Source organism: Antechinus flavipes, chromosome 1 (genome assembly GCF_016432865.1).
Source record: "Antechinus flavipes isolate AdamAnt ecotype Samford, QLD, Australia chromosome 1, AdamAnt_v2, whole genome shotgun sequence".
Lineage (NCBI taxonomy): Eukaryota > Metazoa > Chordata > Mammalia > Dasyuromorphia > Dasyuridae > Antechinus > Antechinus flavipes.
Window position 1 is genome coordinate 596536017 of NC_067398.1, and position 72089 is coordinate 596608105.

Below are 72089 nucleotides of genomic sequence, written 5' to 3' on the forward strand. Positions count from 1 at the left end.
AAGAAAGATTTCATTCCTGTAAATAATGCCAATCTGCTGTCATATCCTACAACTCAAGGGTAATAGAGATGCTCAATGTCCCTTGCTAGACACACATAGGAGGGGGAGAGGGAACTCAAATGAGAAGTTAAAGTTACACAGGAGGGACTATAATTTGCTATGAAGTGGAAAAAAGGTGAATGAGTGTCTCATACAATTATTCATTTGTACCAACTTTGTTACAGGGAGGGCAGTGACACTGAATGAATGTGAAGACTCTGGAAGATAAGATGTACTGAGCACCAGGGACTTGGAGAAGCTTTAAGCTGCTAAAGATGGAAAATAAAACAGGAGGTGAACTGAACCAGACACAACTTCAGGCCCGAGCATTGGTATCCTTAGAATACCAAGTGGTCACTATCCTTTTAGTTCTCATCATTTGTGGACTGGGCATCATAGGCAACGTCATGGTGGTCCTTGTGGTAATGAGAACCAAACATATGAGGACCCCAACTAACTGTTACCTGGTGAGCCTAGCAGTAGCTGATCTTATGGTGTTGGTGGCTGCAGGTCTCCCCAACATCACTGACAGTATCTATGGTTCCTGGGTCTATGGCTATGTAGGATGTCTCTGTATTACCTATCTCCAGTACTTGGGCATTAATGCTTCTTCTTGCTCCATCACAGCATTTACAATTGAGAGGTACATAGCCATTTGTCACCCCATCAAGGCCCAATTCCTCTGTACCTTTTCAAGAGCTAAAAAGATCATTATCTTTGTGTGGGCTTTCACCTCCATTTATTGCATGCTTTGGTTTTTCTTGCTGGACCTCAATATGGTCACATACAAAGACGCCACTGTAATATCTTGTGGCTACAAAGTATCTAGGAATTACTACTCACCTATCTATTTGATGGACTTTGGCATATTCTATGTTGTACCAATGATTCTGGCTACTGTCCTCTATGGACTCATAGCTAGGATACTATTCTTGAATCCCATTCCTTCAGATCCTAAAGAGAGCTCTAAGGCATGGAGAAATGACCCAGCTTATCAGAAGAAGAAGAATTTGAATGCTAAGACAGCTAGCAGATATTTCAATAGCACCATTTCTTCCCGGAAGCAGGTAAGAAATCCAATTAAATGAGTAAGCAAAAGGAGGTAGAATAGTGGAGTGAGTTGGGATTTTCTTTTAAGTGCTCAATTGATAAAAAGCATAACATGTCCAGTTTCCCAGATTTCCTATCTTCATGTTTCCCATGTTCAGCTAATATAGAAACCATCAAATCCAATTTCAAAATCTCTATAAAAGCTAATATGATAAAGTTTTGAGTATATATGTAAGATCTTATTAGTTGGGTTATTAACGAGATTCAAAGGAATAATAAAAATTTACTTTTACATTTTGTATTCCTCTCTGAGAAATGAAGTATTAAGTTTAGCACACATGCCAACATCAAGAAGGTACTTTCACTTGATGATGTTAAAAGTATAGTTTAGTCGCACCTCAAGAAACTGACAGGACAATATGAGTAAAAATGGGAGAATTTTAAATTTTTTTTCTCTTATCATTCTATAGAAATTTACAATTCAGAAACAGAATTGTTGTTTTAAATTACAGTAAACAGAGGCAGAGAAAAATCTTCTTCCCCAAAGGATAGGAATTCTCAAGATTATTATTTAAGAGACTAAGCAACAAGTCAAGTAGAATGCAAATAGTGATTGATTTTCACAGACTACTTTTGATACTTTGTATCAAATGTAATAGAAACATATATGTTCATACATACATGACAAAACTATAGAGTAGCTATGTCTAACCATAATTATCCAATTAGTAAATGTTCATTGAAACAGAGATGGTTACCAGATTACATATAATATATATAATATGCTTACATTTGACTACTTTCCTTGTTTCCATATAATGATTTTTTATACATAAAAGAGTATGTACAGAACATTCAGTCTTTTTAACACTTTGCTGAAGACATAATGCTTAGTAACACCAGTTGTCATTGAAAAAAAGCAAACAGTGGAGTGCTGCTGTTTTCACATGAATGCTGGATTTCGTCATTATATTTGGATGAAGAATGCAATTTTTACTATGTGCTGTCAAAAACATAATGTACTGTGTGTGTGTGTGTGTGTGTGTGTGTGTGTGTGTGTTTTAAAGATTGAGAGCTAAGGTAGATACAAGTAAATATGATTAGACATAAGATACTCCTTTCCTTTCCAATCGTTTCAGATTTGTGAAAGAGACCTTCAAAATAGGTAGCTGATAAATGTTTGTTGAATGGGATGGATGGAATAGAATAGAATTGAAAAGGCAGCATGTACAGAAAAAGGAGCAATAGCTGCAGATGGAAGCCCTGAGTTCCAGTCAAGATTCTGACACTAAGTGACCTTACACAACTCACTGGTTCTCAGTTTCTTTCTCTTTTAGTATAGATTTCCCAGGTTCCTTCCAGCTTTACATCTATGATCCTATAAATATACTGAATTGAAAAACAATATAAACTTTCTCATCAGTGCTTCCAACACAAACTTTCAGCATTGACAAATGCATTTGGCAGAAATAGTGAAAACCCTATACTTATTTGGGGTTTTGTCAAGACCAAATTGCCAAGTTTATAGTGGAAATAACAAAGTAGTAAAGCAATGCGGGGGCGGGGGGGGGGGGAAGAGGGGAAGAAGGGAGAGGAAATGACATTAGGAAGGTCTGCGTTCAACTTCCATGTCTGTAACCTGAACAAATTACTGAATGTCTTTCTGCCTCAGGCATCTGTCTAGGACCAATTCATTACTATATCAAGTAAACAGACATGTATTAAGCAACTACTATGCACTAGTTTGTATAGTATTTAGCATTTAGTTTGCATTGGTGAAGGAATTTTCCCCACTCCAGATGAAATTAAACATATCTATCACAGGTAAAAGTCATGATATGGACTAATATCTGAAGCAAAGAATGCCAATTAAAAGGTTCACTAATTATGCTCTTGTTTACAATTCTATTATCAATTCTTAGCACTTTAGTCTGAATGCCTTCAATGATTAGCACAGTACCTGGCACATAAAAAGTGCTTAATAAATATTTATTGATTGAAGTATAATGTTTCAAATTTGATGAATATGGCATTTTTTTTATACTCAAGCATTTCAAAGCAGGTATAAAGGATTCACCCCCCCCCCATCTTCTCCCCTCCCATATCAACACCTATATGCAAAATAGAGACATTTTTTGTTATTAAGTCATTTTCAGTCATGTCTGAAATGTCATGACCCCATTTGGGATTTTCTTGGCAAAGATACTATAGAAGTTTGCCATTTCTTTTTCCATAGAAATACTTCTAAGATAAAATTTATCCATTCATTTATTTCTTCAACCAAAATTCTCTGAATCCTTAACAGTATGCATGACACTAAATATTCTGACTATTTCAACCTTAGATTTTTACTGCCCCAAGGATCTTCATTTAAATCTTTCTCTTCTTTTCCTTTACCAGCAAGTGCAATTTACATTTTAATAAATGTCTTGTCTGAATCAGCTCTATGTTTATAATAAAGCCAATTTCATACAACTTAAAAGAACTACACATAAAGGATTTAAGAGTATTAACATTTCTAGGAAACATGAGGAGTAAATATGAGTTTTTATGAATTTCTATGTAATTGAGGGACTGCAAAGAATGAGGTGTTATTGAAATAGTAGAAAGAATGTTAGACTAAAAATAAGGAAACATGGTACGAATTCTGGTTCTATTAATACAGGTTTTGGGTCTTTAATCCCACTTACCACCTTATTGAGTCTCATTTTCCACACCTGTGAAACAGAGATAATACAGTTTTTCCTTCATAGGGTTATTGTGAGGAAAGTATTTTGTACAATCCATTGTGCTGATTGTTGTAACATTAATTTACATTGGAGTCTGCTGATGCCTCTTAATGGCTATGGAGTTGACCCTATATCCTCAAAAGTTATAATATCAGAGCCCATCTCAAGTACGTACCACTAATCCAGAAAGACTCTGCAATCTGCTGTGTGTCTCATTTGTAGACTATGCTAGGTTAGTTCATTAAGCTACGTAATCACTGAGTGATATATGGAGAACCAGCAGTTCTCCAGACCAAATGTCAAATCTGGAAAGGGTGTAATCTATGTTAATGGAGAGAGTGCTCTCACTGGTGGAGTTAAAAGTCCATGAAATCATGAAACATTATTATTGTATGCATGCAGTGGAGAAAAATAGAGGCAAGATCCTTTTCGTAACAAATTCAATCACATTTAAAGGTCATATTAAATACCTGGTTAACTGAATTAAATCAATGCCAAAAAAAATTATCAAACTACTCCTTCAGCATCACAGGCAAAACAATCATCTGATTTCCCCCCTTTTCTCTTTATTATCTGGAGGATATGTAGACCTCACTGAAGTCCAAGAAGAGGAGGAAAGATATAGAAAAGAGCTAACAGAAATAGTAGGGTCAAGGGAAAGTTTTTTTAAGGATGGGGAGGTGCAAATGTGTTCGTAGGCTAAAGAAAATGAGCCAGTAGATAAAGAGAGGCTCATGATTAGAGGAAAAGTGGAGATGATAGAGGAAACAGTCTGTTAGAGAAGATTATAAGAAATGGGTTCAAGAATGTAGGTAAATGACTTTGCCTTGGAAAGGAAAAGGGTCCCTTCTTTTTGAGAGTGGTAATGAAGATAATGAGGGAAGTGATGTGAAATGAGGGAAAGAAGATGGAGCTCTTATGCCCTCAATTTGTTTTAGTTAAGCATAAGGCAAAATCATCAGCTGAGAGAAATGGGGAATAAGATATTGTGAAAGGCTTAAGTAAGAATGAAGAGGTTTTCAATACCCACTATAGTAAAGGGGAGGGCAAATAAATTAAGGAGAGCTGGTAGCTGTAGAATCCTACTCTCATCAGTAACATGTTAAAAAGGAAACAATACACTTACATTTAGAAGAGTAAAAAGTCTTTTAAATTCAGAAAAAATGAGGCAAAAAATATAGGGAGGAGACAGAGGTTAAGGGAGGGCTTTTTAGAAAGAACTCTACTCATATCAGATCTGGGTTAAAGAGAGGACAAAAGATACATTTAGAAAAGAATAATTCTTCTAAACTTATAAAGAAAAAAGATAATGAGGGAATAATATAAAGATATCAGATATTAAAAGTATGTAAATTAATGGGATAAGAGGAAACAATATATATATATAATTATGTAGGTGTGTATGTATGCATGCATGTATACACACACACACACACACACACACACACATATATATGTATATTTGGAAAGCTATAAAAGTTTTCTAAACTTCTATAGAAACAAGAGGGTAAATGGAAAGGATGGAAAAAAGATAAGGAAAAGATCCTTTGGTGGGTAGGTTAAGTAATAGAAGAACAAGGTAGTAGATAGAAGTAAATCAGAGAAATCAGGAATGATAGGAAATAAATACACACAAACATAAAATAAAGATCAGGAACTGAACTTATAGATAAAAAAGCAGGTATAGCAATCATGGTTTCAGAAAAATTAAAGCTAAAATAAATTTAATCAAAAGAGAAAAATAAGGAAATTTCTGTGTTGACTATATTAATCAATATTTTTTCTCCTTAAAATAACTATACAGTATAAGGTTGAATGGTTGCTGTGGTGTAGGAAATGATGAGTTGGTGGATTTTAAAAAATATTGAAAGACTTGGATTTATGAAGGAAGATGTTTTCCACTTTCAGAGAAACAGAGGATAGATAAGCAAACTGTATAGTCTTACATAGATTCGTATGAATGTATTTGTATAAATATGTGAATGATTATAGATATCTAAATTTATGTATGTGCATATGTGTATATATTTCATTTTCTTTTTCTATTTTTTATGTAAGTTTTAAATAATCTAAAAAGAAAAAGAAAAATTTAGAAGAGGAGACTTTAACCTGGGACATGATATTTGACCTATAAATCATAATAATAATAAAGAAGAGAAATACTGACGTCATATTTATAGAATCCAAAAGTAGTTGAGTAATTGTGTCTGTTATAAAAGACAATCTAAAGAATTTAGGCAAAATGTAACATATAGGTATAAATATTAAAGTACTTAATTTCCTGTGATAGAATATAAATTCCCTATGGAAAAAACATGTTTTGTTTTTATCTCTATATCCCTAACACCTATTAAAATACTTGGAACATAGTAGTTTATTAATTAATGTTTATTGAATTGAATATAGATGTTTATTCTCCCAACTCCTTAACAAAAATTGCTAAAAGGAAATAATATGAAGTTAAAAGAAATGATAAGAGAACATCTAGCTTTACTTGATAAATTTGTTTCTTGATTAAGAATTATATTCTCTGTTTTAAAAAATCAACAGATATGTCAGTGATAATTAAACAACCATGGCAAACAGGAAGAGTATAAAAGGAATGGAAGATACATATTGTTCTTATTTTAAAATGAGTGAATGAATGAGAATGAAATCTACAAACTATAGACTAGCAAGCTCACTTGCATTTCTGGCAAAATTCTAGAATGAAGTTGCAAAAATAAGCAAGTTAAAGTCTAGAAAAGGAAGTAGGAATCACAATGACTCAGCAGGATCTAATCAAAATTGGGTCTTTCCAAACTAATATCATTTCCTCTTTTTTGAATGAGTTACTGAAGTAGGTGATCAGAAGAAAATTATAAGTATAATTAAATGAAGTTTTAGCAAAAGGGTTAACAAGCATTTCTTGTTATTCTTATGGAAAATACAGGAGCATATTGCTAGACAATAGTGTGATTTCATAGATTCAACATTGAAAAGCCAGACATTAAGTAGTTATTAATGGTTTCTCATCAACTTGCAAGTAAGCCTCTGTTGGAGCTCTCTAAGGGTCTGTCTGACCTTGTATTAGGTAGTATTTATATTACTTTTTTAATGCCAGTGCTTTAGATAAAGGCATTTTGTTGAGTCGTTTCAATCGTGTATGACTCTTTGTAACCCCATTTAAAATTTTCTTGGCAAAGATATTGGAGTGGTTTGTCATTTCCCTTCTCCAGCTTATTTTACAGATGAAAAAATTGAGGCAAATGCAGTTAAGTGAATTGTCCAGGGTCACACAGCTAACAAATGGGTAAAACTAGCTTTGAACTCATGAAGATTAATTTTCCTGATTCCAAATCCACTGTTCTACTTACTATACTACCCAATTGCTTATAATAAAGGCATTAATGACATATTTATTGAATTTTCACATAAAACTGGGAGAGACAACTAAGTGAGAATGAAGATCCAAAAAGATTATGACAAACTTGAAAACAGGAATGAATTGAAAAGATGAAAGTTAATATATTTAAATCGAAAGTCTTTCATTTAGGTTCAAGAAATCAATTTCACAAGTATAAAATATGGGAACCATGCCAGCTGTTGTAATAAAAGATATCTAGGGATTTTAATAGATAGCAAACTCAATGTGAGTCAGAAGCATGACATAGTAGACAAAAAATGACTAAAATAATACTGGGTATCATGAAGAGAAGCATACCTTTGAGAAACAAGAAAATAATTATCTCTATATTGCTCTGTTGGGACTACCTCCAGAATATAATGTTCAGATCCAGGGGAAAAAAGCAGGCATATCATAAAAACTAGAGAACATCTAGAGATATGAAAGAGAAAAATCTTAACCCTGTGCCCTATAAAGACCATAGATTTAGAGCTGGAAGGAACTTTAAGGGTCCAATGAGTCCTACCTCCTCATTTTATATAGGGACAAACTGAGACCCAAGGAAGTTGTGACTCATTGAAGATCACACAGCAGAGCCAAACTTTGAACCCAGGTCCTCTGAATCCAAACCCAGCACTTTTTATCAACTCACCATACTTTCTCCTAAATAAAATAGCATCTATCCTCAAGGAGCTTACAGAACTGGGTATAGATAAGGAGATATGGTTAGAGTTGGGCCAATGGGACATGATTGCTGTTTTCAAATATTTGAAAGACTGTCATGAAGAAGAAACATGTTTTGCTTCTCTATAACAAGCAGGAACAAAAGCAATGGATGAAAGTTGCAAAGAGGCAGATTTAGCCTTGATAATATAAATTTTTTTAATAATTCTGTAGTCCTCTAAAGTAGAATGGGCTGCCTGGGTTGGTAAACAAAAGGTAGAAAGATACTTGTCATGTGCATTATAAAAGGGCTTCAGATATAGGCTGAACCAAATAGCATCTGACATCCTTCTCAACTGTGAGATCTGTGATCTAGGCTTTGGTAGCTGTCATCTTGATGGTCCTTAATGGTCTAGAGCATAGTTTGTATGTGATATCTCACTTGATCCTATCTTTATGTGCGTGCGTGTGTGTGTGTGTGTGTGAGAGAGAGAGAGAGAGAGAGAGAGAGAGAGAGAGAGAGAGAGAGAATAGAAATATCTTTATTCCTATTTTTAAGAGAAAAATGGAGACAGACTTGCTTAGATGGAACCGAAATATAGTCTAAAATTAGTGTTTTGTTTTGTTTTGTTTTTCCAGTATAGACTTTTTTCCCTTTCCTTTAAAAAAGATCCCATTTTTAAGGTGGTGGACTCTTTGTTGGTAGCTATATTTTCCAAGTAGATATGTCACATCAAGTTCCTCCACATTTGTCCCTGCTTCCCTAAATACAGTTTAAATCACCAGGTAATTGGACAATCCCATATTTCACTTCTGCTTTGATCAATTTGTTATGTCTCTTCTCATAACACTTAGGTTGGTATATTGGAACTTGTGGGATCTGAATTTCCTTGCTCTATTAAGCTTGTTTTTCTTTTTATGGGTTTCTGGCTTAAAACATATCCTCAATCATACAGAGGTGAGCAAGTTTTAGAAAAAGACAGTTTGATTACTGAGTACCTGCATGCCCATTTGCTCTGTTTCATTTTCCTTCTTAATATAGGGCCTCTCCATAGCAGTCAGCAAAGAAAACAGCACACTATACATAGTGAAAACTTTCTGTTTTTTACTGGACATGGAAAATCTAGGGAATATATTTTGTCAATCTGCTAGATGGAATTGTCCTGCCATTAAGAGCTTTATTTTTCTTCTGTTAAAAAATAAACTGTTTTCATCTAATTTTAGATACTTAGCCATAAACTATTATGTTAATCTTAGAAAAATGCTTCCTCCCCCCCAATGTCCAAGAGAAAATAGGATCTTGACTCTTATAAATTCACCAATTTGGCCAAAGTAAAGTTGTTAACATGACTAAATTCAATCAATAAATCTTTGTTAAGTGTATGCAAGACACAGCATTAAGTACTAGGAATGTAAAGCAAAAAAATTTAAACAATTATTGCCTTTAAGGAACTTATATTTTACTGGAACAACACAATATGTAAGGAAAGAATATATTGTATATGTAAGAAATGACTTTTATGAGTAAACAAAGGCCAAGATGGATTATTGACTTTGGGCAATGAATAATAATCCAATTTGGCTGGAAATATGGGAAGAAGTTTAAAAAGGACTTTTTTTGTTGTTGTTACTAGGAGTTCAACCCAATTTCTGACACATAAAAAGTGCTTAGTGATTACGTTTTTGATTGACTGATTGAAAGGTAGGTGGGAATCAGATTATGGGAGATTAAATCCTTGCTCAAAACCTCTATTAGCTACCAGTTCCCTGCATGCAATCCATGTACTCTTTACTCCTAGAATTCTTTTTTTTTCTCTCTTCTTCCCTCCATTGAGGACAGATAAAGAGTACATCTCTCTCTCCCTAGCTCTCTCCTTTCTATCCTAACTGATTTTGTGGCATCTATTTTGCCCTTTCCTGAGTTCCTCTTGTGGAATTGACCAAAAGTGAAGGTTAAAGGTCTCTTGTAATCCTTTGAGATCCCCTTCTTCCCTAGTTTGGATAAAGATATAAGAGCTGGCCTGATCAAGTTGGTGTGGGCCTGTGGAGGTCCTTCAGTTGTTTAAATAGTTTTCCCTTTCACATCCAAGGATGAACACTGATAAGAAAAAGAAAAAGAAAATTATCTAGGGTTCATCATTAGAATTTTAGATCTAGAAGGACCCTGGAAGTTAAATATGTGAAATTCCTCACTTTACAAAGGAAGAAATTGAAGATCAGAGATGTGAAATGTTTTACTCACAATTACATAAGTATGAGGCAGAACTGAAAACTGACACCCAGGCTATCTAATTACCAATGCAGTGATCTTTTCACTAAACACCATATCTTACATGGCAATTAAAGTGTCCCCAATCTGATTCTACTACATCTTTTCTCCTATTGTTGCATATGAACCTGTAAATCCACCTGAAATGCCTTCCTCACCACTTCCTCTAAAGATAGAATTCCTTGCTTTCTGCACTGTGTTCAAGTCCCTAAAAAATGTAAAGCAAAATAGACATATTTGCTTCAACAGAAAAATATACTTAGCCAAAAGTTTAGAAGGAAGAACAATTATATCATTCTCTTCAAATATATGAATAGTTGTCCTGTGAATAAAAGGATTCAACTTGTTTTCCTTGTCCCTATAGGGTAAAACTAGTACAAATGCTTATTTGAAAGCAAATTTTGACTCATTATTTTAAAAAATTACCTAGTAATAATTCTATAAAAGTGTATTTGGTACCTCATGAACTACCAAGTTCCTGATCAATGGAGGTCTTCAAGTAAAGGTTGAATAACTACTTTATGTCAATCCCAACCTTTACTCAGAGTACTAATCCTATATGATCTCCTCCAGGGATAAGATCTTAAGCTTCTCCACTTCTATGATATTCACCTGTTCTTTATATCACTGCAATAGAAAAGCTCTAAAAAAATGTTCTTAACCTGAGATCTTAACTATATGAGCTGGTGGTCCCTGAACTTTGATTTTAAAAATTACATTTTTATTTTCATTAACCTCTCAAATTTAGGATTCCCTTGAATTATGAATGTAGATATCAAAAAATTTCTCTGAAAAGAGATCTGTCCATAGGTGGAATTCACTGGATTCTCAAAGTTTTATAATATCCCTCAAAAAGGTTCAATCTTTAAAACTGAAAATTCTATGCTCAGAGCTATAATTATGTTATATATATATATATATATATATATATATATATATATATATATATATATATTATCAGGGCTTTTCATATTGTGGTACTAGCATCCAAATAGTAGGAATCCTGGAGCACAATGTCCTTGTGCCTCTATTTCTCTGTTTGGACCTTACTATGGAAGACCCATACACATGAATATTGTTTCAGGACTGCTGCTCTTACTTAATGCAGAGCTGCTATTCCTTACTGTCTTTCAGCACCATTTCCTGGGGTTTACATTCTCCTTTCAGTAGCACTTGAGCCTGGGAGGTGGGGTCATCTGTGGGGACATAAGTAAGATTCTCTGGAGAACCAGCTTCACATACTTCACAATGCACTTGACAGACACAGGCTACTTGGGCCTCATTTCTTATACAAAATAAAATAAAGTTAATTATTACTTATGATTCTACTCATGTTGAATAAGGACATGAAGAATTTAGAAATGTTAGGAAATATGAGCCAGCTAATTCAGCTCATATGTTCAACAGCTAAAGAAATGATTACAATGGGTTTCTCAATTATAAATCCTTAATAAAAAAAAATCAACTGATACAGTTTCACATACAATCATTCCTCCTTTACTTTTTTGAAATGTTTCTAGTAGGAAGAGTCACTTAGTTGTGTATCTCCCCTGTTTTCTAGTAGATGAAGTTTATTTTTCATTCCTCCAAATGGCCTCACCACTGCTTTAGTATCTTTTTGTTTTTAACAGGTTAAAAACAATGCAAAACAAAATACTGCTTGTAGCAAGTATCTGAGTTCTAACATGACTTTTTACTTTCTCTGCATTAGAAATAGATAATGCCTTAAAATGTAAGGATATAGCATATAGCATATAAAAAATTGAGATTACCAGGGGTGGAATGCTGAATACTTTTCTGTTTGTTTTGAAGTACATTATTGTCATTCTTCCTCAAGAACTTGGAGAATGATAAAAGCAACCATTTTGTCTATACATGTTAATTTTCTACATCACTGCCTACCTCTAAAACCTTGTCTTTTTAAACCATATGATTGTTTATTGCAAAAGGTACCTCTTTCCCAATTGAAGTTATGCAAAATAGGGAATATTCCTAAAAATCCAGAAAGGTATAAATCTGTCCTTTTTAGTGTAACTGCCAAGCAGGAAGATTTTAGGTTGTTTTCTTCTTCCATTATTTTCCAAATATATAACAAAACTGCAAGAAGTGTAGTATGAATAACATTATTCTAATTTTTCAAAGAAGGGAAAGGGGACAGGATACAGATTGGATGTAATTGTTTCTCATGGGCTTATTTTCCTCATCTGTAAAATTTGAAGGTTTTCAGCATAGATATCACAATGAAGTTTCAAATCTTATGTTTTGAAGAAAGGTGATGACTCAATGGGCAGCTAGGTGGCATAGTGAATAGAGCACTAGGCTTGTAATCAAGAAGCTTCATTTTCAATAAAGTCAAATCAAGTACATACTAGTTATGTGACTTTCTCTTAATCCTATTTGACTCAGTTAATCATCTGTAAAAATTGAACTGGAGAAGGAAATGGAAAACCAATTCAGTATCTTTGTCAAGAAAACCTAAATGGAGTCAGGAAAAGTGGGACACAACTGAAACAACCGAGCAATAAAAACAGAAAACTGAATAGTAAAATCATGGGCTTATTATGCATCATTAATTCTATTGCATAAAATTTTGACCTGTGGCTAAATTAGTTAATTTTTCTTTTTTATTTATTTATTTATTTTTTAAAATTTTTATTTAATAATTACTTTATATTGATAGAATCCATGCCAGGGTAATTTTTTTTTACAACATTATCCCTTGCACTCGTTTCTGTTCCGATTTTTTTCCCCTCCCTCCTTTTACCCCCTCCCCTAGATGGCAAGCAGTCCTTTATATGTTGGATATGTTGCAGTATATCCTAGATACAATATATGTTTGCAGAACCGAACAGTTCTCTTGTTGCATAGGGAGAATTGGATTCAGAAGATATAAATAACCCAGGAAGAAAAACAAAAATGCAGATAGTTCACATTCGTTTCCCAGTGTTCTTTCTTTGGGTGTAGCTGCTTTTGTCCGTCATTTATCAATTGAAACTCAGTTAGGTCTCTTTGTCAAAGAAATCCACTTCCATCAAAATATGTCCTCATACAATATCGTTGTCGAAGTGTATAATGATCTCCTGGTTCTGCTCATTTCACTTAGCATCAGTTTATGTAAGTCTCGCCAAGCCTCTCTGTATTCATCCTGCTGGTCATTTCTTACAGAACAATAATATTCCATAACATTCATATACCACAATTTACCCAGCCATTCTCCAATTGATGGGCATCCATTCATTTTCCAGTTTCTAGCCACTACAAATAGGGCTGCTACAAACATTTTGGCACATACAGGTCCCTTTCCCTTCTTTAGTATTTCTTTGGGATATAAGCCCAATAGAAACACTGCTGGATAAAAGGGTATGCACAATTTGATAATTTTTTGGGCATAATTCCAGATTGCTCTCCATAAATTAGTTAATTTTTCTAAAAATTTAGTGCTTATAGGCAAAGAGGGAGAATATATATAATAGGGATGTTGTTTTTGCAACAGAATGATTGTATACAAGGCTACCTCAATGAAGTTTGAAACTTCATTGTGACATCTATGCTGAAAATCTTCAAATTTTACAGATGAGGAAAATAAGTCCAGTGAGATGCAATTACATCCAATCTGTATTTTTAAAAGAGATACTAAGTAAATACATTGTAATTTGGCATCTATTATTAAGATAAGATTGGTGTCAGTTCTATACATCTAAGTCTACAGTACTAAAAGGTCACAGCCTATGTAATCATTACACATTTAATAGCTATTTGGGTAACATGATCCCAATTATTGAGATTAGGGAAGGAAAATTATTTAGTGGAACCAAAGAACATGAACATTTTTTAAAAAGCAATTTATTTATTTAATTTTATATTATAGAGGCAATTTGAAATTGAAGCTGTTATCAAGAAACTTTCCAAAAATTTCTCCTTTTTTTCATTTTTCTTTTTTTATTAAAACTTTTTATTTACAAAACATATGCATGGATAATTTTTCCAACACTGACCCTTGCATAATTTTTTATTCCATATTTTCCCCTCCTTCCCCCCCCACTCTCTCCCCTAGCTAGCAGGTAATCCAATACATGTTAAATATGTTGAAATACATGTTAGATTCAATATATGTATACATATTTATACAGTTATCTTGCTGCACAAAAGAAAAATGACATCAAGAAGGAAGAAAAAGAAAACCTGAGAAAGAAAACAAAATACAAGTAAATAACAGAGAGAATGAGAATGCTATATTGTGTTCCACACTTTGTTCCCATGTTTCTCCCTCTGGATATAGATGGCTCTCTTCATCACTGAATAAGTAGAACTGGTTTGAATCATCTCAATGTTGAAGAGAGCCACATCCATTAGAACTGATCATCATATAGTTTTGTGTTGCCATGTATAATGATCTTCTCATTTCTGCTCATTTCACTCTGCATCAGTTCATATAGTACTCTCCAAACCTCTCTGAAATCATCCTGCTGGTTATTTCGTACAAAACAATATTATTTTATAGCATTCATATACCATAATTACTCCGCCATTCTCCAATTAATGGGAATCCATCCAGTTTCTAGTTTCTTGCCACTAAAAAGAGGGCTGCCACAAACATTTTTTGCACATGTGGGTCTCTTTCCCTCCTTTAATATTTCTTTGGGATATAAGCAAAGTAGAAACACTGCTGGGTCAAAGGGTATGCATAGTTTGAAAACTTTTTGAACATAGTTCCAAACTGCTCTCCAGAATGGTTGGATCCATTCACAGTTCCACCAACAATTTAACAGTTAACAGTATCCCCATTTTCCCTCATCCCCTCCAACATTTGTCATTATCTTTTTCTCTCATCTTAGTCAATCTGACAGGTGTGTAGTGGCATATCAGAAATGTGTTGATTTGCATTTCTTTGATCAATAGTGATTTGGAGCACTTTTTCATATGGATACAAATAATTTCAATTTCTTCATCTGAAAATTGTCTTTTCATATCCTTTGACCATTTATCAACTGGAGAATGGCTTGAACTATTATAAATTTCAGTCAATTCTCTATATATTTTAGAAATGAGGCCTTTATCAGATCCTTGGGATGTAAAAATGTTTTCCCAGTTTATTGCTTCCCTTCTAATCTTATCTGCATCAGTTTTGTTTGTATAAAAAAATTTAACTTAATATTATCAAAATTATTTATTTTATAATTAATAATGGTCTCTAGTTCTTTTTTGGTCACAAATTCCTTCCTCCTCCAGAAATCTGAGAGGTAAACTATACTATTTTCTTCTAATTTGCTTATAATATCATTCTTTACATCTAGATCATGAACCCATTTCATCCTTATCTTGATATACAATGTTAGGTGTGGATCTATGCCTATTTTCTGCCATTCTAGTTTCCAATTTTCCCAGTTGTTTTTGGCAAATAGTGAATTTTTATCTTTGAGTTTGTCAAATACTAGACTACTATAGTCATTGACTATTTTGTCCTGTGAACCTAACCTATTTCACTGATCAACTAGTCTATTTCTTAGCCAGTACAAAATGGTTTTGATGACCACTGTCTTATAATATAGTTTTAGATCTGGTACAGCTAGGCCACTTTCATTTGCTTTTTTCTTCATTAATTCCTTTGAAATTCTTTCCCTTTTGTTCTTCCAGATGAATTCGGTTGTTATTTTTTCTAGTTCAGTAAAATAGTTTCTTGGGAGTTTGATTGATATAGCACTAAATAAATAGATTAGTTTAGGAAGTATTGTCATCTTTATTATATTCTCTCGACTTCTCCCCCAGCACTTGATATTTTTCCAGTTAGATGGATCTGACTTTTTTGTATGGAAAGTGCTTTGTAGTTTTGCTTACATAGTTCCTGACTTTCTCTTGGCAAATAAATTCCCAAATAGTTTATATTATCAACAGTTATTTTAAGTGGAATTTCTCTTTGTATTTCTTGCTGTTGAATTTTGTTAGTGATGTATAAGAATGCTAATGATTTATGTGGATTTATTTTGTATCCTGCAACTTTACTAAAGTTGTGGATTATTTCTAATAGCTTTTTAGTTGATTCTCTGGGGTTCTCTAAGTATACCATCATATCATCTGCAAAGAGTAATAATTTGGTTTCCTCATTACCTACTCTAATTCCATTAATCTGTTTTTCTTCTCTTATTGCCAAGACTAGCATTTCTAATACAATATTGAATAGCAATGGTAATAGTGCACAACCTTGTTTCATTCCTGATCTTATTGGGAATGGTTCCAATTTCTTCCCATTACATATGATGCTTACTAGGTTTTAAATTTATGCTACTGGTTATTTTAAGGAAAAGTCCACTTATTCCTATACTTTCTAGTGTTTTTAATAGGAATGGATGTTGGATTTTATCAAATGCTTTTTTCTGCATCTATTGAGATAATCATATGTTTTGTTTTGTTTTTTTTTTTTTGGTTAACTTGGTTATTGACATAGTCAATTATGCTAATAGTTTTCCTAATATTGAACCAGCCCTGCATTCCCAGTATAAATCCTACTTGGTCATGGTATATTATCCTGGGGATGATTATCTGTAATCTCTTTGCTAATATTTTATTTAACATTTTTCACCAATATTCATTAGGAAGATTGGTCTATAATTTTCTTTTTCTGTTTCTATCCTACCTGGTTAGGTTAGTACCACATCTGTGTCATAAAAGGAATTTGGTAGGAGTCCTTCATTCCCTATTTTTTCAAATAGATTATATAGTATTGGTGTTAATTGTTCTTTAAATGTTTGGTAAAATTCAAATATAAATCCATGTGATCCTGGGGAGTTTTTCTTAGGGAGATGATTGATAACTTATTTTAGTTCTTTTTCTAAAATGGGACTATTTAAGTAATTGATTTCCTCTTCTATTAACCTGGATAATTTATATTTTTATAGGTATTCCTCCATTTCACTTTGGTTGTCAAATTAATTTAAATTTATTTTATTAAATTTGGGCAATGTAACTCTTGATAATTGCTCTAATTTCTTCTTCATTTGGTGGATAGTTCTCCTTTTTCATTTTTGAGGCTAACAATTTGATTTTTCTTTTTTGTTTTTCTAATCAAATTAACTAAAGGTTTATTTTGTTGATTTTTTCATAAAACCAATTTTTAATTTTATTTATTAATTCAATAGCTTTTTTTATTTTCAATTTTATTGATCTCTCCTTTTCTTTTTAGAATTTTAAGTTTGGTATTTGATTGGGAGCTTTAAATTTGTTCTTTTTATATCTTTTTTAGTTGCAAGCCCAATTTATTGATCTTCTCTTTCTCTATTTTATGCAAGTAAGCCTCTAGAGATATAACATTTCTCCTTATTACCACTTTGGTTGCAGCCCACAAATTTTGGTATGTTGCCTCATTATTGTCATTCTCTTGAATGAAATGATTAATTGTGTCAATGATTTGCTGTTTCACCCATTCATTCATTAGGATGAGATTATTTAGTTTCCAATTTGTTTTAGTCTATCTCCCCCTGGTTTTTTATTGAATGTAGTTTTTATTGTACTCTGATCTGAAGATAATGCATTTACTATTTCTGCCTTTCTGCATTTGATTTTGAGGTCCTTATGTCTTAATATATGGTCGATTTTTGTATAGGTTCCAGGAACTGCCAAGAAGAAAGAATACTCCTTTCTGTCTCCATTCAGTTTTCTCTAAAGATCTATTATACCTAACTTTTCTAGTATTCCATTTACCCCTTTAACTTCTTTCTTATTTATTTTGTGGCTTGATTTAACTAATTCTGAGAGTGCAAAGTTGAGATCTTCTACTATTATAGTTTTGCTTTCTATTTCTTCTTGCAACTCTCTTCTCCTTTAGGAATTTAGATGCTATACCACTTGGTGCATATATGTTTAATATTGATATTACTTCATTACCTATGGTTCCCTTTAGCAAGATATAGTTTCCTTATCTCTTTTAATTAGATCAATTTTTGCTTTTGCTTGATCTGAGATAAGGATGGCTACCCCTGCTTTTTTTTTACTTCACTTGAAGCATAATAGATTCTGCTCCAGCCTTTTACCTTTGCTCTATATATGTCACCCTGCTTTAAATATGTTTCTGGTAAACAAAATATTGTAGGATTCTGGCTTTTAATCCAGTCTGCTATCCACCTCTGATTTATGGGAGAGTTCATCCCATTCACATTTATAGTTATAATTACTAATTCTCTATTTCCTGCCATTTTATTATCCTCAAATTATACTTTTCTGTTTTCTTTTCTTCTTTCCCTTCTCCCCAGTATTTTACTTATGAGCACTACTTGCCTCAAGCAGTCCTCCCTTCTTAGAGTTCCTCCCTCTTTCTTATGCCTTTCCCCTGTTATTTCTTTTTTCCCTTCTCCTTTTCCCCTTTCCCCTCCTACTTTTCTATAAGATGAGAGATGTTTCTGAGTGAAACCAAATATATCTATTTCCCCTTCCCTTTTCCCCTTTCCCTTCCCACTTTTTTATAAGATGAGAGATGTTTCTGGTTGAAATCAAATATATCTAACATTCTTTTTGGGGGCCAAATCTGATGAGAATAAGATTCACACAATATTCATCACCCTCCCTTCTTTCCCTCAATTATAATGTTTCCTTGCCTCTTCCTGAGATGTAATTTCCCTCACTTTACTTCCACTTTCCCCATTTTTTCTGCTACAATCCCCTTTTCATCTCTAGTTTCTTTTTTATATTATAACATTAAAATCAGATTATACATATACTCTCAATGTATACCCATAACACAAATACAGTTCTCAAAGAGTTTTTTTTTTCTTTTTATCTTTTTATGCTTCTCTCGAGTTCTGTATTTGGAGATCAATTTTTTTTTTGTGTAGCTCTGGTCTTTTCATCAAAAATAAATGGAATTCACCAATTTCACTGAATATACATCTTCTTCCCTGAAAGAAAATGCTCAGTTTAGCAGGATAATTTATTCTTGGCTGCATTCCAAGTTCCTTCACCTTTTGGAATATCAGATTCCAGGCCCTTCGATCCTTTAAGTTGGAAACTCCTAGGTCCTGAGTAATCCTTATTGTGACTCCTTAGTATTTAAATTGTTTCTGTCTTGCTGCTTGTAATGTTTTTTCCATGGTCTGATAGTTTTCAAATTTAGCCATGATATTCCTTGGGGTTTTAATTTTAGAGCCTCTTTCAAGAGGCATTTGGTGAATTCTTTCAATGGTCATTGTGCCTTCTGTTTCTATGATATCCAAGCAGTTCTCTTTGATGATTTCCTGAAAGATAGTGTCTAGGCTCTTTTTTTCATCATGTATTTCAAGAAGTTCAATAATTCTTAGATTGTCTCTCCTAGGTCTATTTTCCAGGTTGGTTGTTCTCCCAATTAAGTATTTTACTTTTTTTCTATTTTTTCATTTTTTTGGTTTTGCTTGACTGATTCTTGTTGTCTCATTGAGTCATTCATTTCCATTTGTTCAATTCTGAATTTTAGTGTATTATTTTCTTCATTTACTTTTTTTACTTCTTTTTGTATTTGTCCAATTGAATTTTTAAATGAGCTGTTTTGTTCTATGGAATTTTTTTTTCCATTTAACAAATTCTGTTTTTTAAGGAGTTATTTTCTTTTTCTGTTTCACACATTCTGTTTTTCTGGGAGTTGCTTTCTTTTTCCATTTTATTAAAAATATCTTTTAATGAATTATATGTTTTTTCCATTTCACTAAGTCTATTTTGTAGTGAATGTTCTTCAGATAGTTTCTGTGTTGCCTTTTCCAAAACCTCTTGCAAACTTTTTACTTCCTTTCCCCATTTTACTTCTAGCTCTCTTTTAAGAGGTTTTTTAATTTCTTCTAGGGAAGCTTGTGTGAGGGGGACCAGATTATATCACCTTTTGGGGCTTCATGTGGAGACAATCTGTCTTTACTCTCCTCAGGGTTCGAAATCTGTTCTTCTCTTTTACCATAGAAGTTGTCTTTCATCAGAGTTCTCTTTACCTTTTTACTCATTTTTTTTAAGTTAAGGTCTGCCTTTAGGGCAGGGGAGGTTTTCCAAGTGGCTGTAACTGCAATGGGTCAGTGCTGGGTGGGCATGGCCAGGTCCTGTGAAATTCTGGCATTTAGGGGTTCACTATTGAGCTTTTGTATTTATGTTGGATGTTTTATAACTTCTCTTCTGATCTACTGGCTTGCAACCAGGACAGACTGGCCAACACTGCTGTAGATTCCTGTAGATTCCTTCCAGTAGATTCTCTGCCATGCGGAGTGTGCACCACCCCAGGACTCTGCACTGTCTGCCCTGGCATTTGTACTCAGATGTTTGTGCTTTGCTGCCTCCTTCCCATTTCCAATTAAAATAGACCTTTTCTGGCAATCTTCAAAATTATCTTCTGCTGATAATTTGTTGCACTTCCAATATTTGTGGGTTCTGCCGGTCCAGAGCTAATTCAGAGGCTGAATTTCGTAATTAGTGTGAGATTTGTACAGAAGGTCAGAAAGAAATGTGTGTCATCTCTACCATCTTGGCTCCACCCCCAGAAGTCCCCCAAAATTTCTAGAAATAAATAAAATCATTGATATAAACTGAAATTCTCCTGAGAAGCCATTGCTATCTATAGTTTTAAAGCTGAGGGAAAACAGAACACTCAAGAAATCTTTCACACAAAATTCTCAGCTTTCCTGAGATTTCTTTGAGAGTCTCAGAATATCAGCTATCCAATAGTTTTTATTTTTGCTGTATTTGAGCTCATTAATACATAAAATTTGTTTGTCATATTCTAGTAGCACATTTAATATGATCTAGTTCAAGGTCTTCATGTCAGCGATGACCAGTTTATAATAGATGAGGGTGAAAGGTATGCATACCCTTGGGTAGTATTTCAGCTCTATTAAAGTTGTAATGAGTTTTTCTGAGGTTTGAGACACAAGGTCAAATTGGTTTAACTTCAACAGCTTGGAAAGAACACTGACCTTATTACTCTTAAGAAGATCTGGTTTTAAACCTCTGTTCAACTGGTAGATGTAGAAAGAGAAGCATACAAATTTTGAGCTCAATTCCCTTATTGTGAAATGAAGACAATCAATAAATTAATCAACAAGCATTTATTAAATGCTTTCTCTATGCAGGTACTATATAAGTATTGAAGATATAAATACAAAGGATGGAACAATCCCTGCTTATAATGAGTTTTATTCTAATAATGGAATCAAGTACATATAAAAATATGTACACATCAAAAATAAAGTTAGGAATAATAATATTTGAATTATTGTTGTTATAATTATTATCATACCTCACATGCCTATTGTATATTTGGCAAATCATAAAATATTTTTAAAAGTAGATTTTTATTAATCAGTTCAAGTGTTAGAGGGGAGAAAGATACCTAGATTTGGGATTCTCACAATCCTATTTCACTATTTTTTATCTGTGTGACCTCAAATAAGTTACTTCATATATATGGGATTCAGTCATCTCTTTAAAAAAAAAAAAGAGATTGGATTGGATTAGCTCAATGGACTCTCCCAGTTCCAGATTCTTTGAAATGAGTGTACCCAAACTAAGTAATTTTCATCAAAGACTTTCTGAAGCTATTAAACCTTAAAATTTCTCTAAGACTTTTCAGAGAACCAATATATGTTGTAAATTGAAATCTCAGAATATTGTAACCAGAGGGAACCTTAAAGGCCACTTAGTCCAAATATTTTTATTACAGATGAATAAATGGAACCTAAGAGAGGTGAAGTGATTTCCTACCCCGGGTTATGTATATATATATACATATATATATATATATATATATATATATAATATATATATATATATATATATATACATATATATATATATGCTTTTCAAAAACATCAAAAGTATCTTTATAATAATAACTATCCAGAATATGTCTATCCCCAAGGATAGAAGAGACCATGAATTTCTTGAATTTCAGATAGAGTGTTTATTAGAGTGAATGGCTCAGACTACCAAGCACACACACACACACACACACACACACACACACACACACAGGAGCAAAGGAAGAATACAAGAAGGAAATTTTACTCAGTCAAATTTTAAGTGATTTCTAAGTATACTAGAGATACATAAAAAATATTCCAGACCAAACCTGGCACAATACAGAGTGAGCTATAGCATTATTCTACAGGGCACAAAAATGAATTCTGAATGTTTTTATTTTATAAACTGAGAAATTATTATAATTTGAATCCCAATTCTGCCAGCTGAGTTTTTTTCCTTTTCCTCTCTTCAGTATGTTTTCAAATATCCCCCTTCTGTAAGCAAAACATGTCCAAGCAACAGGAGAGTTTTATCATGTACAATTTATAGCCCTCTGTAGTCAATATTCAAGTTTGCAAGTCACTATGGTTGCTAAAGCTTTCAAAACATTTAAACTAGATCCTTTAGTCTAACCATAGGGCTTATCTGGCCATAATTTCCCCTTTTCAGTAGAGGCATATCTTGTAACAAGCCCATGAGGTGAACAGAATCATATTATCATCTCTATTTTATAAGTGAGGAAAGTTAGAGGCACAGAGAGAAGTAAGCACCCAGAGTTACACAGCTAATATTAGACACACACCTAGGCATTTCTGCTTCCAAATTTATTAATCTTTCTAGTACAACATGTCTTAGGAAATTTATAGATAGTCCATTTTTCCTTCAAAGGGAAGAGAAAATGAGAGAACATTACAGTCCCAGTCACTATCTCAAGTGTTCACAAATATTATCTTATTTGGTCCTAACAACTCTTAGAGATAGAAGTTATTATTGTCCCTTTTTTAATAGTTGAGGAAACTTAGGCAAGACAGAGTTAGGTAATTTGCTTAAAGCCACACAATTATAAATGTCTGAGACTGGATTTAAACTCAGGTCTGTTCTTACTCCAGAGTCAGTGTCCTCTCTAGTAGCTGCCTTCAAAGATAAGAGTATTTTATAAATATTAATATCCTTAATTATTGTATTATGCCCTCTTTTGTATCATTCTCCCTGTGCATTCCCCAACAACCCCCTTACAAATATCATCACTATCAAGAAAGAGAATCATAGAATCTGTAGATTGATAGGGACCTCAGTCCATTCCTCACTCAAAACAATATTCCATCTAAAACATACTTAAGAAATCATCATTCAATCTTTGCTTGAAGACTTCTAATAAAAGAGAACCTTTTACATCGCAAAACAACTCATTCAACATTTGGATAGGACTAATAGTTAAAAAAGGTTTATGTGCATGCAAGGTATATGTGTGTGTGTGTTCTTTAAAAGTCTTACATTTTGAACATTTGATAGGTTTTTTCATGGAAAAATTTAATCTGCTCAAGTGAAAGAACACATTGTACATTACTGGCAGACTAGCCATCCTAAATATGAAACATTTTCAATATTTTGCTTGATTGATAGAGAAGAGAATTTTTGTATTAGTCTTAGTGGCTTCCTTTCAAGAAAGCCAAAAGCAATCTATACTGAAGGGCATAGCAGCTTCAAAAAGTCTTTCACTATCAATCATGACTAAAATCATATCTATTTTTATTTATTTGAATGAATTTGGGTTGTGTCCCGACCTTTTTCAAGATCCTATACTTCATTTTATTTAAAAGTAGGTGGTGTCCTAGATTATTTCCTTCCATGATTCAGAATTCTCTACATGGATTATTTTTTTTAATGTCAACTCAGACATCTAAGAGCAAGTGATACCCCAACTACAATGGCCATGACAAACAAAAGAAAAACAAACTCCAGAGGAAGTTCTCTTGAAGCCCCCAGCCCATGGGAAGGTTTGTCTAAGTTCAGAGTTATTATATTATTCCAAGTTCAGGTTATTTTTCAACTTGCTCAATTAATCTGCCAAAATTAAAAGATCATTGAACACTTTGCAAGACATGACCACCAAAACTTAAGTATTGCCTGTGATTACTTTAGTATATATAGCAGGACTGAAGTCTATGGATCTAGCCCAAAGACAGAGCAATTGTATAAGAAAGCATTAAAGAAACCAATAAAGAAAATTATTTGGGCTCTTTAAAAAGAAATAACCAAACCAACTTTTTTTCTAGCATGAAGTAGACTCTTTAAATAGAATGATGCATCAAAAGAGGGGAAAAGGACCTGAATAATATGTTAATGTGAAATGTAATAAATTAGAACTGAACTCTGCAACCATATTCTCAAATTGGGAAGAAATGGTAATATATATTTCAAATTCCAGAATATAGTGTTCTCTTTCAGGACAAGAGAAATATCTATTCTCTTTTTTTGTTTTTCATAGTATTTCATTATTCTAAATACATGCAAAGATAGTTTTCAACATCTGCCTTTGCAAATTTTGTATTCCAAATTTTTCTCCCTCTCTTCCTTTTTCCCCCTTCCCCAAGATAGCAAGCAATCTGATATAGGTTAAGCATGTGCAATTCTTCTAAACATATTTACATTCTATTCTTTTAGTATTCAGTTCAATTCAACATGCCAAGCAGTGTGCTAGGTACCAAAATTAGGATAAGGCAGTAAAGAAATTGAACCCATAATTTTATTGTTCTAAGAGAAATCTCCTTCCATCAGAGTTTCTCTGCAGTTTATAATTTTAGCATGTGGCCTAGAGTATTGAAGAGGTTAAGTATCACAAAGAAAATATGTCAGAAGTAAGACTTGAATCCAGGTGTTCTTTGCTTGGAGACCAGCTCTCTATTCACTCTAATAAAATGTCCTTCAAGACACTGTCAACATAAAGGGACTATAAAATGAAATATTCTTCGCTTTCAAGGATTTTATGTTCTATTAGAATGTTACCATTTAAGACTAGTTATAGCTTTAGATTAAAAAATCTCACTAAAATGAAAACATCAATACTTAAAGTGTCTGCAGTATCCTCTGGATAGGTTCTCCTTCTACTAGTACAGATTACAGCCTCTCAATTTAGCAGATAGTTCATTGATTCATTTAGTTGCCTACTAAGTTGCCTATCTGGTTGATTTCCCAGAGTAGACACTAAATAAATATTTGATATTAATTTATAAGGCTACACACTGAATCTATTCTGATTTTCATACTGTGTTCAAGGGAACTGTTTAAAAGCATTCCAAGGGCAATTAATCAACAGAGATTTACTAAGAACTATTCATTGTAATTGGTAAATTGGCTTTAGATAGGGCATTGCATTACTTCAACATTTTCAAAGATTTGTTATATCACTGCATGGGGTACTCTCTCCACTGTCACTGATCACACCAGCATTATGACTTAGAGACTTTGAAAGTCACTGTGGCAGAATTTATTACTCAGAAACAGTAATGCAGCAGATAAAGCTCTATACCTCAGGTCAATCTGGTCTCATACACTTGCTAGCTGTATGACTCAAGGCAAATCATTTAATCTTTCTTGCCTTTTATTTCCTCAATTATAAAATGAAAATAAAAATAGCACCTCCCAGCATTCTTCTGAGGATAAAGTAATATTTATAAAAAAGCACTTAATACAGTATCTTATACATACTAGTTACTATATAAATATTAGGTATTATTGTTACTCACCCAGTTTTTACCCCAATTTGCTTTCCACAACTGTGCTTCAGTAGACTGTGCTGAAATTTATATCCAAATAGTTGATTCCTATTAGTTAATTTCACTTCATTCAATGGCTATTCATAGGAATTCACTCCTATCCCCACCTACTTATTTTACTAATTGAGTTTCTTGAGGACAAGTACTCTACTTTATGTCTTTTTTGTATCTTCAACATGTAGCACAGTATCTAATACACAGTGTTTAATAAATTCTTGTTGACTAGCTGACTTGCTAACATGTTATTTGTTATCTGAGAAGAAGTCAGAGAAGAGATGGAATAAGGAAAGATTGTAAATGGCACCAGAATAAGTCATTCTATGTACTTGCCCTTTTGATAATGTGTCAATAATTCAATTTTGAGACATGAAGGATAGTACTTAAGATTTTTATTATAGAACCTAGAAAAAAGATGCAATAGTTAACTAAGTAAAAAAAAAAAAACTATAAGTAAATAGTGAGCTATTTAGAAGCTCTGGGTATCAGGAAACATTAAAGAAACTCTGAAATAAATGAGTCTTTAAAAGAGGTAGAAGAGAAAGTAGTACAATCCAGAAATGACCAACATCTTGTGCAAAGGTATGCGGATGGGAGATGGAGGGTAACGTCTGAGAAAGAGTAAGAAGAAAAGATGTGTGAAGAAAGTTGTATAAGGCCAAAAGGAATGCCAGAATCAAGTTGTGAAAAGCTTTAAATGCCAAACAGAAAAGTTTGATATTTATGAACTTGAAAAATGAATGTATATCCCTAGAACAGATAGGACCAAAAGAAATCTTATGATTCCATTATGAGAAGTTCAAGGTCACTAGAGATGAGAGAATACCAGTGTCCAAAATAAGATTCAAGGTTTTGGGAGGGGTAAGATCAATTAAGTAACTTCTGAATGAAATAATGGGCCCTGATGGATTCTAGGCTAAGAGAGATGATAAAAGGAAAAATTAAATTAATTTTAGAAGTGACAGCTTAGAGAAGAGTTGAAAAAAAGAGCTAGCCCTTGGTAAGGTCAGGCTGAGGAAGAGCTGTGGCAAAAACAGCTGATCCAGAAGGCCAGAAAAATTGGCAAGCCAAGCAGATGGAGGATAGAAAGCCAAGAAAATACAGAGGAATGTTGTTCATGAAGGAATAGGGAAATAAATCAAAAGAAGAATTGAAAGTAATGGAGGAGCTGATGGGGAATGATAAAGTGGGGGGAAGACATGACCTCCAATGAATGTGTGAATGAGGAAAACCTTTCACCCAGATGGAAGTTTTGTTTGAACACTGTGCAATTCACTATGAAGAGATATTGTAGTTCCATCTCCTGCTCCTCATTGTGGAGATAGCTGTGAGAGACTACTATTAAACTCTGAGCAATCCTGACTTGAAAGAATGAGCGAATGAATGATAAATAATTATTTATTATGCATTAGGTACTATACTAATGGCTGAGAATATGAAGAAAAGTTAGCAAGATAATCCCTGCCCTCAAGAAACTTTTGCTTTAATATATAATACAATGCATAAAGAAGAATTAAAATGAGGGGTGTCAGATGTAGTGACTTGGGATAGAAATGACTAAAAAGTGTCCTGATTCCACAGGAGATAAGAAAACTCATCTTGGAAAGGCCAGGGTAAGTTCCATGTCCTGGTTGGAGAGAAAATAAAAAGACTGAGAACACTGGCCAAAGAGGGTCCCTTGATAGAACTAATCATTGTATGACATAGTGATATGTTAATTGTTTCCTGGGTACTCAGAGATAGAATGGTTTTAAAATGAAATAGGATTGAGAATAGAGTATGGCAAGAAAATTGATATTTCAGTAGTGTAGTTATTTTTTTTAATTTATAGAATAAATTTTAACAGGAGTCATACCATTCCCTTCTCAGAAAATTATTACAAAAAAAGAACATTTCCAGACCATTCCAAACCATGCTGCCTCCAGGCCAAAAATCTGATCTCTGGCCCTGAAACCCTACTTGCCCAGTTTGATAGGTGAGTTTTCACTTAATCTCACCACAAAATAAGTATACTCCTCTTTTCTCAGACTTGTCCATTATGCTGCTTCAGGTATATATCCCTTTCCCCTCTCCTCCTCTGCTTTCTTGGAAATCTTTTGTATGGCCTAAATATATTAGAATGTTAACTGCTGAGATCAAAGGCTATTTTGCTTTCTTAGATTTTTTTTTACTAATCCATAGCCCAGTGCCTGATACATAATAAGTGTTTAATGAATGCTTTATTTATCTAAATAAATATTCCTGCACATTTTATCTTCTTCAGTCTTCTCACTTCAATGGAAACAACAATAGGTTGTTTGGTCTGAGAAAGACATTAGTAATTATCTAATCCCAACTATTTACTTTAAAAGTGAAAAAATTTAGACCTGGAGTAGAAAAGGACTTAAGATATATTTAGTTTATGTCAGAGGCAGAGGTAGGCCTAGAACACAGGTATCTAGAATGACAAAGCACTGCTTTTTCTATAAAATCTCCATTATTTTATAATAATCACAGTAAGCCTATGTCTTGGACTTTTAGCATCAAATAATCATAGTACCAACAACAGCAAATTCCAAAGTCATTAACTGAATCCCTCCTGCTTCATAGAGAACATTCATGGTGATTTTCCATGTAGCTTTTGAATTTGAAATAAGTTACTAGTCTCTGTATAGATTGTTCATAGGACACCAGAGTTCAAAGTAACACAAATTTTGATCCAAGGGGACAGAGTTATCAACCAAAGCTACTGATTGTATCTAGATCACTAAGAAGTCAATCTTTATCAATCAGTTGCTGGGAAACCAAAGCCCATTTAATCAGAATCCTCATTGAAATACTTAATTGGACTATTGTTGAACAAACCAGATACTTCTGTGTGATCTTTTTTAATGTTGCATTTCCAATCATACTTTGTTTCAAATGGAAGATTAAATACATATTTGTCACATACTTTGTTATAAGAATCTATTTTTTCCATGTGTTATATTCCTCGTTCCCACCATGTTCCCCATCCTTAGCTGAGCTAAGCGAGAAACTTAACTCATCTATGACACTGTAGTAAGGATAATAATATTGGCCTCAGGATCAGAATCCCTGAATTTTAACCTCAATTCTACAAATAACTTGCTGTGTGATCTTAGTCATTTTGGTTATTTTATTTTCTGCACCTCAGTTTCTTTTTCAAATAAAAGATTAAGATTTTAAAATATCACTTACAAAAGTCTATGATTTTAAGTTCTAGACCCAGCAGTGAATTCCTGCATCAGCATCATACTCTAAATTAATCTCAAAGTCATTCGCTATTCATAACAGAAAAGTATTCTGGAGTAAAAAAAAAAAAAAAAAACCAGCTTTGCTACTAGCAGCAAAAGAAATATCTAAATGTTATAAATCTCATCATCATTATATCAATCCTCAGTGCAAAGATGATAATTTATTTCCCAGGTTCTTCATTTATTTTATCACCTCTCATAATCTTTTTCTTGTATCAAGATTTATCTTTGATGCCACTTCCTACACAAAGCCTTTCCCAATTTCCCCACTTGTTATTGCCTTCTCCCTCTTCAAACTTACTAATCTTACTTACTTACTAATCTATCTATATCTTGTATACTCCTAATAGTATGTGACATCTTTGATGAGAAGAATGATTTGTTTTTTATCCCCACCATTTAGCACAGTGCTTTGTAAGTAGTAAGGGAATAATAACTACTTGGTAAAATAAATTTCCTTCCCTCCTGTCCAGGTGGTCTATAATATCATCACACAATATCATTTCCATTTTCCCCTACATTGTTCCACTACAAAATTTTCTCTCTTATGCTTTTTTTCCCATTCAACTCAGGTCTTTTCACATTACTGCCATTGCATAAGTTTTTTTTAATTAATTCTGTTCTTTTTTGAATAAAGTTTATACTTTCAGAGTCACATATTAGTCATGAATATCATCCCAAGCAAGTTTCAGTAATAACTATGAGGTCAAATATACCTCCTTGTTTTATTATTTCATATACACTTTAATTATTTCCTACATTTTTATATTTGTGTAAATAAGTCAAATCATAGTTTTTATTTTTATTGCTACCTCCCTTATTATATATCTTCTGAAATATAGTTCTTTTCTAATGACAATTTTCCTCCTATATTGTTCGTATTAATCCTTTGAAATATGAAATCAATAATAGAAGTCATTATAATAAGAATTCACATTTATATAACACAGTAAGCACATATAAACTCAACGAGATAGATTTATACAAGTATTCTTATCACCATTCCATAAATGAAGTTAAAGGAAAATGTATTCCAAAAGGGAAATTTGCTTAAGAAGTAGGGTGAATGCAATAAGAACAGAGCAATAAAAACAAAATAGAGTTTGTCTGGAAAAATAATTTGTCAGTAATAAATAATAATTGTCAGTGGATAAATAAATTGCCAGTAGAATAGAAGTACAGTTTCCTAACCTTAACAAAAATTGATCCTGCTGTCTGTGAATGAAGCTTCCCATCTTCTCTTTCATGGATTGAAGAAAATTGAGGAATGCCATTCCTAAAAGTTTGGTCTAGGGAACTGGCTTCACAAAAATTTGCTCAGTTAATTTTGTGAAGATAAACTAGCTTGAAATAGGAAAGATGCAAGGAGTACTCTTGGGCTACAAGTTGGATAGTATTGGCTTTAGTATGTGACATGAGAAGAAAATAAAGATTAGCAATTCATTTATCTTACCTGTAGATTCACCAATTATTAATGATAAGCTCCTGAAATATATATAAGCCTGATCTGCTGTTCTATTAATTTCTGACACAATCCCTCTATTGAGAAATATCTACTTGAAAGAAATCCCCAGTACTTCTGACATTGGCCACACATAGAATATCACAGATTTAAATTGGTTTCCATCCCAGATTTCATACTTTGGTGCCTTTGTTCACTTTAAGTCATTTTCTCTCTTTTTTTTTTTTGTAATTGTATAAGATGTTATTTCAGAACAATGTGACCTTTACATTACTGATTGTCCTATCACATTTTAAGTCTGAAAAGATTAAATTATGGAATTATCAACTATTGAAAAGGGGCTCTAAAGATCATCAAGACTAATATCCTCATTAAACAAATAAAGAAAATTAATGAGAGATTAATTGGTTTGGTATAGAATGATATATTTTTAAAAGGCAAAAGGAGTTCAAGATACTGTCAAAAATATATGTACTGCAGGTTTAAGCCCAATAATCAGTGAATAAAATTGAATTTCAACAAAAGGAATGCATTCAAGGAAATTTTACCAACAAAATATAAAAAGAATATTTGGATTGAAAATGCTCCCAATAACAGACATACAAGAAATGTAAATATATAGACAGTAGAAAGATAAATATGTATTATAATACTTAGAGGTTATTTTAAAAAAGATGACTAACGAATGACCAATAAGAGTAAAATTATAATAATAATAATGACAAAGAGAGTACAGCAAAGAGAACATAACAAAAAATATATAAGGGAAGTTGTGAATAATATTTTTAAGAGGAAGAGACCTGATGGACTATAGATTAAACCTACAACCCACTGACAGATGAATTAATGGTTTTGGTGGAACATTTTGTGTATTGATTTGTGAAACATTTTGTGGAACAAAAATGGTTTTATGTAAAGTGGTAAGATGCACAAATAAGAATGAGAAAGGTGTTATAATCATGTATGAAGAAATGATGATTCCTAAAGTTTTTCAGCAATAAACATCTAGAAGAGAATGCAATATTTTTAGTCAGTCAATAGACATTTATTAAGAGTCTATTTTGCATCAAACACTGTGCTAAGCACTGGAGATACAGAAAAAGAAACAAAGCAAAAGGCAGTCCTTGTTCTCAACTAACTTACAGTGTAATGGAAGAGATAACATGTAAATAACTGTGTGTGCAGACGGGATTGGGAGTACATGTATATATACATATATATAATAAATTGAAGATTATTGGTGGAAAACATTAGCACTGAAAGGAATCAGGAAAGTTGAAAGTGAAATTTTATTCGGAACTTGAAGTGAGCCTGAGAAGCCAAAAGTCAAAGATAAGAAGTAAACTCTGATCTAGATATATTGATAGAAAAATTCTACCCTGTGTTTAAAAAACAATTTGCAATTATACAAATTATTTTTTCAATTGAGAATGAAATTCCTCTAGTTTTCTTTTAAGAGATAAATATAATCCTAATGATAAATCAAGAAAGGGTGAATCAAAGAACACGGTCTATTGACCAACATAATTAATGTATAGTGATTCAAAAATATTAAATAAAATCTGACCAAAAAAACTATATTCACTTTATCCAAAAAATCAATCATTGTGATCAAGTTGGATGCATAGCAGAGATACAAATATAATTTAATATGAACAGAACAATTATTATGATTAATTACATTAAATCATTTATAATGACAGTATAATAAATGAATATAGAAAAGAAAAAGCCTTTGAAAAATTGCAACATTCAACAAATTAGAAAATAGATGATTATTTTATTTAAAGATAAAAAATTATATAAAATAGAAAGTTAGCATTATATTCAAAATTGAAATACAAGTTTTTCCCACATTTGTAAGAGTAAGATAAAAATATTTTCATATTCTTAGTATTTGTCGCAGTTCTAAAAATGCTAGCAATAACAATGATAAAAAAGAAAAAAATAAGACAGAGATAAAGAGACAAGACTATTCCCATTTGTGATGAAATCATGGTTTACTTAGAAAACAAAGAAAATAAAACAATAGTTTTTGCAAAGTTGCAGCCTACAAAATAAACCCTCAAAAATCAATAGCATTTCTGTTTAGCAATACCAAAATCCTGAAGTCAATAATAGAAAAGTCCTATTCAAAATAACAATATATGTATGTAGAAGGAATTATTCATTCAGAGTACTCAATAGCTGAATAGATTGAATTACTAAATTCTTAGGTTAGCATAGAAATAGTCTCTGGAACCCTGGAAGTAATAGTTTCCAGAATATAATTCTTGCTTTTAGGCCAGTCTTCAGAGCCATTATCCAAAGGAAGTATCTTCTGTGGAGAAAGAACCAGCCATAAAATTACTAGACAGGGCTGGGAAGCCAACATAACTGAATCAGCAGGAAACTTTGAGAGAGAGACATGTGCAAAACAAATCAAACAATTACCACCACTTGACCATTATCTCCTCTCAGATCCTGATGGAGACACAGTAGGTCCCACCATCTAAAAGCCTTAGTAATAGATTCAGCTAAGTGCTCTCAGTCATTATCCTGGGAATCAAACTCAGTGTAGATGCATCCTGGAAATAGCTGCTGCGGGTACAACAGTCCTGGTTATTGAAGATCTAGAAAAGAAAGTTCTTGCCACCAGAAATACTGGCACTAGCATATAGCTCTATATCAAAAACTACTATCCTTTTAACAGGGGAAATGATATTCAGAAAGATATTACCATCAGTTTTACTACTAAACTCAAAAACTATGGACTTTTCTGTCTCACTTGCAGCTGAAAACTTTCATGTGTGTTGGTCCTCTCTAGAATGCAATTCTAGAATTGCATTACTTTTCTATGGGTAACTGTACAACTTGCCACAGTGCTTTCCACATTTCAAGCATTTAATAAATTTATTTATTATCTTTATTAATTTTTTCATTATCTTTAAAACAAAATAAACAAAACCCAGAATAACTAAAAAGATATTTAGTTCTTATGACCAAGCTCTGCTAACATTATAAAAATGATGATACTATTAAAGTGAATTTAAGATATAATGCTTTATCAACAAGGCAATAGAATATTTGACTAGTCTAGAGAAGATAATAACAAAATTCATTTTTAGTAACAAAAGATCTAGAACATCAAAATAAATGAAAAGAGAAATAGTACATTGCAAACTTGATTTCAAAGTAGCAATCATTGAATTCATTTGGTATTTAAAGTAGATGAGTAGAACAGACTAGACAAAGAAGAATCAGAGATAATCATATAATAATAACATAATGCTTGATAAATCTGAAAATAAATTATTTGGAAAGTATTTTATACTTAATAAGAATTTCTGAGAAAATTAGAAAATAGTCTGGTATAAATTCGGTTTAGGTCAGCCTCTAGTACCATATATCCCAATAAATTCACAATTGATACTTAACCTAATATAAATGATCATACCATAAAAAATTAGAAGTGAAGTAAATTGTATACCATGATAATAACTAGGGACTGAATTCTCAAACAAGCAAGGGATAGAGATGATTTTTATAAGATAAAATAGATTATTTTGATTATGATAAGAATGGAAGTAGTTAATAACTGGAAGAAAAATCTTTATATAAATTATCTCAGATGAGATTCTAATATTAAAGATACATGGACAATTAACATTAATAGTAACACAAAAAGCCATTCTTTGATATTCTGAAAACAATAAGAAACTAGTGTCAAGTGAGGGAATGCTTTACATAACTAATAATAAGATTAAACACATAAAACAACTCTGGGAAAAATGGGAAGAGTCGCTGTTGGAAGACAGAATAATATATTTGACTGTGGAGTCAGGAATTAATTCAACTATTCTGGAAAACAATTTGGAAATAAAGAGACACTAATGTATCCATCCATTTTGGCTCAGTTGTTCTGCTGCAAGGAATATACACTCAAGGAAGTCTACAACAAAAATAAAGGGTGTATATATAACAAAATATTTCTAGCAGCACTTTTTTGATAGTAATTAGCTGGAAACAAAATAAGTGTCTGTGTTATAAGAAACAAATATAATAAGTACAGAAAAGAATTTCAAGCTTTATGTGAAGTAATGCTGAAATAAGGAGAAAAATATGCACGAATACAACACTGATAATGGAAAGAATAATTAAAACAATGAAGTAATTAAAACTGAATATTGAAAAAGTGTAATGACCAAACTTGGACCCAAAGAAAAGTTAATATAAGATACCCTTTCCTGCTTTGCAGATGTAAAGAACCATGATGTGGTAGGGAACAATGACTAAAGTTAAATTTTTTAAAAATATATTGGTTAGTTTTGTTGAAAGTTTTTTCCTCTTTCTTGTTATGCTATTATAAATGAGAGCTCTCTGGAGAGGAATTCAGAGCATAAAGAGAGTAGAAAATGTAGATAATATGAAAATAAAACATATAAATAAACAACTTTTTACTGGCCACCAAACTAATTCCAAATCTAATTGGATTATTTTCTAATCTATATCTAGCCTCACCAAAAAATCATATGAGTTAATTTTATCAAAAGTGTTGCCAAAATCTAGGTAAACTTTATGCCTAGCATCTTTCTCACCTACTAGTTTAATTATTCTTTCACAAAAGAAAATGAAGTTAGTCTGGAATAATGTGTTCTTAATGGAGTTATTCTGGTTCTTTTTAATCACATCTGCTTTTCATCTCTTTTTTGTACCTTCCTTCTGTTGCTGTGCTTGTTTCCTGAGGAATGGAGGCAAAGAGTGTAATGCCAGAGAAATTGAGGCAAGGTAGACATTAGAGAGTTTTTAATATTTTATTTGAAAGGGAGAGATTTACTGGGACCAAATGGATCCATGGTTTAGTCCCATGGCTGAATGAGACTATCATTTCCAAGAATCCAGCAAACAATGTGAGTTTTCAGTGACAAATATATATATATATTATATATATATATATATATATATTTTTTTTTTCAGATACAGGGGTAGACCAAGGCAGGGGCAGAGTCAGAGCACTGAGAGCGGGAACAAGACTATGAATCTGGTTCTGACAGGGTGAAGGGAGGCATGGGGGATATCTGATAAATTGGGATTACAGAATGGGGAGAGGCACCCAGCATTCTGATGATGCTAAAATAGAGTTTTCTCCTTATCTGGATGATCATGATTAGGAGGATGGGGTGGTGTTGCAGAAAAATTAGGAACTGAGGCAGAATTCAGGGAAACTGAGGAAGGGTAATTAGGGAAACTGAGTTAAAACAATAAAAGAGAACTGTGGCACAACAAGAGCCGGGGCTACTTCCATCTTCCCCAATGACTTCCTTCCTCCTACGGCCTTTCTCATCTCTAGAAGAGCAAAAATTTCATGATTACATGCCTTCCTTCTTTTGCTGCAAATGAATCCTTAAGGAAGGTGGTTAAGGGGTCATGTGAGTACTATCTGCCCCAAGATTCAACATGTGGAATTTCTACCTTGTGCTTCCTTCATCTGATTTTCAGTCTCTGGAGAGGAGTCATTTTTTTTTTTTAACATACCATGCCTCCTTTTCCATGTCCTTCTGCAGGTGTTCCCTGAGGGAAGGCTACTAGGGCCTTACAGAACAACTTCCATTTGTTCCAGCATAGTCAGCTTCCAACTTCTGTAGCCACCCTAATCTCTCAGCAATATAGTGGAGAATTTCTACTACAAAAAGGTTCAACTTTTCCCTTGACTATAGGCCCCATTTACCCAATCTGCAACTTTTAGAGGGAAGAATAGTGAAACAGAGTTTCTTATCTGACAATCTAACCAAGTACTTTCGATCTTGTCTTGTATTTGTCTACTGTCTTATCTCCATCATCCTGTGAAAAGCAGAACTTCACTTCCACTTAGTAATGAAAATTCTCATACCTGTTAAGACCCTTTATATCCTAGTGATTCTAAATTCCTGTAGATCATCAAACAAACTCCATTTCCAATTCTTTATTTCCTTATCTTTATTCCCACTCCTTTCAAACCTATTCTCTCAAAGTCCTAACCAAACACCACCTCTCCTTTCACTATGTCAAACCTATTCTCTCAAAGTCCTAACCAAACACCACCTCTCCTTTTACTATGCTTTTGCAATGTCTGTTCCATAGACAATAAACTTCCTTTCATCTTGAAACTTTTCCTCTCTTACTCCTTCAATATTCTAGCAATCATTCACACCTGATGATATCGTCTATTTGTCTATCCATAAAGAAGCTCAGAATTAGATTGTAAAATCATAGAATCATGGAATTAAAGATTTTTTTTAAAAAAAGGATTTTAGAGATCACTTGAATGAGGAGGAAACACCAAATCTCAGTGAGGCTAACTGTTTTGCAAATGGTCACACAAGAGCTGTAATAAAAACCCAGAGCATCTTATTTGACAAACAGTGCTCTTTATTCTATAGCATGAGTCTGCCATTTACAAGAGTACATAATGTTGGCTCCCAGATTTTCCATCTATGGGGAGAAAAGAGTAGTTCACTATGTGTTATTTGCCTATGATTGAAATAGAAACTATCATCACAATCAGTCATCAGTGAAGTCTAGTTCCACAGACTGTACTCTTCAAACTATTTTTTAAAAGATTATCCTTGCCCTTTGTAAGAAAACTAAATTCTTTTAATAGCTGATTCACCTTTCTTACCTCTACAGAGTCAATTTTAATGATAAAGAATGAGAGAAAACTGCCTCTTACCTTATTTAGCCTGAGGATGCTTCTCAATTTGTGTTTTGTCATATTATTCAGGATTATAGACAGTGACAAAACAAGAAGCCACAGAGGCAACAGAGTGAGAAAGCTAAGCCCCTAGATACTTATGTTCCAGGTATTTGCTCCTATGTTAATTCAAAGGTCTGGTTTTAAAAAAACTATACCAAAGTCAAAACTGAAACAATAAAATAGAATGAAAATCTTTCAGCATTTTAAAAACTCATGAGCTCTTAGCAGATATTCAATGACTGAAACATAACTACAGTGTCTAAAATATACATGATATTGTCACCATCACCTTCAGTGATAGATCTAAAGACATCTGTTCTTTCTCCGTCACTAAGTGAACATGATGCCCTCTTATCGAAGCATAATCCTACTCCCCCTCCTCTACCAATCTTGAAAGATCCCCAGTTGTTACTCCCCTACTCTTCTCATGAAAAAAAAAGGACTGATTATAATCATATTGAGAACAAGGGGAAAGTTAGCATAGGTATAATACATCATAAATGGAAAAGGCTTTGATGGTATGGTGCCATTTATGGCTAAAGAAATTTTACCATTACTTAACCCTATTTCCTACACACACACACACACACACACACACACACACACACACACACACAAATCTTACAGGTGACTTAGTCCATTCCCCTCATTTTACAGATGAGAAAACTGCCAGAAGAATGAAATAAATTTACCTAAGGTCACACAGATAGTAAGGATAACAGCTGGGTTTCATTCTTAAATCTAAATTAATTGTTGAATCTAAATTAATTGTTGTTTCCATTACATATTAGAATACCTCTCCATTAACCTTATAGAATTCTTTTATTCCAGAGTTATTTCCTCTAGCTTCCACTAGTTACTTCTATTCCAATAGACTTTATAGATCTATTGGAATCAGCCAATCTAAAGCACTAAACAAAGGACTGAATATTTCCAGAACAGTGTATAAATGAGATCGTTTGCCCATTTTTCTTGAGGCAAAAATATGTCTGTTTTTTGCCATTGCCTAAAGAGGGAATTGGACAGGGAGAAAAATCTAATTCTCCTATCCACAGGTGAAAATGAAAGAAAGGGTGAAAATTTAAATAGCAGGAGCATATGGAAAAGGCTAACATCAGCGACTGGTGTTTCAATGCACTGGAAAGAGTCCTGGAATGAAAAACAGTGGATGTATGTTGTAGATATGGCTTTACTGTTATACAAAATTGGGAGATTCTTCTCCCCTCACTATGCTGATTCCTGACTCAATAGAATGCTACTTTGAGGGTAGTGATTACTTCATTTTTGTTTTTATATCCCCAATGTCTGTAACATTTGCTCAACAATTGTCTGCTTAATGATTCATTAATTGCTGTAAAATAAGATAATTATAAAATAATAATAGTATTGATAACAGCTGTTCTATCTATTCAATAGATGTTTCATAGAAATTGAATGTGCTTTTAAAAAGAAAAAGCTAAAAGAAAAAGAATGTTTTCTTTGTGATAAATAACAAATATTTTTAAAGCAGTCTATATTTTAAGACATGAACATGCGTAAAAAAAGAAAAAGCTAAAAAGCATGTTTTCTATTTATTGATAAATAACATATTTTAAAACCAGACCATTGATTCCAGCAGTAGAGGGAATTTCAGTAAATAATTTTCACTATCAGTGAAAGTGGTACTTTTCTTCCAATTTATACTCATTAAGAATGGCCTGGGGCAAGGTTAAACAACTTGTCAAACCCACAGTATCAGAGGCAATATTTGAATCAAGGGCTTCACCATTCCAGGGCCAGGATTCAATCCATACTGTCACACATTGCTTCTCAAATGTTGGATAGAAGCAGTAAATAAATACAATTCTAGAAACATTTATGAGAACAATATAAATATATCATAACTAAAAATTAATTTTAAAAACTTCCTGCTTCACTGAAGTGAAGTAAGTATCCTATACCTGCTCCTCCCCAAGACCAGAAAAACAAATAGACCTTATTTTCAGTCCAAAATTAGCCTTCCAGTTTTTTGTTTGTTTGTTTGTTTGTTTGTTTTTTGCGGTAAGTAAGAAACTCCACAAATCTTTATTTATTCAAGCAAATCGGCACAAAAATCTTTGTGCTTGAAAATGTCCACAACTCAATTTTGGTTGATATGCACAAAATTAATCAGAAGTTTGATTTCTGTGGGGGTGGAAGTACATAATTCAAGTTGTATTAATGTTTTAAAACAAACAAACAAAAAACACTGGCACTTCATAGTGACTCTTTCTACCCAAATGTATGCTTGTCAAAAATACTATTTTGTAGAGAACTCACACAGAAATCACAGTGATTAGAAAAAGAAATATAAAAACACTCACAAGATCTCTCAATGTTAGAATTGATTGTATGACATGGGATGCACTGGTACAATACCTCTCAGCATGGTATGCCCTCATCAGAGAAGATGGTGTGCTCTATGAGCAAAACAGAACTGAATTAGCTCAGAAGAAATGCAAGATGTTCAAAGTTAGAGAATACATCCCAAATGATTATAGGGAAGTGTTATTTTTATATACATACAACATATATATATGTGTGTGTGTGTGTGTATATAATATATATATAACCTTCTCTCTATATATAGATAAATTTGTATGTATGTATGTATGTATGTATCTATCTATCTATATATATATGCACGTTTCTATTTCTATATATGTATGTATACACACATGTTTGTGTGTGTGTATGTGTGAATCTGTGAGAATGGTCTATCTTTGAGTTCCTTTAGGGAGAGATAATAGAAGTATTGCCATGTCAAAGAAAATATACATTTTAGTGACTTTTCTAAGATAATTCTAAATACTTTTATAGAACAATTGGACCAATTCATAACTCCATTAACAGTTCATTAGTATGACTCTCTACATCCTCACCATCATTTACCATTTTTATCTTTCAGACTGTTTCTTTAATGGATTTTTAATATCAACCAAGTAAAATTTAAACAACTGTACTTGGAATTCAAATAACCTCTACTATCTAGATGCTTGACATTTTTCCAGGTTTATTCATGTTACTTTTCAAAATTTTATTAATATTTGTATATTCATCATTTTCCTTAGAAGACAATAAGCTATGAAAGGAAAGGGGCTATGTTTTATCTGAATGTTTTTATCTCCCTCAATTCCTATATATTGATCTACACATAGTAGGCACTGACAGATGGACTCTTTTTAATCCAATGTCCTTGGAGAATCAATTAATAGTTGTTGATCTACTGTTGCCTACAAATGTGCCCTGTCCTAGTTTCAACCAACCTTTAAAAACTTTTAACTAACTTCTTTTAATGTTAAAAAAAAAAAAGGAATTTTCACACATTCTGCAGCTATCTAAGTATAGTTGATTAAGAAACTACCTAGTGGTAAAAAGCTACTATAAATCCAGAAATGTTTTTAATATAAATGTGTAATTTATTCATTGTAATAATATATACTTACATTTGAAAAATATTAATACATATATGTCTGAGGTATTTTGCTTATTCAGTCTATGGAAAGTAAGCTTATTTATTACAATAAGTCAGGCCATATTTTGTGGGAATTAAATACAGATCAAAGTAACAAATGCTTGGTGTATCTATGGATTTATGGTATCCTTACAGTAGTCCTGAAGTTCTCAAAGACTCAAGAGTTTTGAAACATTACTCTGAAAGAAGAGGATTAGATTAGAGCGGTCCCTTCCACTTTTATATTCTAGTATTATCTCTTTGCATTATTTGTCATAAAGTCTGTATCCCTATCATTTGAAGAAAAAAAAATAAAATTTAAAAGGCTGTAGAAATGCTATCTATTCCTTTATCTGGGACATTGTTTAAAAAAACAAATCAGGATCAAACACAAATCCTTATGACATTACTAGAGATCAACTTTCTAACTGATATCCAACAATTAATAACTATGTTTGGAGTTTAGTCAATTAACAATTTTTAAAACTACTGATATACTATTATTTAAATAATAGTCTCTAAACTCTTTTTAATTATGTACCACAATTTTTTTTAAAAAAATTGAACACTCCTGCCCAATTATGTGTATGTTTGATTATTTATAAAATATGAACATTATTAATAGCTAATGTTTCTATAGCACATTAAAGTTTGCAAAGTGTTTTGGAATATCATCTCATTACAACACTATGAGAAAAGTGTTACTAGTAGCAAGTAGGTGGTACAATAGAGTACATAGTTGGGGAAACCTAAATTTATTTTAGATATCATTAGCTGTGTGACTTTAGGCAAGTCAATCTCTTTGTACCTTTATTTCCTCTCCTGTAAAATGGAGGGAATAATATCACCTACTTCACCCAATTATTATGAGAACCAAATGAGTTAATGTATAGAAAGCAATTTATAAACCTTAAAACAGTTTATAAATGTTAGTTATTATTATTCATTATTATTTTATTATTCTCATTTTACAGATAGAGAAACTATGATTGAAATTAAGTGACTTGGTCACACATTTAAAATGTGAAGCAGAATCTGAACTGAGCCTTTTCATAACTCCAAGGCCAGTATTCTATTTCCTATACTACCCAGGTGCTTTTATGTACAATTACATTCATAATTAGGAGTATCATTAAACTTAAAAATAGGCATTTGAAAAGGATGAGATAAAGATGAAATTATATTTAATCTGGAAGGTTAATCATGAGTTTATTGAGTAGAGTATTATGTGATCAGAGCTGAATTTTAGGAAAATCATGTTTTGGCAGCATCCAAATAGATGAAAAAGTTTAAAAAGATGGGAGATTTTAGGCAAGCAGACCAAGTAGGAGGTTATAGTGATAGACTAGGTGAAAAGTGGGGAAAGGCAGAATTAGTGCCAGGAAAATAAAAAAAGATTGGATGTGTGTAATGAAGGAGAATGAAAAAACAATAATATGAGACTGTATAAATGAGTGTATGGAAGAAAGCTGTGGCTTCAATAAGGAAGTTTGGAAGATTTTTGAGTTTGAGGAGAAAGATAATGTATATAACATAATGCAAAGATAATACATGATGCATATCACAACCCATCCATGTCTATTCCTTTAAAGTGACATTTAAAATGAGTAAGGGAAAGGTAGAGTTCTTACTCACCAGTCATTATGCTGTATCTAAGGGGTGCTAGTGTTAAGAGAGTTTCCCAATGAAACTATCATAGCCACTGCTTTGGATGTGTGGGTATTGGATAGGTTATAACAGCGCAGAGTACCAATGCCAAGTCAGAAGTGGTGAGGATGGAAACTTGCGCAGAGGAAAGAGAGGACAGAGTGAGGAATGTTGACATATTAGCATAAGTGGGATAATTTTGGAAATAAATCTAATTAAAACTATATAGAAAAGATGAGTTATCTTTCATTTAATAATTAATAATTGGACCACCTACTTTGGAGACACTAGTGTATTCCATTGCCCTACAAGAATGCCATAGAAGCATTTGTCAAAAAAGTTTTAAATCTAATGTACATCAATAGCATTTCCTTGATTAGTCAGTCTAGTAGCCCTATCTAAAAAAGGAAATTGGGTTAGTCAGAAGTACCCATGCTTTGATGAAGGCATGCTGACTCTAAGTTACCTCTGTTTCTTTTTTAAAGATATTAACTAACCAAACGTTCAATAACAATTTTACCAGGCATTACAATTGAGATATTAGCCTATTCTAGTTTTCAGACTCCTCATCTTTTTACTCCAGTCTCTTAAGGCTGTCAGCTTTTCTGTACTAATTACTTACTCCAAGGTGAGACTGCATCTTTAGTTGTTTTTTTTTATAGCTTTTTATTTACAAGTTATATGCATGGGTAATTTTTAGTTGTTCTTAAGGCATGCATGTCCTCAGCCTGTGACTGTCCTCCTATAATAGCTGAGATGGTAGAGAAATGGGAAATATCTGAGCACAGTCTTCAATTACACAATATTTTATATTTCTATGTTAGATTTTTCAAAAGTCTTTTGCATATTATCACTTAATTTTCACAGAAATCTACTGAGGTAGGGATTATTTGGCACATTTTAATAGTGACAAAACTGAAAACTAAAGAATTAGGTAACTTACTTGAAGTCACATTAATAGTAACTGAGGTAGGATTATAATCCAAGTATTCTGATTCCTAAAAAGTTACTTTTCTGGAGATACTGAGTTTGTTTCCCATCAGTTTTCATTTTATTTCCTTTTTATCCCAAATAGGTTACCAAGATGCTGGCAGTGGTTGTGATTCTATTCGCCCTTTTATGGATGCCATACAGGACCCTCGTTGTGGTCAATTCATTTCTATCCAGCCCTTTCCAAGAAAATTGGTTCTTGCTGTTCTGCAGAATTTGCATTTATCTCAACAGTGCCATCAATCCAGTGATTTACAACCTCATGTCGCAGAAATTCCGTGCTGCCTTCAGGAAACTCTGCAACTGCAAAAAGAAGTCTTCAGAGAAACCAGTCAACTACAGTGTGGCCCTGAACTATAGTGTCATCAAGGAGTCTAGCCACTTCAACACAGAACTTGAAGATATTACAGTGTCAGACACTTATCTAGCCACTACCAAAGTGTCCTTTGATGATACATGTTTGTCTTCTGAGGTAACATTTAGCTGAACTTGAGTCAGAATATGAAACATGATGGGTCACAAAGTGGAGGAGGCTTTTGGACCATAATGAGAGGATAAGAAAAAATGCCATGTTGTTGGCTATATGTAAAGTGGACCAAAGAAAGATTTTCTCTAGGTTCTTTGGTCTCCCTTGACTTTGTTGCCCATCAATTATCCAGGAGAGGAATTCAAATCTTCACCTTAATGGAATTATTGTCCAGGAGAAAAAAATGAAGCTGATCAGAGCTTGGTTATAGCCAATCAGAAAAAAAAAAGCCTCTTTAAATTAATTTAATAGATTCACCTTATTTTTTAGAACTCAGTAACTGAGTACAGCCTCTATGAGTTTTAGCCTCCGTACTTCTCCAAAAGACTGACTACATTATGCATGCAAATGATTTTAATGCTTAAAAGTATTTCTCATAGATTTATTTAAAATGTTAATTAAAAATCTGTTAATTTAATATTTTCAATATCCACTTACAACATTCAGATTTCTCCTTGCTAATGGATTGTTATTAAACTTTAATGTAAAATGCAACTCAACTATTTCCAAAATTGTACATTTAATTACTAATGAGATTTATTTTTTAAAACTAAATTCAGTTTCTTCCATATTCCATATTTATATTCATAAATAATGACTGGATAGAATATAAGAAATATTTTCAAGGAAAAACTTTTGGGATATCCTTAGGTATAAACTATTGAGTCATGTCAAAAAAAAAAAAACACTTCAAAGTCTAAATCATTTGTAAAAACTTAAATTAACTTCCAGTCTGCCAAAATTCAGCTTCCAAATATGAGCTACCCACAGAATAGTCTTGAGTTTGAATTTAATTTTTTTTCAATAATCTTTTTCACCGAATATACTTTTCATTATTCTTCTTTAGAGGTCAGAGATATATTGTTAAACATGGACTTTTTAGAAACTGCACAATTTCTGTAGACTCTATACTTCCTCAGAGTTTAGGCAAACTCTTTAATATCTTTAATAAGATATGTTCAATATATGGCTTATTCTCACTCTTCTTATGAACCATTAAGCATGTTTGAATGTATATATGTCAGAATATTTTGTTAAAGCCCTGGCTTGAAGGCATTCTTGTTAATTCTTGCTCTGCCATTTGGTAGAGATTGTACATTTGTACTCACTCAATCACCATCAACCAGATCTTTCTCGTAGAACTGTTCTTTATAAGTTAAGAACTCAGCAAGGAAGTCTCAAAAGCTAGACCCTTCCAGGCCATTTTTGATGACAAATTTAAGAGATGCCAAGCACTAGAGGTACCATATTGTCTGGCAAAAGTTCTCTCCAACCTGACTTTCTGGGCCCTGAATTAATTCTAGAACCTCAATCTCTTTTCTTTAGTATGGAGTCAAATGTATTGCTCCTACTTTTGAATCTTTCTTTATGATGATTTTGCCTCTGGAAGTCCCTTCCAGCACTTTGCTTTTGTAAAATCTACAATTGCTTAAAAAGGGGAGAGAAACAAAAAGCAGAGTGACATCAAATTCTTCATTAGGTCCTTCACTAGATTCTTGAAGTAGCATGTTACAGTGAAAATAATCCTTACTGTCTTGTGAGTAAGACAAACTGTTCAAATTCCCACTCTATCTCTTACTTGTTTTGTGATCTTTGATAAATTATTTCACTGCTATCCCTAGACCTCAGTTTCCTTTCTTTTAAAATGAAAGAGTTGGGCTTGATAGCTTTTGAGGTCTCTTCTAGCTCTGAGCCTGTGATATTTAATTCTCTGATTGAATTAGATTAGGCTAATGCTATTTTCACAGAAAAAATAGAATTGTGAGAGTGATGTTAAATGAAAACATAGCATAGTGTAAAACCTATTAGACTCATGATCAGGAAATATCTGGATTTAAATCTTATCTCCAGTACTTTTTTCCACTTGTGTGGTGGTGGGGAATTTAATCTCCCAAAGCCTCAGCTTCTTCATTTATAAAATGTGGATAATCATAGATGCTATTCCTTATCTCATAGGTATATTGTGGGTTTCAGATAAAATCATAATAGACAGTGCTTTAAGATTAAAGAGCTATGGAGACCCTTTTATTAAATAGGTATTCAGGACTTGTAGTAAAAACTTCTAAGATCCTATGATAAAATTAGGTTTGTTTGTTTTTTTTAAGTATCCTTGGCTTAGAAAAATGGTCCTATAAAATAACAAATGGCCAAATGTATATTTTATTGTACGTTTAAAAAAAAACCTTTTCATTTCATTCACTTCAATCTAATATATGAGTTCAATTTTAGCCATTTTTAACTTTCCCCAAAAGGTTATTAGCTAATTATCTCTTAGCTCTGGACAAAAAGGGGAATTCAAAAGAACAGGGCTCAGAGCATTTCAACTCTAAAGCAAATGTCATTGCAAAATTAAATGTTCCCAAACAATGCCCTATAGACATGGTGCTTAGCCAGGAACAAATGATACATTTTAAATATTTGTCATCTCACAGCACCGAATCATTAAAGATTTTTGTAAATAATAAAAAAAAATGAATATATGGTAAAATAAAAAATGAAAGGCCAGAACCACTGACTGTTAATGCTATGACACTTTGACTCTTTGTTTCCAGGTGTCACTGAACATATGCTGTCTTGTGTTTGAACTTGAAGCAGGAGATAATTTAGGCAAAATCCAAAAAAGGCTATTTGACATTACTACTATGGACATATGTGAGAGACATAATCTCTCATAACTCTACCACCCCCACTCCTCATCCACCAATTGAAAGAAAAAACTTCCTAATCCTTAAGATGAATGGAAAATATCCAAATTTTAAGATATCTAGAGTATGATACTTTAGCTAAGACACTACAGTATCCAAGGTGGTAGGGATTTCAGTCAAATATCCAGATAATCAAGTCAGGGAAAAAATATATGTGTATGTATATATGGTTGTTGTCCTTTATTCTTGAAGAGGACTAAAATAACTTCACTAGTGTGAAGTTATTAGTGTGTCAGACTAAATTAATTAGTGTGTCAGACTAAAGCTGATCAGACCAATATGAACTTGAAATTTTCTGCTTCAGGTCAGGCACAAATAGTCCCTATGATCATTTGGGATGGATTCTCTAACATTATGCATCTCGCATTTCTTGTGATCTAATTCAATTCTGTTTTGTTCATAGATCACAGTAACTTCTCTGATGAGAGCATGCTATACTGAGTGGTCTTATACCAGTGTCTCCCATGTCATACAATCAATTCTAAATTTCTTAAGAGAGACCCTGAAAGTGTCCTTGTATTACTTTTTCTGGTCATTTTGTGAGCTCCCTGTGTGAACTCCCCATAAAATACTCTTTATGGCAAATGTACATTTGGCATTTGAACAATGTGACCAACTCAATGGAGTTATGCTTTCTGCAGTAGAGTTGTATATATACATATATACATATATATATGTAGTAGAGTTGTATATATAAATGTATACATACATATATAGAGAGAGAGATACATATATACATATATCAGTCAAAATGGTGGGGATATGATCCATTCTAATCCATGTGATCATGGACAAATCATTTTGTCCCTTTGAGGTTCAATTGACTCATGTATAAAGTGGGGACAATAAAAATACCCTACCACTTAAGTTTTGTACATTTTTGAAACATTTTGTAAAATCTAAAATGCTTTGTAAAAATACAGTGCTATGTATAGAAAATACAGACCCTGAAGCAAATTTTCATTAGTGCTTTCTTGTTTCCTTGGAGATACAGAACAACTTATGAAAACATATAAATATGCCATTACCTGAGAAAGATTCTTTCAATTATTTCATTTTACTCTCAGAATTGAAAAAGGAAATGGTTGGAAAATTCCCAGTATGAAAGTCCTTAATTACATATTAAAATGTAATTTGTAGTAACTGTAAATATTCTATTTTTAGGTTTCATTGCACAGCCAATATCTTTATTATATGCACATATTAGATGATAATAACCCTAGAGCAATCTTTAAAATTATATTCACTTTCATATACTGAGATAAAAAGTGTAGTAATTGTTTGATTATTATAAAGCAATCAAAAATTATGAAATCTCTCCTGGTCATACTAAAGCACTCTTTGTCCTTTGTTGCAAGTATACATAAGCAAATACCATTTGGTCCTGGGTTCCTAGAATTAGAGGTAGAGGGTCCTATAGGTTGTAAGAAAAGTCCATAGAATGAAACCCCCTCATTTTATAGCTAAAGAAACTGAGGGTGAGATAGGTTAAAGGGCTTTGCAGAGTCAGAAAACAAGTAAATATTGAAAGTCAAATTTGAACTGATATCTGTCTGACTCCAGATCTATCTCTTTAGTAACTATGCCATCTAGGAACCTTAGATGTCATATAGCAGAACTGCCTTATTTATTGATTAAAGAAACTAAGTTCCATATAAGTGATATACTTCAGCAAGATCAAATAGACAAGGAGGAGCCAACCCAGGATTAGAATTTAGGTCCTCTGATTTCAAACATAAGCCTTACACCTCTACATTGCTTTGGATATTCCTGATTTTTTTTTCCTGTGGCCTAATATTTCCCCTCCTCTCTGAGAGAATATTTAACCATCAGAGTTTGTTAATTTTTGTAAGCTTAATCATATGTCCTTTAGATTTGTGTTTTTAAATTTTTCCTTTTTCTACTCCCCAACTTATGTGAATTTGGGTAAGATATGTATTTACCTGAAGATGTAACTGTTTGGTATTTTTCAGACTCTAAAAATGAGACTTAAGAACTATGTTGTATGATAACAATTATGAACAATAACTTCATAAGCTCTTTCAACAACATTGCTAAGCTCTCTTACTATATTGTAGCAATTTATGAGTTGAAGTTTCCATTGACATTTGAGTAGATATTATTCATTGATTGACTTTATACAAGACAAAATGGAAAGGGTTATAGCCCAAGTGTATTCTTTATATTTTGTCTTTTTAGTGTAATCTCTAATAATCCATTAGCAAATTTCATGTGCCTACATTGAGTATCAATAAGCATTATTATGCCTGAAGCTCCATTGGTTTATGCTAGCTTAACCTGATGCAGTATGTTACCTATTTAGATATTTCCATGTAATTATTATGTATTTATTAAGAATTGTACAGAAGGCTGTGTTGCCTATTTGTCTTCTCGGGAAAGTATTCATGATATTGGACTCAATCCAGATTTTTATAATCACATCTGGAAATATAAAATGCAGAGACCTAGAGATTTCACACAGATGCCACAGCTCCCCATTGGAACCAAGATCTGAGTCTATCATGTTTTCAAGGGGTTAGTTCTGCTGTAAAATTAATACCTGCAATTGTAATTCTTGGAACCTCAAATTAAAATTTTCTTGTAGTATGATATGGTGAGACCAGCTTAAAAAAATAAGCTTCCCTATAAGCCACCAAGATCATGTTGTAGTGACTGGGAAGTACTTGTCATTGCTCAGGCAACATTAAAATACTTCCTGATAAATGGAACCACTGTGAATGTTCTTTGGATACAATTTACCTGTATATATGAATTAAACTCTGTGATTAATGCTGTAAGGAAAGTGGAGAATACAACTATGAAATCCAATAAACCTTTACTTAGGATTTAATATAATCAATTCAAAATACAGTGCTAGATATTGAGAAAATAGACAAAAAAAAAAAAAATGGAAACTGCCTGTCTTCAAGGAGCTTACTTTTTACAGTATGATGCAATATGTAAACTGCTAAAGACTTTTCAGTATTATGCAAAGATATCAAGAATATTAAAACCAAGAGGATGAAAAGAAACAAATTAGTAACTATCAAAAAATAAAATGCCATTCAAACCCTCAATAATTTTACTGAGTAGTGAGAGAGAGCAGTCTAACCTACATGAAAAAAAAAAAAGTGATACAAGGCAGTCAAACAATTAGATATTCATCTGTGTGGTCAACAACATAGCCATAGATAATTAGAAGTCAAATCACTGAATAGAACAGCATGGCCAAAGATGGTTTCATAGAAAAGGTAGCATTTTATATTAGGACTGAAAGAATATACATTTCTTGAGTATAGGCACCTTTATATTTTTGCCTTTGTGTCTCCAGTACCTCATTCACAGTAGGTACTTTATGATTCACTGAAGGATTGAAAAGATTTAAATATACAAATGAGGGAGGGAAGAACATTCCAGTCAAATAAGAAAACAAAATGTATGTGGCAAAAAAAAAAAAAAAAACTTTCTTAAATCCTTACATATAGTAATCATTTAAAAAATGCTTATCAAACTTAGAATAACATGGAAATGAGTAAGCTTTATTCTTTGAGAATAAAAGTTTCATAATTGGAAGAAAAGAAAAATTGGAGGTATAGATGCACATTTGCTTTCTTGAGAAACTGCACAATACAGAAGAATATGAAATAAGTTTGCTTATATATATAAACCTAAATCAACTGTGATTATTTCCCAAACATTGTGAATTGTATTTATTCTCTTAATAACAAATATTGTACTATTTATTCTAACTATGGCATGATATAAAAAGTAATTTTATGTTTTGTTTTTCAAAGAGGAGATATATTATCAATGTATTATGTAGTCTCAAACATGATATATGTGTATATACACATATATATGTATGTACATATAAATATTTATATGTGCATTTTTTGCAAGTTCCTTAACTAAGTCTGTATAAACATATTACATTTCAGTGGGGGTTCAGGGAGACTTGGGACCCTGTAATCCCCATTAAAATGAATTTAAAATTAAGCCTTGAAGATTCCTAAATATTTAGAAGAGTTTGCATGGATTCTGACAGACTATTTATAGCCTCTTTTTTTCCATAGTATGTAACTTGTGATTTAGTTATGAGGATGAAGATATATGCCTCTGACTACTTTTTTCCTCCTTTAGAAAGGTATGTTCTTAGGAGTAAAAAAACCCAAGTCTCAGCATGAGACAATAGTCTTTCAGGAAATGGAATGTTATATACTCTCTATGATGTCTCTGACCTAATGTTTGTATGATGGGTAATAAAGTATCAAAATGAAAGTTATAACTATGCAGTTTTCATTCTTTATCTGCAACATTGTTTTTCTGGTAAAATTTGCCCACAGATGATCAAGCTAAGTGAAAGTTTTTCTTCAAGCAACTGAATTTTATAGGCAGCAAGATGATTCAGGGAATAAAACTCTGGACATGGAGTGAGGAAGACTTGAATTCAAATTTTGCCTCAGATATAAGTAATTATGTGACCCTAGGCAAGTCATGCCTCAGTTTCCTCATCTGTAGTTTGGGATATTAATAGCAACTATGTCCCAGGGTTACTCTAAGAATAAAATGAGATGATATTTGTAAAATGTCACCTTAAGGTGACAGATACATATATAAATATTATTATTATTAAATGCCCCTAACTTGTACATCCATAAATAAATGACCAAATATCCCCAATGTTCTAAGTTTGATATGTTTTCTCTTATATTTAGTAATTGTTTTAAAATATCTTATTGGTACAAACCAATATGACATTTCATATACACACACAACACATTCCATTCAGATTTCTTTAAAAATCTAAATGAAACCTACTATTGTGCTCTTCAGTGTCAAGACTTAAAGTTTGGAAAGGACCTTAGAGATTATATAATCCAAATACAGTATTTCCCAAAGGGCCAAAGAGTTTAAATATTTTATCTAAGGTCTCACAGTTAGTAAAAGGTAGATTGAGAGTCAGGTTTTCTGATTCTGAATCTTGTACTCAGCACAGTCTGCCCAGCAGCATAAAAATCACAGTAGCTTCCCCGCCATCCTCTTCTCACTTCCTCATTCTCTGCCCCACCAGTACACATAAACACACAAACTGAACGACTGTGCCATTGAGTCTTATTACAGGTTATTGTTGTTCTGTTGTTTAATCATTTTCAGTCATCCTTGACTCTTTCTGACTTTATTTAGGATTTTCTTGGCAAGGATACTAGAATGGTTTGCCACTTCCTTCCCTGGCTCATTTTACAGATGAGAAAACTGAGGTAAACATGATTAAGTGACTTGCTCAGGGTCATACAGCTAATAAGTTTATGAGGTCCTATATGAATTCAGATTTCTTCCTGACTCCAGGCCCAGTACTGTCCACTGTGCCACCCAGTTACCAGGCAAAGAAACAAATAGTTTCCATTTGATCTTTTTTCTGAGCTGGGCTGCTCATTTCTTCCTCTATCCTGTGAATTTCTGATCCAGAAAAAATAACAAGAGCCAAATCCTTCCCAAAGAGCTTATCCTCTGTCCACTCCCAAGCTCTGCTTCCAAATTTGTGTCCAGGTGATGACGTAGTCTAGGGAAAAGTATCCTAAAGTCAGAAGATCTGAATTCAACCTCTGATGCTTGCTATCTGTGTTACTTTGAACACATTACTTAACCACCCTAATCTATAAAATGAGATGTTTGGAATAGATAGCCTCTAAATCTCTTTCCAGATAGAATTACTTTTGATCCTATGATCTTGACATCCAAGAGTCATTCAAGTAATTTCCCTAGTTTGGCTTTCTAATTGTGTTATAGTTTGTTTTTTTAATAATTTGTATCTCAACTCTTCCTGCCATAGTAAAAGATTATCATTCTCTTACCCATAGCTTTTCCAAATTACTGACATTTGTCAGCTATAAACTGGACAAGGTATGATATATCTGTTCAACTCCAACACATTGCCAGGAAATGTAATGGTAGAACTGACTACCAAAGTATTGCTATTGTTACTGTTTAGTCATTTCAGTCACATCTGACACTTCATAACCCTATTTGGAGTTTTCTTGGCAAAGATGCTGGAATAGTTTACCATTTCCTTCTCCAGCTCATTTTTACACATGAGAAACTGAGGCAAACAGTTAAGTGATTTGTCCAGGGTCACACAGCTAGTAAATATGTGAAAACAAATTTGATTCTATGCCTGGCACTCTATGCTATGAGCCATCTAGCTGTTTTAAACTAGAGTCTATTAACTTGATTTTAGAAAATATTTTGATAATTACATTCCAATATAAGTGGTTCCCTAGCAAGATTGTACAGCAGACAGAATGCTAGATGTGGAGAAAGGAAGACCTGAGTGCAAATCTAGACTTAAATATTTATGGGCTGTGTCACTCTGGGTAAGTCATAACTTCCACCTCCCTCAGTTTCCTCATCTTTAAAATGGGGATAAAATCATGCCTACTAGGGGCAGCTAGGTGGCACAGTGAATAGAATACCAGCCCTGAAGTCAGAAGGACCTCAGTTCAAATCTGGTCTCAGACTTAACACTTCCTAGCTGTGTGGTCCTAGGCAAGTCACTTAACCCCAATTGCCTCAGCAAAAAAAAAAAAAAAAAAAAAAAGTGCTTACTTACAAGGGTTGTTGCAAAGATAAAATAGAATGTTAATATCAATATTAAAGTAGCTTTACAACCAGAAATAACTATTACTTGTTATTATCAGCCATTACTATTATAATCCTGTGCAATTTATTTTACAAATTTAGAGACATCATTCTGAGAAAGAATATATAGGCTTTAATATAGGAATTCATGACACATAAAAAGTGAAGAACTCCTTTAAGTCTAATAGACAACAATGAAGAGTTTCATCAGGAATTAAGAGGTGCGAGACCTCCATTCAAGCCAAAATGGCCAACCATCCTATTTGCTACTTCATCAAGTGAAAGGCACCATAAGAGAATGTTCTTTCTAGATCCTAAGCTATGACTTAATACTGAAAGTCTTTGCTATGGTAGACAAGTTTTTGGAGGGCTTGACTGTACCCACTCAGAATTTATTTCACCCAGATAAATATTACTCTCTTTAATCCAGCAAGGTGTAACACATTGAGTCCAGTAGCCAATCAAAGGAAGCCTTATGGCATTCTAATTCATTCACTGAATGCTAGATAAACAATTGAGATAAGGGGGGGAATAAAAGCAGTATAGTTGGGGATTTATTATATCTGGCCTACTCACACCACTTGATCAAGATAGTGACCCAAAAGATATGCTTACTTACCTTATATCACTAACTCAACTCTGTCTCATTACTAGACCCCAAGTACTGAGGATCTTATCTATGGTGGATTCATTATGACTTACCAAAAAAAAAAAAAAATGTACTTTATCAAGTACACCTGGTATAGGCAAAATGATCTATGGGCTTAAACCAGAGATTTAGCAGACTCCTATAGGTCCACTACAGGGAAACATTTTGAGGTCTTCAGGTAAGTATGGGGTAGAGGATAAACAACTGGCCCCAGTAATCTTAAGTTTAAGCCTACTTCTCTTACATATCAGATCATCTGATGCTGGCCAAGTTACCTAGTCTTTCAGTACTCTGGATAGTTTTACAAAACTCAGGAGTAATTTCAACTTGTATTTATCAAAGCAGTTTCTTCAAACAGGAGTTCCCCAAAGCCATGAAATCACAGATCCAATCACTATCCCTATGTTACTTATTATGATTGTTAGCCATTAGTGTTATAATTCTATATATTTTATTTTACATACTTAAAAATGTTATTCATCAGACTGCTCAAGGGATTCATGACACACACAAAAGTTAAGAACTGTAAATCTAATGGATCATGTTTTCTAGGAGCTCAAAGAGAGATTTTGTTTTGTTTCATTTTGTTTTATGGTGCCAATTTTAAATAGATTTTATTCTCCAGAACAAGAATTGCATTTCTACTTGCTTACAGTACTGATAAAACACAATGTTGTTCATTTTTATCCCTCTGAACACATATAAGTGTTCAAAATGCCTAGATTAAATGTTATTTTAAACTGCTTCTGCCTTGACTACAAATTTGAGTCCTTCAGATTTTGGAAACCTGTGTGAAATGCTTTAATCAACTTTATCAATAATAGCTCCAGAAAAAGCACTTCTAGATGGGGTTGCTCCATCCCTGAGAACCCACAAGTCATGTCTTCTGGCATGACCCCTGCATTTCAGTACAACTTAGTAATGACAGGATTGGAGACCTGTAATTATTTCTGCTGATGCTCAAGCTTTTCCTTCTCATCAGTCTGGTACTTATCCAGCCAGTTGATTATTTAATTACATTGGTCAAGGATCCTCTATTTGTCTTCATCACCAATTTTGCCTAACAGTTTTTCCTTCTCTATGGTAGCCTTCATGTTGAAAATTCAGATTCAAGAGAATTTTTGGAAGACATCTTTTCTCTATGTGTCTCATCCATAGCAGAAACAGGAACACTCTTGGGTCTCTGGGAGATTCTTATGAGCTCAAACTTGCCAATAAAGTTGTTCTACTTTGTAATTTCTCTCTAACCTTCATAAACCTGAATAAACACACCAGGCTAGTTGACTGAATAGATGATAACGGTCTGTGTCTTCTTGGTGGGTGTGAGGGTATTACATTTGATCAGAACTGTCAAAACTATACCAGCAATTTAAATTACAAAGGAAATAGGAGTAATATTCAACAGCAGAAAGTCCTATACATTCTCAGATTTAACTCCAGAAAAAAATGGCAGCCTGGACAGTTGTACCATAAGCAAAACCTCATCATCATTGGTACTCTAATTGAGCTCCTTACATTGAAGAATTCTTACAAAAGCTTCTGGATTTGGGGGAAAGAGTGCAAGTGGAACCACCCAACAGGCAGTTGATGTCATGAATATATTGTTTATCTAGTTTGGCATCTCTTAAGGCCTTTTCCATAGGATCCAGGGTGCAATAGAAAAAGATCAGCATTCAGCTCTTCAAAGTAGAGTCAGGTGTAGAAATCAAAACCTTCCTAGAGGGAGTCTATCTCAATATCAGCTTCAGTACTGAAAGAGAAGGTGTGCTTTGCACATTCACAAGTAATGCACAGATGGCAACCAGCCCTCTTGTTCTCATTGATATCTTTGTATTTTTGTTTGACCTCAGCCATGTAATGATTGACTATGTGGTTGTTAAAATCCTTCCCACCCACGTGGATGTTCCCAGAGATGGATCTGACGTCAAAAATTTCATCTTCCATGCTAAGAATAGAAACATTGAAAGTACCCTCTTCAAGGTCAAATATTAACACATTTCTCTCTGCACAAAACTTTTTATCCAAGCCATAAGCAATAACAGTATCAGTTGATTCATTGATGATTCAGAGCACATTGAGAGCAGCAATGGTTCTAACATCTTTGGTGGTCTGACATTGGGAACCATTGAAATAGGATGCTGCTGTTATCACAGCATTTGTGGCAGTCTTCCCAAGATATGCTTTAGCAAATTCTTTCATCTTGGTCAAGACCATAGAAGATATATTTCTAAATAGAAACTTTTGGTCTTCCCTTGTGTCATTAACCATCATAAAAGACCAATGTTTCATGTCTCTCTGTACAACTGCATCATCAAATCTGCAACCAACATTTGGTATCAAAAATTGTTTTTATGTAGTTCACTGCAGGGTGATTCTTTGCAGTATCACTAATTAAGATTTTATGACAATAAAAGTGAAATGGATTGGGATGGTTCTGCTTCTTGGTCATTAGCAATGATCACTATTTTCCCATGTTGGAAGACTCCCACCCAAGAATAAGAGATGCCAAAATCAGTGTCAACTGCAGGTCCCTTAAATATGGTTGCTTTGAAATAACTAAGAGCAGCTAAATGGCACACTGAATAGAGTGCCAGAAAGTCTTTTTACCTTGAATTCAAATCTGTTCTTAGACACTTATTAGATGGGTCAACCTGAGCAAGTTATTTAACCTTGTTTGCCTCAGTTCCTCATCTGTAAAATGAGCTGGAGAAAGAAATGGCAAATCATTTCAGTATGTTTGTCAAGAGAACTCAAAATGAAGTCATAAAGACTCAGACACAACTGAGGAAATACCACCACTGCTTTCAACTTTGGAAATAATTCTATACACTCTTTGAATCTCAGTTTCTTTGCAATAAGAAATTTTCTAGTGCATCTTATCTAAATGGCCTTTCTACATGATGACTTTTAGTTCTCAAGCTTTTTTCTAGATGAAAGGCTCAAAAAAGTGAGCAATTATCCTGGGACCAGGCAAAACGGAAAATTAGCTGAATTATGATTGGATAAACACCATACTTACAACATTCAGAAACAATAAACCTGATTGTGTTCTTTGTATGTATGATATGTATTCTTTGTTAAGAAGAATAATTTTCTGAGGAAGCCAGATAGCCAACAAATCAACATAGTTGTATACTAGAGAAGATATAGTATATTCCTAACCATATTACCAGCTTAAGAAAAAATATCTCTGCCAGAATAGTTGAGACAATAGAGTCCATCAAAAAAATTAATCAAGTAGCAAAATCCATTGTATTGCTCTTCCCATCGACATTTTTTTTTTGGATTGATCTGTTTAGTATAAGAGTGCAAGTGATGTCATCAGAAAGATATATAACCAATGAAGGAATCAATAAGCATATATTAAGTGCTTACTATATGCCAGGTACTACACTAAGCACTGGGGAAATAAATATGGTATATTACATGGGGAAAATCAATATGTATGTAAACAAGTATATATTTTTAAAAGTAAATTTGGGTCAAGGACAAGAATACAAGTATTAAGGGTAAAGATGAGAATATCAGATCAACAACTTATTTTAAATTTAACTCTAGCTTTACAATGTTTTCTAGTACCTCAAGAAGTTATTATTTGTCCAAGGTCACATAATGAGCATGTGAAAAAGGCATAACTTTGGCCCAAGTCTTCCAAATTCCAAAATCATGAAATCACTTACCATATTGTCTCTCCCCTGGAACTAGCAAGAACTTTAAAATAATGCTTGTTTTTATGGCTAATATGGAAATATGTTTTGTATGACCATGTATATAATTGATATTAAATTGATTGCCTTCTCAAGAAGGAGAGGGGGAAGAATGGAGAGAAAGAATTCAAAACTCAAAATTTTAAAATAAGAATATAAACAAAATTTACATATAATTGGAAAATATTTAACAGAATGAAATAAAAATATTTTTAAATTATGTTTATTTAACACATTAGAATGGAATGATTAGAACTGAATAAAATTACAGTGAAGAGCAGTTGTGCTGCAGAAATACACTTAGAAAATCACTAATTTTCAGCATATTTGTAGAGGGATATTTTGAGCCTGCTTCATCTTAAGCTAGCCAGATCCAATTTTTCCCAATGAAAATATCTTGTGAACATTTCCAGACAGTTTAAACAGATAAGAGGTTGAGGGCCACAGACAGTAGAGGGATCCTCGGCAAGGGTTTAAAACCCTTTTGTTCTTGGAGAATTCTGCTAACATGCCAGGCTCAGCCTCTCCATCCCCCTGCAGGTGGCATGTCTCCTGAGAATTCAGGGGACGTGTCTAACCTTGCTGATTCTTGATATCAGGGCCTTGGAAGAATGCATTATTACTGACTTCTAAGAAATGTGTCTGGAAGACATCTGCCAGACATCTTGTTATCTGTTACCTGAATACCTTTGTGTATGATGTATTAACTATTGTTAAAATACAGATGTAGTAATAATTTAATTGAACACTTAGGCATTTGTAACTGATCACATAAACTTTAAGTATATAAGCACTGATGTAATCCTGAATAAATGGACTCCTGTTTCACTACCCTCCTGAGTCCCATCTCTATACTCCTTATCCAAGAATCAGGGCACAGGGCTGGCCTCATAGTTCTCCCATGAGCAGATCTGGACAATAAGGTGAACACTTAAGGAAACACATCAAAGGTTCACTTACAACAGATTGGGAAAGAGCCATTTCAAATTAAAAGTGAAAATAGCCAATGTCTGTGAGTGCCCTGACACCTTACCATTATCCTTCAATTTACTATCTTCTTTGGAAGCTTTTTCTAAGACCTAATTATGCACAGGACAGTTAGAAATTGCACTATATATCTGTAAGAAATGACCAGCAGGATGAATACAGAGAAGCTTGGAGAGACTTACATGAACTGATGCTAAGTGAAATGAGCAGAACCAGGAGATCATAATATACCTCAACAACGATACTGTATAAGGATGTATTCTGATGGAAGTGGATTTCTTCAACAAAGAGAAGATCTAACTCAGTTTCAATTGATCAAGGATGGGCAGAAGCAGCTACACCCAAAAAAAGAACACTGGGAAATGAATGTAAACTGCTTGCATTTTTGTTTTTCTTCCCGGGTTATTTCTACCTTCTGAATCCAATTTTCCCTGTGCAACAAGAGAACTGTTTGGTTCTGCACACATATATTGTATCTAGGATATATGGTGACATATTCAACATGTATAGGACTGCTTGCCATCTGGGGAAGGGGGTGAAGGGAGGGAGGGGAAAAGTCAGAACAGAAGTGAGTCCAAGGGATAATGTTGTAAAAAAAATTACCCAGGCATGGGTTCAGTCAATAAAAAGTTATAATAATAAGAAGAAAAAGAGAAAAAAAAAGAAATTGCACTATATAAAGTGCCAAGTCTGGAGTCATGAAGACAAATTTAAACCTAGGCTCAGACACTTGCTATCTATGTGATCCTGGTCAAATTATTTAACCTATTTGCCTCAGTTTCCTCATCTGTAAATGAATGGAGAAGGAAATAGTAAACTACTCCAGTATCTTTGCTAAGACCCCAAAAGACATCACAAAGAGTTGGATATGACTGAAAAATGATAAAAACAAAAACAAATTATGCATGGGATTCTATAGCAGTTCTTAAACATTTTAACATCAAGACCACTTTACACTCTTAGAAATTATTGAGAACCCAAAAGTGATTTTGTTTAACTGTGTGATGTCTATCCATGCTTGCTATATTAAAAAGTAAAACTGATCAATTTTTTTATATTTGTATATCCCATTTAAATAACAATAACAAAACCCTCTATATGTTAAATAATTAATAATTTATGAAAATAACTTTAGTTTCAAAAAACTTAGTGAGAAGAATGGTAAGATTTTAAATACTTTTTGTAAATCTCCTTAAAGTTTGATTTAATAGAAGTTGCATTCTCATATTTGCTTTTGCATTAGATGTCTTGCTTCTTGTATTTTGTTTCTGGTGAAGTATACAAAGAAAATCAAGTCTCACACAGATAAGCAGTTGGAAAAGGAAGGAATACTTAAATAGATAAATAACATCTTAGTGTTACTCTAAAAAAATTTTTTTTACCTCACAACACCCCACACACATCCAAGGAGATTCAGGCATTCCCATGGGTCCTCAGACCTCAAACACTTTGAAAATTGCTTTTATTGTATTGTAGATCTTTGTGCTTCAAGATTCTTCATTACTTCAAGAATTTGAAATGTGCATTTTATGAATGAATTCATGGAATATCACATTGCAGATATCCTTGATATGACTTGACTTGTATAGCCTTCATTTCCTCAAAGTCTTAGTTGTCAGTCTTCACACATCTCTGAAGCTGAAAATATTCATTCTATGATGAAATCTAAAAGCCAAAGTTCATACAGCAAGCTAGACTTGGGATCAGAAAAGTCCATGTTCAAGTCACTTGTCTGTGAGATACTGGCTTGTGACCCCAGGCAAATGATTTACCTTCTAAAGACTTAAAACAAGTATTAATACTATAGAATGAGGATAATGTGCCAACCTTCATGGATAGAGGATTTTCTTCATCCAGGAGTTATCATAACAATGAAATAACAGGTGTAATCCTTATTGATGTCCACTACCAAATTTAAATGCCAAGCTTTTCTAAATTTTATTAACCTGACCTTTGGATGAAAGACACAATGTAGTCAAAACTGAATCCATACTAATAGGTTTTTGCCATCTATTAATCTATCAGAAAACCAGGGATTCTGATGTGTGTGTGTGTGTGTGTGTGTGTGTGTGTGTGTGTGTGAGAGAGAGAGAGAGAGAGAGAGAGAGTTGGAGAGGAGTATTACAGGCATAGAAGATAGTCTACAACCATAAATTGAGAGGTGGTGAAGGTGGAACATAAGAAGGAATGGAATAGAGAATAGCAAGGCTAGTTGAGCTGCCCATCGTACAATTCTATATTTAATCTCACATTTATAACAAAAGTTGATGAGCTTGCCAGTGTTTAATCCATCTTATCTCCTAATCATTATTTACCTCCTACTTTCACCCAGTGGAAAAACAAAGAAATAAAAAACAGGTAAAAGCATTGTCATCAATGTTTTATCCATGAAACAATGTTCAAGGTTACAAATATGGGAAAGCAAGTAAATAGAGAAAATTAAGCTTAGTTTCAAACTGAAAAATTGCCATATGTTTTTTAATATATTTGATCCAAGCCAGCATAATGTTAGATTTTCATGGTTGAAGACATTGTATTTATCTTTATGAGTTTGTAGATCTGTAAGTAATAAACTATAATGGGACATGCCAGGTAGGTGGTGTGTTGATCAGAATGCTGCTTTTAGGATTAGGGAACCATCAATTCAAATCCTAACTCAGGCCCTCACTTACTATGTGACAGAGCAAATAATTGTACCTTCCTCAGATTCGGTTTCTTCATCTGGATGGTAATGGCATTCATTTCAAAGGGTCTTTGCAAAGATCAAATGAGATAACATATTTAAAGTGATTTGCAAACCTTAAAGTATTGTGAAAGTTATAGCTACTATTAGTTTAAAAAAAAAAAAAAAAGGAGAAAAAAAGGTTTTCCATTCCCTCTCAGTCTCTTCCCTGTGAGTATTGAGTTCTGCTATTATTTCCCACCTCTTTTTATTTCCTTCTTTTCAACACCCTTCTTCAAGCCCCACCAGGTCTTTAATCTAGGTCACTTTAAAGGAGGGGAGGGGAGATTTAACAATAACAAATCGTATCTATCTAGGAAACATGCTGTAATTGATTGGATTAAGTCATGGGTTTTGGAACAGAAAACAATGACAATCTGATTTCAGGTAAGATATGACTCACCAAGATTTGCATAAAGCACTGATTCTTCACATAACTACCTGCAAGTACAGGATAAACTAATATAGTTTTTAAAACCTAGGAGTATGGGGTGTGAAGCCAAGATGGTAGAGTAAGGAACTCACCTGAACTTATCTCCAAACAACTGTAAAATAACATCTCAAAACTAAATCTGGAGAATTCTGGAGAATCAACAAAGTGGTGAAATAATTATGGAGCCCATGGCAACTTAGAAACTTGTTGGGGAAAGTTTGTTTCATTGGGGTAAAAGGAAAACACTACTCAATGTGGTTTGGGCATCTGAATAAGTCAGCAGCCAGGCCCTGATCACTGGAACAGCCAAGCATCAAGACCCCAAAGCACCCAGAGCAGACCCATAGTGAGGCTCCATAGCCCTGTGATCCCTTGTACAGCTAACAGTGAGATCCTACAGCCCCCATTGCAGCACTTTAGTGAGGCTGTATAGCCCCCTGATGCCTAGCATAATTCAAAACCAAGGTCTCAAATTCTAAATAACTTTCAAAAAGTTAAATATAATAGACCTCTGGAGAAATTTGAGTGGGAATAGAAAAGAATACACATTTTCCTCAATGATATATGATACCTACACAAAATTGCCCATGTATGAGGGGATAAAAATATGAGAATAAAATGCAAAAAAGCAGAAATATCAAATGTACCTTTTCCAGATAACAAAAACTGCATCCAATAAAGGAAAAATGCTTACAATAAATGCCTTATTTGTCAAAACATATAGAGAACTGAGCCAAATTCATAAGATATTTCCCCAAACAATATATAGATGTGAGAAAATGAACAGTCAGTTTTCAAAGTAATCAAAGCCATCTATTGTCATAAGAAAAAATGTTCTAAATTACTATTGATAAGAGATATGCAAAATAAATAATTCTGAAGTACTACCTTATACCCACTAAATTAACTAATATGACAGAAAATGAAAAGGATAAATATTGAAGGGGATATGGGAAAATTAGGATATGAATATATGGTTAGTGAATTGATCCAACTATTCTGGAAATAATTTGGAATTATTTCCAAAGAGTTATGAAACTGTACTCATTGAGAAAGAGAGAGAGAGAAAGTAAGAGAGAGACAGAGAGATAGAGACAGAGACAGACACAGACAGAGACAGGAACAGAGACAGAGATTAGGAGCAGCTCTTTATATAGTGGCCAACAATGGAAAACTGAGGGGATATCCATCAATTGGGGAGTGACTAAACAAGTTGTGGTATATGACTAAAATAGAAAACCAGTGTACTATAAAAAAAAATTACAAGCAGGATAATTTTTTTTAAATGGAAGATTTAAATGAACTGATGCCAACCAAAGTGAGCAGAACTAGGAGAACATTATATCCATTAATGGAAATATTGTATGATGATCAACTATGAATGACTTAGCTTTTCTCAGCAATGAAATAATCTAAGACAATTCTAAAGGACTCATGATGTAAAATTCTAGCTACCTCCAGAAAAAGAACTGATGGAATCTGAGTGCAAAGTAAAGCATTCCATTTCCAACTATTTTTTTTTTACACTTTTTTGGGTGTGTTTTTCCTTTACAACATGACTAATATGTAAATAAGTTTTGGCATGATTGTGCATATATTACCTTTGTTAAACTGATATCTCAATGAGGGGATCAGGGAGAGAGGGAGGAAGATAATTTGGAATTCAAAATTTTTGAAAATGAATGTTAAAAATTGTTTTTACATATAATTCAGGGAAAGCCATTAAAAACAAAAAGCCTGGGGACTTTGATTTTCAATTTTTAGTTTAGGTTTGGGATTTATGTTTAATTTTTTAATTTATTTTGGGTAGAGAAAGGGGAGAACAGAAGGCCAAAGACCAATGAAGACATTGCCAACATCTTTTAGAACTGATGATAGGAAAATGTTTTTGTTTTGTAGCTTTTCTAAAATATCCCTTTAAAAACATTCATTTTCTCTAAATGACATTAAACTGGCTACCAAGTGAAACTGAGACAGCCAAAAAAAAAAGCTAATGTCCTTATTAGGAACATTGCACCCATTTTTTTTTTTTACAAAATCCCAATAAGTTAAGGATTTAGGAAAAAAGATTTCCATTGCTAAACAGTAAGCTGTAGTCTCTATTTTTTTACACTGAGGCAAGTGGGGTTAAGTGACTTGCCCAGGTTCACACAGCTAGGAAGTGTTGAGTATCTGAGACTGCATTTTACTGAGATTCTCCTGACTTCCGGGCTGGATACACTGCATTACCTAGCTGCTCCTAAAGCCTCTATTATAGAAGCTTTAACCCCAGGTTTTAGCCTTATGGGCAACAGAGATTATCCATTAATGAATATTGTTTATTTAGGACTATTTTTCTAATTGTAAGCAAGAATCAAGTTAATCACCCACTTCAGGAGGCATATTTGGCATTGGGAACACTTGAACCACATGTAACCTTTAAGAGCAGTAAAGTAGTACACAGCTAACTAATGGCAGGGGTTGTGCCTGGTATTATAGTAAAAAGAATTTACTCATAATAGTATACCATACCCTGACACAGCTTTCTTTCCACACAAGTGCTTTTGGCCCCAATTTCCTTGATGAAGCTTCCGCCCTTCATGAAAACTGAGTGTCCCACCCCTACCTGCTTCTCCAGAGTAGTTTCCTGGCCTTACTCGAATAAAAAGCCCAAGCCATATGGATTTCAGGCTTCCCAGACTTTGGGGATACCAGAGACTATGAAAGTTACTATATCTTGGTGACTGATCAGACTTGACTCATTTGCAGATGAAAACAAGGAAAGTAAAATCCAGAGAAGTTAAAAGCTTGTGGTATAATCTTGCTGTGGGACTTTATGCAAAGTAATATGCAAAGTAGACCGTTTTTATTAAATGTCCATTGCTTTGAGAACACCTCATTTCATCCCAACTTTGAACCTAACTAAGAAAGCACCAAATTTAGAAAATTACTCCTTTTGGTTAATCCAATGAAATGAGTACAGGTTAGAACTAAAATAATCCTTGAGGATGAGAAGGGATTTCAGGCTCTGAATAGCAGAACAAAGTTGAATTAATGAAGAGCCAATCTTATTATCTAGACTCTAGGATAATAGGGACAATACTAATCTAGGACAAAAAGTGAGAGGCATTTAACCACAAAGGACAATAATAATGGCTATAATTCCCTTGAACAAAAAGAAATAAAAGTAGGTTGAGAGCCATAGTGTATAAAATTTTACAGAAAAAAGAGAGAGAGAGAGAGAGAGAGAGAGAGAGAGAGAGAGAGAGAGAGAGAGAGAGAGAGAGAGAGAGAGAGAGAGAGAGAGAGGACAGTTTGAAAATCCAGCAATAGAAAAAAAAAAAAAAAAAAAAAGAACCAACGGTCTCTATAAAACCTGATCAGTGTACCTAGGGTGAAGGTCAAATAAAAATGAAAATCCAAGAGAAGAGATTGAGCAAGATTAACTACATAAAAGAGATTCTAATCCCACATCCAGATAGGAAGAAACATTTCCAGAGGATGAAAAAAAAAACAAAAAAAAACCAAGCCTTGGATATCAAATCCACTAACTCTGAAAGGTAGACCCAATCTTCCATAAAGCATAGGACCTGGCAGAAGGGTCAGAAATAAAAGGCAAACTAAGAAGAATAAAGCCTAGTTTTACATAATTGATATGTAAGACCTGCACTCATTTATGAGAGGACATTTTGGACAACTTATTCCTGTGTGCTGTCAAAAGTACCACTTATAAGAAAGTAGTTCATGATGCTCAAAGAAGAAAATGTTATTTGTAAACCTATGAAATCCAAACAGAACTCAAATCAAAGCTTATGGAAAAGACTATGTTTCTTAATGAGTAACTCTTCCTCATAATCCTGTGGAGCTTCAAACACTTATAGTCATGGCAGTAGGGAGGTTACATTTAAATTCTTAAAGATTCTCAGCATTCATAAGTGTTATAGCTCTCTGTTTCTCCTAAACAGTGGAATTACTAGTTTTTTTTTTCAATTAACAAGCATTTGATTTCTCTTTTTTCCCTTCTTCCCTACCTCATCTAAGGACTTGAGTTCATCCTAATCTTTTCATCCTCTACCTTTTCCTTATTTTGGACACCAGATTATGATTTGGTAATTTGACAAAACACATTAATTTCTTTAACCACATAAATCCTTCTGTGAAAAACTAGGTGTCCATTTGGCATGGTATGCCAAAATCATAGCAACCAGTGTATGGGACTTCAAAATTTCCTTAAGACATGCTCTCAGGGTCAACAACCAACAGTCAGTGCTTCCCTAATTATCAACTAGAGGATAATGTCATTTATTCTGTTTAATGGATTCTTTAGCCCTGGACTGGCACCTTGCTTATATCTGTAAAAAAAAAAAAAAAAAAATGAAAGCATGAATAGACTGTAATTTTTCTGTCACAATTTTGAAAGCCATACACATGAACATATATTTCATTTTTCCCTTGAACCTCAGACTGAAAGATGAATTTCTAAGCTTTTAGTATAAATGTTGTATATTCAAGGACAAGAATAGGCATATTAAAATGAATGTAGATAGAGAAAAAGAGAACAGGAAAAAGAGAACCTGAGATTTATATTCCCCATTTAGAAATGTGATGGAAAAAAAATTGAATGGAAGATGATTGTTGAAATATTTGTATAAGCCTTTAAAAAAAAAACTTCATTTACACAGTACTTTTAATGCATTATCTCATTTAAGTATTATTCTACCCATTTTCAGGTGAGAAACTGAAGGTCAGAAAGGTAGTGATTTTTCTGGAAAGAACAGCTGTGACTCTAATTACAGTGTTCTTTCCACCCCACTGAATTACCTTTTGGTGGCTATACCAGTATTTATTTATTCAAACCCATTTGCTATCCCAACTTACTTTCCTTTCTTAATTCTCGATATTCTGATTTCTGACTTCATTATTCAACTGAAATAATCCTAACATTAATAATAATTTCTTATTTGCCATATCTAAAATCTTTTCTCAGTTCATATGCTTCATATGTTATTGTTGATTACTTTCTGCCCAGGGTCTCTCCTTTCTGGGTTTTTGTGACCCTGTTCTCTTGTTTCTACTTCTATGTATATCATCTTATTTTTGTAGATCTTTTGTCCATGTCATGCCCACTAAATGGGGGTGTCCCTCATGACTCTCTCCTATGCCCTTTTCTTCTTTATCTTTCATTTAGAAATTTCATTAGTTCTCATTATTTTAATTAGTAAGTCTTCAAGAACAATTCTCATATGTACACAAATAACTCTTGCCTCTTTCCTGAATTCTATATCACCCAAAGCTTACTAGCCCTTTCAAACTAGATGTCATGTGAGCCTTTCAATCTTAGCATGTAAGTAACAGAACTTACGACCTTTTCCGCAAAATCTATCCCTCTGCTGTACTTCTTTATTATTATCAAGGACACCATTAAGCTGAATTACCTTTGTTCTTAACTTCAATATTATTTCAACTCCTGACTGTTACCCCACAAATCCTATCAGTTACCAAATTTTGCCATTAATTAATTTCTCAACAACCTTTCTTAAAGATGCCTTTTCTCACCACAGACTTGATCATCATTGTTACCAGCTCATTACCGCTTGCATATACTGTAATAGTTTTGTAATTGGTCTCCCTGCCTCAAAATTCTCCCTGCTTCAATCCATCCTCCATATAAGTGCCACAGAGATTTTCTTAAAGCATAAATCTGATTACATTACCTCACAGTTCAATAAATTATAGTGGCTCCCTATTACCCCAGGCATCAAACATAAATGTCTATTTGGTATTTAAAGCTCTTCACAATTTAGACTATTTCTATCTTGTCAATTTTTTTTACACTTTCCTTCCTTCTTCCCACACAATATTCAAGCATATTGGGCTACTAGCTTTTCCTCACACAAGATGTGCTTCCTCCATATTTTTGCCACTTTCACTGGCTTGCGTCAAAATTCAGCTCAAGCACTACCCTCTATAGCAATGCTTTTTAAGTTCTATCCCCAATTATCATCCAATTGTTTGTACCTTTTCCTCTTAGATTACTTTATTATCTACTTTGTACATATATTGTATAAACTTCTTTACAATTTGTATCCTCTATTAGAATGAAAGATCCTTAAAAGCAGGGACTGATTTTGTTCTCTCTTTTTAAAAAAATTCCCATAGTTAGCACATTGCCTAGCACATAGAGAACATGTGATATTTGTTGGTGTGTTGATTAACTGATTATTTACCTGGAGAAGGGAAGAGGTGCTGATTAAGATCTAAGTAATAATGACAGCAGCCAGGTAATGGAAAAGTAGAGAGAGTAAAATAATTTGTTCAACCGCTTCTGACTCTTCATGACCCCATTTGGGCTTCTTTTGGAAAAGATACTGAAGCAGCTTGACATTTCCTTCTCCTGCTTATTTTACAGATAAGGAACTGAGACAAATAGGGTTAAGTGGCCTGCCCAGGGTCACAAAGTTAAATAAATTTCTGAGATCATATTTGAACTCTTCTTCCTGACCTCAGGCTCAGCTCTATCTACTGTACCATCTAACTGCCTGAAGTAAAATAGTAAATGAAAACAAATATCTTTCTTAATGACATCTGGAAGTTAAAGAACATCAATAGTTACACTAATGATATTTACCATCATCACATGCCAAAGCAATAGAACAATTGAGTCTGAGGCTAGTCTTCAATTGTGGCTGTACCATTCTTTGATTATGACAGGGACGCTGACCAAGATACTATTGAGAGAGGCTATTATTGACATCTGGTAAAGACAATCTATTTCTCCACATTTTTAATTTCTTCGGAGTTTAAAAATATGCTTGTTATGCTCCCATTAAAGGCATTCATTGCTAGATTATTAAATTCAAAGTGATCTCGATATCATTCTCCCACAGTTTATTTCATAAGGCAACTTTTTTCAGAAATTCCCTCCCAAATTCTCATAATCTACCTCCACCATCATCTAAAAAGAGAAAGGAATAGAAAGTAGCTCATTAGTGCAGCCACATATCCACACAAGGCCATCAGCTTGGCAAAAATTCTTTACATTTGTTTTTATAACACCTAAAGGACATAAACTTCTGTCAGCTCTCCTTTTCTATTGCAAGGGGGAAAGTTTTGCTAATCCGTTGAGGCAGGTTTGAGAGAAAGTAATCAATTTGCAAATTGCTCAAATGATGCAAATGCAATGGAAATAACAATCTGCTTGGTAATGATTTGGTATTAAATTCTTACTGCCTCAAAGCATAGTCCACTGAATGTTGCTATTTGCAAGTGAATTATTCTCTAGGGTTCCATACAATTCTTTGATGACCACTGAGATGGGGCCAAACAAACAGCCTAAAGGCAAGAAATGGTCACAGATCAAAGAACCAAATGGTTGAAAGAGACCTCAAAGGTTATCTAATCCAACCCATTTCTAAAATCTGCCTTGCCCTGCACATCCACAATGGTCAAAACTAACTCTTAAACTAAATTCCTAAAGGTTCTTAATGCACTGGGGTACAGTAGCAATCTACATATTTAAATCCAGGGATCCTAGTATTAGGATAGGAGGCTGGATTTAACAGAATGAATCCTGCACTGGAATTCAGGATGTCTGAGTTGTGAAGGCACAGCTCTCGATCTTGCTAGCTATGTGAACCTGGGTATATCACTTAACCTTTCTGTGTCTCTTTCATAAAAAAGTGAGATTAAGGGGTTGGAATAGATCATCTCCCAGATACTTTCTAGTTATGCGATTCAATGGCTCTATCCTGACGAAAGTACCATGAAATCATTGAGTTGACACCCAAAAGGAACTTCAGAAGCCATGTAATCTAGTTTCCTCATTTTACAAATAAAATGGAGGGCCAGGACGGGTATTATACTTGCCCAGAGTCATATAAATAGTGTCAGAATAGCATCTGAAACAAGGTCATCTGACCCCAGAGTCATTTAATGTTTCATTTTCCCAGCCCTGGTTCAGAGGTACCACAGTATTTCCCTAAATCTCAGAAATATGGAATTTAGAGTGATAATGGGAAACTCTCAGAGCACATTATGTATGTGTAATACTAATATGTCTGAGAATCAAATGAGTTACTATGCATAAGTTTGCATTTTTCAAACCTTAACACATAATTGTTAGCTGTTATCATCATATTAAGAATGGGATCAGGTCAAATACCTCAAATCGTACTTTGTTGAGAAAAGTGTGACATCCCTCTTATTCCCTTGTCTTTAACTTAAAACTCAAAAGTTATCTCTCACTCTCTGGTAATGAAGAGATCCCTTTCCTTGCCAAAAGTAGTACTTTTATATATGTACTTGAACCCATAACCTCCCAGAACCCCCAGGAGATTGTCCCTATAATCATCTCTTGACTCTAATCTTCAATCTAAACTTTCTTCCTATCTATTGTTTTCTTCCCTATTGCTTTCAAATATATCCAATTCTCTCCTCTCCTTAAAATGCCTTCACTAAATACTACCACTCCCTCAAGCTATTATACCATATTTCTACATTCTGTTGCAGTCAAACTAAAAAAGTACATTATCTGTACTTGAGTACTTTTCACTCATTCCTCAGTCCTTTGTAATCTGGCTTCCCAATTAGTTGCACAACTGACATTGCTTTTTCCAAGTTAACAGTGATATCTTAATTATTAAATCTGATATTTTTTTCCCTTCAGGTTATATAAGACCTGAAGGAAAAAAAATCAGATTTATTTATGTATTTATTATTATCAATCAACCTTTCCATCTGGATCCTGTGTCTTCTCTGGGTTTTTATAACACTTCCCTCCTGATTCTCCCCATGCTTCTCTGATTGCTCCTAATATGTCCAAAACAGAATTTATCTTTCCTCCAAGACTGGCCTCTCTTTGAAATTCTACTATTTAAAAGCCTTTTCTGAGAAATAAAAGTTCATTCTTTCTGTGTTCTAGACTACAAATTTCAGTATCATTTTCTCCTCCTAATTCTCTCTTTCAGCACATATTCAGTCCTCTCTCAACAAATATTACCATTTCTATCTCCACAACTTCTTTAGTATATAGCCCATTCTCTAAACTTACACAGTCATCTCTTATGTTCTGGCCCTTTTCACCTCCTTCCTAGAATAATTGCAGCAGCCTCCTACTTGAATTTACTTCAAGTATCTTCATATTCTATTTCCCCACAGAGTTGACAAATGATTTTCCTAAAACTCAGATCTGAATATATCATAATACTCCATAAACTCTCTGTTATTTCTAGGAGAAAGTCTTTTGGTTGGCTTTTAAAGTCTTCCTTAATCTAATCTGACCACTTCCTTGTTTTTCCAGGTTTATTATACATTAGTCCTGTTCCCATCTTCTATGAAATTAAAATGGCCTTCTCTCCATTCTTCATATTTCACACCCCATCTTCCATCTCCAAGCATTATTTTATCCCCCTTCCTTGAAATCTATTCTCTATTCACCATTACCTTATAAAATTCCCCTCTTCCTTTAAGACAGAATTCAAACATCATCTTCTATATGAAGTCTTTCGTGTTTGTGTTTTTCCCACAACTATGTCGTATTTAATTTCATTGCATTTGTTTGTATGTATTCTCTTTATTTCTTTTTAGTGTATACTTCTGTGACAGGGAGTTGGCTCATGCCAGATTACTTAAAAGGGAAAACATAACACAAAGGAAGATTTAATGAGGCACTAAGCAAATGACTATTAATGGATTGAGAAGTTTCTCCCAGTTTAGTCCATCTGATTGGTAAAATCGAGACTTTGATGATCCATACTTTCTGACACTACAAATCATTTTTCTGCTTATATGATGATGAAATAAATCTTTCTCTGGAGATTTTGCTACAGATGATGCATGAATAAAACAGAAAAAAGCAAGTGAGCAGAAAAATCATCTTTGAAAGAAACATAGTATTATAAAAATCAATTTTAATATATGTTTCTTGGACCTTCATCATAATTTCTGTCTATGATTATTGTCTATTATTAATGGCTATTATAATTACTATTTATTATTATTTACATGACTGACAAAAATAATTTTAATGCACAAATTTCATAATTTTCTTTCTCTGTCCCTCCTTCTCCCTCCCACACAAAAATTTTTGAGTGGTTCTCAATTACAAAGTAAAACACAAACTCTTCAGCCTGAAATTTCCATTAAAAATCCTCTCTAGTCTGATTCCAACCAACTTTTCAGTCTTATTTCACAATGTATTCTGCATTCCAACCAAACAGGAATACTGAACTTACCTTTCTTTCTCTGGTGTGGGACCATTCAGATAGGCTATTTCATTAACTTGGGATGCTTCTCCAACTATTGAAATCCTCTTCCTTCAACTCCTGAATGAGGAACATTTCATCCAAGACCTATTAGCCTAATAATGAGAAAAAAAAGCAATAGGTAGGATTTCTTTAGTACTGTAAAGTTTTCAAAGTATGTTATGTACTTTGTATTTGTTATGTGCTTATGTATTTGGTTCTCACAATAACCTGTGACTTGATCAACATCACACAGCTATCAAGTATCTAAGACAAGATTAGAGTGAAAGCTGTCCTGATTACAAATTTAATACTTTCTCTAT

The 72089-nt window shown here is 33.3% G+C and overlaps 1 protein-coding gene and 1 pseudogene across 1 annotated transcript; one reads left to right on the top strand and one right to left on the bottom strand.

Moving 5' to 3' along the window:
* The first annotated feature begins 233 nt into the window (after positions 1-233).
* TRHR (thyrotropin releasing hormone receptor) lies at positions 234-44243 on the top strand. Its single transcript, XM_051962571.1, has 2 exons — positions 234-1106; positions 43267-44243. The coding sequence occupies exons 1-2, from the start codon at positions 315-317 to the stop codon at positions 43666-43668; spliced, it is 1194 nt and encodes a 397-aa protein (XP_051818531.1). The 5' UTR covers positions 234-314; the 3' UTR covers positions 43669-44243.
* An 11170-nt stretch (positions 44244-55413) lies between these two features.
* On the bottom strand, positions 55414-56146 carry LOC127547584 (heat shock cognate 71 kDa protein-like; annotated as a pseudogene).
* Between the last annotated feature and the right edge of the window lie 15943 nt (positions 56147-72089).

Bases quoted from the DNA above. Each gene is read 5' to 3' on its own strand.
- TRHR (XM_051962571.1), top strand. From the start codon at position 315: ATGGAAAATAAAACAGGAGGTGAACTGAACCAGACACAACTTCAGGCC. The intron at 1,107-43,266 runs GTAAGAAATCCA...TATCCCAAATAG, and splicing joins CCATTTCTTCCCGGAAGCAG to GTTACCAAGATGCTGGCAGT.